Below are 72,089 nucleotides of genomic sequence, written 5' to 3'. Positions count from 1 at the left end.
CTTTACCATATAAGAAATGAAAAAAATTTACATCACATTTTCTTAGCTCTAAACTTCCCACATAGACATGAACACATTCCAATGTGAGTTTAGTACGTATTTGAGCATTCTTCGCATATTCATGATCAAGTCCATTTTGCAGCTTTTTATGTTTTATTGACATATTCTGCATCTGTACCTTTCGGTCTTGGAGAACTTAAAAACCTCGAACATCATGACTATGTTATACACATGTGTAAAGTCTCCTCAGAGCATGTAGCAGACATTGGGATTTGGAGGAACTCTCTGAGGTGTGAACTTAAGAATCAATTAAAAAAAACCATTTTTTTCAGGAACCTCTACAGAAATAAATGTGGTGTATATTGCAAAGCAAAATAATTCCTTCACAGAAGAGTTCCTCAAGTTTCATATGGTTTTATTTTTGATGTAGTTAAAAACTACATAAAAAAGAATTGGAAGAAAGAAAAATAGATCATACAATAATAGATTAAAAACACTTGTTTGATTCTTGCACATAGAAAATTGAAAATGGCAATTTGGAGGCAATGGGAAGATGCTAGAGTAATAAAAATAGATTATAGTCAATGACTAAAAAAAATTTGTAAAAAGGAAAATTTGAATGTATAAATGAAAAATATTTTATTAATTTTATATCTATTTATTTTACACATTGAACACAGTTTACCCTCCGTCCTCTAATCCAAGTCCCTACCCCCACCTTCCCTCTGCCTGCCCCTGCATCTACTCCTCTGTTTCCTTTCAGAAAATGGCAGGCTTCATGGAATATCAAGTTGTAGTAAGACTAAGCACCTCCTCTTCTATTAAGACTGTGCAAAGGCAGGCGGTGGTAGCACATGCCTTTAATCTCAGAACTTGGAAGGCAGAAGCAGGTGAATCTTTGTGAGTTTGAGGCCAGCCTGGTCTACAAAGCAAATTCCAAGACAGCCAGGACTGTTACACAGAGAAACCCTGCCTAAAAAAAAAAAAAAAAAAAAAAAAAAAAAAAAAAAAAAAAAAGAGTCAGAGACAGCCCTGTCTCCCACTGTCAGCAGTCCCACATGAAGACCAAGCTACACAGCTGTCACATATATACAGAGTAGGTTTCATGTAGTCTTCCTGATTGTTGGTTCAGTATCTGAGAGCTCCTATGAGCCAAGGTTAGATTTGGTGGGTTTTCTTGTGATATCCTTGACCCATCCCACTCCTACAATCCTTCCCTCTCTTCGGCAGAATTCCCTGAGCTTGGCCTAATGTTTGACTGTAGGTCTCTGTATCTTTTTCTACCAGTTGCTGGATGAAGACTCTCTGATGACAATCAGGCTAGGCACCACTCTATGTGCATAGCAGAATATTCTTAGGCATGATTACATTGACATTTTTTCCCTCTAGTCCTGTTCAGTTCTATCCTCAGCTATCCAGCCTTTGGGTCCTGGTGTTTCAGGCTGTGTCAGGGGTGGGTTGACTCTTGTAAAATGAGTCTCAGGTTGGACCAGTCATTGGTTGGCTACTCCTACAATCTATGTGCCATCCTTACTCCAGCACATCCCATAGCCAGGACAGGTCAAAGGTTATTTGGCAAAATTGATGTCCCAATCTGTCGCCTTGTCACAGGAAATGAAATATTTTATTAAAATTTAAACCACAGAAGTTCTTTTCTGCTATGTTCTTTGATAAATACATTATTTAAAACAGAAAACTATAAAATCTCATATATTTAAATATTACCCATGCACTCAGTATAGTCTATATAGAGATGGAAAATGACATGAATCAACAAAAAATATTGTTAAAAAAAGTAATAAAAATAAGACATGGTACCAATGTTCAATGTAACAATTATAGAAGACAAGTTTGAAGAGCATAATTTGATTATAACAAAAATTAGAAAAAAAATCAAAAGAAACAAAGCAATGGAGAAAATATCACGAACCAGTGCAGTAAGATCTTTAACAACTCACATTCCCAAGCAAGCCTACATTTAATTCGTTTCAAACAATTATAAAATATCCTTTTCCCCAAATGATCTCATCTATAATTGGTGTCGTTTCATCAGTTCTGGATTTCCAGATGCTAAATATTCCATAAAACTGTTACAAAAGTACATTCTAATCACACTTTCAATATTTAGACATATCTCTGTACAAATGAATAATAAAAAGAATCTTGACATAAGGAGCTTGTATTATTAAGGCAAACAATTAAAATGCAAATATAATATGATCAAACAAATATAGTAATTAAGTAAATAAAACATGTCAGCTGGCAATGTTTTTGTTTTGTTTGTATTTTCAGAGTATGGAGGCAGAATGGGGACCCTTTTAATCAAATAAAAGTACAGGAGGGTAGTTTGCATTTGAAGATTGGTGGTATATCTGTAAACAGTTTATAGGAGATAGATGCAAAAAATTGGATGCATAAGCAAAATGTAGAAGAAATTTCAAGAATTTCAATATAAAAAGATGGTAGTTTTCCAGACAGGTTTGTCCTAGATAAGAAATATGAGTTCAGGAGAAATTTTTTGTTCCATACAATGAAGGGTAAAGGTTATTCTCTCATGAAGGACAAAGTAAAGCCTTATAATTCAATAGATTATATATTCTATGGGTAGAATATATATACATACATATGTGTGTGTGTGTGTGTGTGTGTGTGTGTGATATGTGTGTGTGTGTGTGTGTGTGTCTGTATGTATGCATGTATTTCAACCCTGCTCTGCAGCTATTTCATATAGCTACTAACAAGATTAGTTTCTGCTGAGAATGATTAAATTGGGAAGCTATTTCATCTCAATTTAAGAACTTTAAACAACTTGGGTAAATTCTCCATACAAGTTAAAGGTGGATTGGGTCATGAACTTATTCTATTAGATTGGGATGTTTCCTCTGACCAGTAGAGGCCTCTAAGACATTTTAATAATACATGTTGCCTAGCTAGAGACATACAGTCCTGAAGTCAGGGATCAGGGTTGCCTCAGAACATAATTTCACATTACTGAAGGAATAAATTCCAAATCCACTAACAGCATGTCAAAGGTCCTCTCAAGGAAAGACTTGCATACTGTTCTGTACTAGATCATGTTCTTAAAATATTGCACTGGCCTCAGAAAGGGGACAGCACATCTGGAGGAAGTACTAACATTCTCAACCTTAAAATATGTGGTGTTTTAAGGCAAAAACATTCATTTGAAACCTGTTTGCCTTAGAAAACCAATGTGGAATATTCAGAATCTCCATTTACAAATTCCCTTGTTCAATTTGCATTGTACGGCTAGCTTCTTACTCATATTCACATTTTTACTTATGAAGGTTATAGTATTATGGTAGATTTACTGGCCAATATCAACTAGCTTGTTTAAATGGTTAATTATTAAAAGTATCATTTTATTATCAACTAGGAAAACATATTAGGATAACATATTATATACTTGTTTCAACTATGATGCTTTCCTTAAGAAGGTGAACAACTCTTGACAACTACTTAGAAACAGAAATAAAGTAGGTACTGTGAGCATGAATGGCTCTAGTGACTAGGTAATAAATCATCTTCTTCAAATATTCTATTATTTACTTTTGATACAATGCAATGAAAACCAAATAGAAGTTCCAGATGACATGTTATTAAAAATAATTTAAAAGATAGATAGCTATGTGCTCAGGATGCATAACCATTGAGGAATTTAAAAAAACTGAGCAATCTTGCTGCAATTGAGCACCTCTACTACCTTCTCTTTCTATTATATCTCCTCATCACATAAAGAATGAAGTCCAGAACCGAAACTGATGGTAATTATTGTCTCACTCTACAAACAAGCAGTAATTGTACATGTTTCTTATAAAAGCCCTACCAAATTAAGTAAGGGACTTACAAATTGTAAAATACTTACAACAAGTATTTATTACAAATTTACATAACTGTATAATTTTAGTTCATCATGTATCACTACTAATTATATTAAGAATATAAATTTTAAACATTTGAATGTTTAAAATTTAATACATTTGAAAACCCATATTACACTAACCTAGAAAATCTGAAAGAAATGGGTTAATTTCAAGGTAGATATGTCCTTTGAAACCTGTATAAGATAAAATAAGTAATTTACACAGCTCTATAACCAGTAGCCAGATTGAGGTAATAATAAAGTGTCTCCAAAATAAGTAAAGTCAAAGTCTAAAGAAATTCACTGAATAATTCTACCAGATATTCAGAGAAGTGAAATTTGCACATGAAAATTCTATAAAATAGAAGGAAGAAATTTTCTCAAACTCTTTTTATAAAGCCAAAATTACCCTGATTGCAAAAATAGATAAGGATACAAGAAAAATAAATTTACTGACAAAGTTTGAAATTACACTTCTGTGTACATAATTTCTATTTTCCTTGTGTCATTTGCTTGTATGTTTGTTTGAATCAGAGTATCTCTATTACATAGCTCCAGCTATCCTGTAACTCTCTGCAGACCAGGCTGGCCTTAAACTCACAAAAATCCATCTGCCTCTACCTCCATAGTTCTGACCTTAAAGACACTAACAATCATACCCCAACTCTCAATGATATTTTATTTATTTACTTACTTTTATTTTATTTTATGTGTATGTGTAGTATGTGTATGAAAAGTTGCTTGTGTATGTGTCTGTGCATTGTGTGCATGCCTGATGTCCAAAGAGGCCTAAAGAGGACGTCAAATTCCCAGGAAGCAGAGTTACAGGCAAGTGTGAGCAGGTGTCTGGGTGCTGGAACTGAACACGGGTCCTTTCCAAGAGCAGCCAGTGCTCTTACCTACTGAGCCATCTCTCCAGCTCTAACATGAAGTGTCACTTCTGTGAATGTATTAACAGTAGACAGAAAAGTGTGTCAGATTCCTTGGAGAAAGTGTGACTGCAACTTGTGAGCCACCTGCGATGTTGATGAGGACTAACTCAGGTCTTCTGGAGAAGCAGTGAGCATCTTAACAATGAGTCATCTCTCCAGCATTTGAATTTCACTCTTCGTGTGAGAATAACTGACAGGAATTTTAACAAGTTTTTCAAATAATGAATTTCATATTTTATTTGAGAAAAAAATTTATTGCAGAAGGAATAGGTTTATTTTATCAAAGAATAAAACAACAAAAACAATAAAACATGTAACTATGTCTAGCTGTGAATAACATTATAATTATATACTTAAGTAAAATATAAATGCAAAAATGAATTCAATGAACAAACATCATTCTACTTACATATCACAAATATCTCTAAAGTGTGATATTATTTAATTATTAATAGTTTTATTAACATGCTAGAGTATAAGAGAAGAAGCAAGGAAGATGAATATTGTTAAAGTACATATAGGTATGCATAACAACATCACAAAAACCTATCCTATGGTCTTCCATGAAGAAAATATAATAAAAGTACTTTCTAAATGAAGGATACCTCCTATAAATTAAATTCTAGATGTCAAGTAAATAGTGAAAAAAGTCATGTATAGTACTAGAAACAATGTTTTAATTATATGAGTTCAAGTATATATTAAAGAGGCTAAAATATATTTCGTATACTTCTCATAAGACATAAGACTTCTCTGAAACTGTGTCTCTCTACCAAATATAGACACCTTTTCTAAAAGTTATTCCCACAGTGATTATTTTTCATAATTTGGATAAGATTCTGATCAAACGCAAAAGATGTAAGTAAGTTCTATTATTTTTCTTTCTAAGCACAGCTACCATGATAAGCCCCTCCGTACAAACACACTGCAATCACTTCCTAATGCACACCGCTGACTAAGATGTTGAGACAGATTCTAAAAAGCAACGTATAACAGAACAGTAAAGTTTCAACAACTCTGGGATGTTTCTTGAGGAGCCTAAGTGCTGCTCAGTAGATGATTGTTGAGTTGAAATGAAGCAAAAATAAGTGTTTGCTTAAAAAAAATCATATACATTTTAAACTGCTGCTGGTTTTCTTATGATTATAAGAATTTACTTAAAAGCTTACTCTGTAAGATTCAGTCCATGTCTGGTATTGAAAACCTTGTGAATAAACATGATAGGAAAGATCATAGATCCTAGAATGGAACCTAACTCTGCCATCACTAATGCTGTGTGATATCCTGTTTGGTTGATGAGGGGCAGCACCACAGACTCCTTTCAAGGGCATTCTATTTCCTTACTAATTGGTTTTTATCCTATACAGAAAAGGCTTAGTATCTCTTTTGAAATAATGAACACTAATTTGAAAGTACTCTAATTTTTATGGTTTGTGACACATATTTCATCTATTTCAACATTTGCTTTTTGAAACGAAAAAGTCTTTTTTTTTGTCTCTTCTGTCATGTCTTGTCAATGTCTGCATTTATTACAGTTCTTCAGCAGAGCAGAGATAACTAGCCATAATGTTAAGGCTTTTTATTTTAACTGTTCCATTAGTGGTGCAAGCCTTGTATTCACACTTTCTTAAGGCATGTTCAGTTGTATTAGAATCTACTATATTGATGTAATGATTAGAGTGCTTTCTTTGAACTTTCTATTTACCAACTAATAGCTATAAAGTAGAGTATGTTGAGTACACAACCTTCATAAAGTGTTGCAATTTTATTAACTCAATTATACTATAGACTCAGAACCTTAAAATTGGATTTCAACAATTCTAGTAAATCACTATTTGTGCTTGGAATGATGATAATGCAAATTGCAGATTTCTGTTCATCACCATAAGACAAGAGAAAGAAATGTGAAGCAGATCTGCAAAGTAGGGCAGAGATGAGAAGCCAACAGTCTCCAGAGAGGGAAGGGCTGATCTTTGATATATTTTAGCCCTCAGGACCTGAACACTTGCCTTTGTGTTCTATAAAACAGGATGACTGCTTTTGTATATATTCATTTAATATTAAAAAATATTCTATAAGGGATTTTTGTGTTCAGACATTTAAATTCAGTTTTTAAAGGAGTTAAGAATTAACCTTGAGTAACATTGTTAGCAAGATATAGTGTACAACGACAAATTTAAGAATATCTATATACTTGCTTGCTATACTGATACAAGATGCAAATGAAGACATGGGGCAGAATTGTTGAGTTAAAATATCAACAACTTAATGTTTTAAATTTCCTTTCAACTCTCATTTGATGTCTACTACCTACTGGGACAAATTGCTGAGTTTCAACAATTCCCCAAATAATTTACTACAGATAAGATTTTATTTTCACTACTTTTAAGAGGAAAAGGAGGCAATAACAACAAAACAGAGATTATGCAAAATCAAATAAAGTGTTTAGCAGCAACCTTATTTTGTAAGCATGTGTTTATAATATTTTATTAATATTTCAAAAAATAGATCAGAAATACTACTTTTGAAAAATAATTTATAATTAATTTTATATACATGTGTATAGCTCCACAGTGTATATTAATTTTAAATCACATTAGGGAAAGAGATCATTATAATTACCTCAATAGCATAATATAAATCTGATTAAGGATTATATACATTATATTATAAAGTTTTAAGAGATCTGGCTTACTTTTGTGGAATGGATTATTAAGTTTTAACATATAGATGAAGTGATAGCAATTTGTTCACCCTAATAAGGTTATGAAATATTATAAAAGAGAGGTTAACTCTGAGTTAGTTATACAAGGCATAAATATGTGGTCTCAAACATTATATCAGAGTATAAGTTCACATTAGTTTTTTAGATCTTACTAATCAAGGATTTTTGCAAGTTCCTTAAACATTCTAAATCTCTGGGTTAATGGACTATAGTTAATACCCTAGTTTATTATCACAGTGACTGCCATGGTGTACACAGTAAGTCATTATTGACAGCATAAAGGCTAAAGAAAGAAAATGCATAAACTAATGACAAATTAAAAATAATCTTTGCTTTCTTATAATTAAACTGTCATCCTCTCATTATGGGATATTATTAAATAAACTGTGTTAGTCTAAGGTAAAATGAAAATTCAAGACTTTTGAAAAATAATTTTGGAACAAACTACTCAAGTGAGGAATGGTTTTGATTTTGTTTTAATCAAGAGGAACCTGCCAGTTCATTTTTCAAAAGATTTTACAATTTACATACTTTATATACTTTGCACAAATTTTCAGTTTTGTTCACACCTCTGTAAAATACTCTAATAAAATGATGAATTATGTGCTTCAATGAGAACAGTGAGCACATGAATATTTCAATCATATGAGCTAACATGATATCCAGATTTTCTGTATTTAGCCATTTTTATGACAAAGAACATTTGACATTTCAGATAATGTAGAAACAATTGTGTGGATCTGCTTTACACAGCACTTAAACGCACAGTCTCTGAATCAGAAAAAAAACATCCTCATTCACTAAGTAATTTTAACTTAAAAGATTCTTTCTTTGTTTTTTGGACCTTCCACTCTGTTGTTCATAAGGATTGTGATAATTCATATTCCCATCAACTGTGTATATGATGCCATTTTCTCTGCCTTCTTGCCAACCGTTATTATCTTTTATCTTTAGTATAAAAGGCATCCATTTTAGCAGGTGTGAGGAGACGCTTCCTTGAGGTGTTAATTTGCATTGCATAGAGGATTAGTAAAGTGGGCATAGCTTTCATCAATCTGTTAGTCAAGTGTATGTCTACCCCATCAACATAGATTAGTTATAATACATTATACATTTCAAAATTATTAAACAAATAAATCTGAGACTTTTCAACATAAAATTAGGAACATGTAAGGTGATAAGTATGCTAATTAACTTGAAGCAATAATTCTATGATAAATATATAAAAGAATCTTTAGAACACATTCCATAAACATAATTATTTTAAAATTATTTATAAATTAAATGTGAATTGTCAATTTATTTAAGAGATGTGTAGAGGCAAGTAAGATGGCTCTATGGGTGAATCTACCTGTTTCCAAGTGTGATAGGATAACTGAATTCCATCCTACATAGCTACCTTAAGTGTGGAAGGAGAGGATTAAGACTCCCTAGTCCTATTCTGGCTGCCACATACATGCTGTGATCTCCCAATAAATAAATAATATAAAAAGTAAACCTTATTAAGGATATCATAGAGAAATACTATTTGGAATTCTAAAAATTAATTTATAAATTTTCTGCCTTTTACTTGAATACAGATGTAATATAATTTTAGAAATTGTCTTTTATTATCTCTTAAGTTCAGATTCATCAAAAGAAAACAGAATTTGAAGTAGAGATATTACTCACAAACATATACATAAAAATTATGATATGTATGCATATTTTACATAGTATAAATTTATGTCTGTCTTTTGTATTAAATATATTACCTGCTTTAATACAACCAATATGCAAACGCCATTAAAGAGAATTGTTTTAGTAACTGTAGAAACTGGTTGAAAAGTATGTTCTTTTCTTAAGTAGAGCCTTGAAATTGGTTGCAAAGACTGTTAGAAAATGGAAACCAACAGTATAGTAAGGATTGCTTGATATCCTGTGTTTTCTGTGTTCATATGAAACTAAAACCTGTCCTTTCAAAATCTGTATGTCTCAGTTTTGATTGGCATTGCATTGAATCTGTAGATTGCTTTTAGTAGGATGGCAATATTTACTATATTAATCTTTCTGTTATATTTTATAATTTCTTTCTTCAAAGACTTGAAGTTTATATCATACAGGTACTACATATTTGGTTAGAGTGACCCCATGGTATTTTATATTATTTGATGCTGTCATGAGATGTGTTGTTACCCTACTTTCCTTCTCAGTGCATTTGGCATTATTATATAGGAGGGCTGCTGATTTTGGAAGTTAATTTTCTATCAAGCTAAAAAGGAAGAAGTTTATCAGTTATAGGAGTTTCCTAGTGGAATTTTTGGGTCATTTGTGTATACTATCATATCATCTTCAAATAAAGATACATTGACTTCTTCCTTTCCAATTTGTATACCTTTGATCTCCTTCATTTTTTTTATGCTAGCAAAAACTTCAAGTATTATTGTGATACATAAAGAAAGAGTGGCCAATCTTGTCTTGTTCCTGATTGTAGTGGAATTGCTTTGAGTTTCTCTCCATTTAAGTTGATGTTGGCTATGGATTTGCTATAAAAAGCCATTGTTATGAAGTGGTATGTCCTTTACCAATCTCTTCATAAACTATTATCATGAAAGTGTGTTAAATAATCATGTGTTAAATATCATGAAGGTTTGTCAAATGGGTTTTCTCTATCTAATGAATTGATCGTATGTTTTTGTCTTTTAGTACACTTATAAAGTGGATTATATTTATCAATTTAAGTATGTTGAACCATCCTTGCATCTCTAGGATGAAACCTGCGTGGCTGTGGTAGATAATCTTTTTGATGTGTTCTTGGATTGGGTTTGCAAATATTTTAATAAGAATTTTGGAATCTATAGTCATAAGGGAAATTACGTTTCTTTCTTGGGTCTTTATGTAGTTTGTGCATCATGGTAATTGTGGCCTCATAAAGCAAATTGAGCATGTTGCTTCTGTTTCGATATTGTGGAATAATTTGTGAAGTATTGGTTTTAACTCTTCTTTGAAAGTCTGGTAGAATTCTGTGTTAAACCCATCTGGCCCTTTGTTTTTGTCATTGTTTTTTGTTGTTTGTTTGTTTGGTTGGTAGACTTTAATTATTGATTCTATTTCAGTAAGGATTATAGGTCTCTTTAAATTATTATCTGATCTTGATTTAACTATGGTAACTGGTATGTATTGAGAAAATTATCCATTTCATTTACATTTTCCAATTAGGTAGAATAAATCTTTTTAAAGTATGTCCTTAGGATTCTCTGGATTTTCTACCTGTCTGTTATTGTGCCCCCATTTTCATCTCTAACTTTGCTAATTTGGGGGTTTTCTCTCTGGGTCTTTTAGTAATTCACATAATACTTTGTAAACATTTTTTATTTTCTCAAAGACCCAGTGGTTTTTTTTTTACTCATTCATTAATCTGTCTCTATTTTATTTATTTCAGCTCTGAGTATGACTATTTTTTCCTACTATCCATTTGGGTTATGATTTCTTTTTTTTTCTAGAACTTCAGCTGTGCTGTTAAGTTACTAATATGAGATCTCTCCATTCTTTTTATTTAGAAAAGTTTATAATACTATAAACTTTCTGAATAATAAGAGATCTGCTGGAGGCATCCCCCACTGACCTCAAGTTGTAATACAGAGATACAGTAATAAACAAAGCATGGTATTAGAACAAAACAGACAAGCTGATTAATTGAATCAAATTAAGGACAGATATAAATCATCCCATCCATGAATACCCAATTTTTGACAACGAAATCAGAAATATCCACTAGAAAAAAAAGACATCTTCAAGACAGTCGTGGTTAAACTTAACATCTTCATGTAGAAGAATTTGAATACATTCATGTTTATCATCCCTCATAAAACTCTAAACCTAATAGATCAAAGAGCTCAACAGAAAACCAGATACAGTAAACCTGATAGAAGAGAAAGTGGGAAATATTTTTGAACATATTGACAGGAAAAAGAATTATGAAAAGAACACTATTAGTACATGAACTAAGATCAAAAATCAATAAATAAGACATCATGAAGCTGAGAAACTTATGGACAGCAAAGTTTCTTTGGAAACTTTGGAAAGAGATCATCATTCAGACAAGTTTACAGGTCCTAAAAAGGGAAAGGATTTTACCAAATAAATATTTGATAGAGATATATTATATGAAATGTATAAAGAATAAAAAAACAAACCTGTATATCAAGAAAACATGCAAGCAAATAAAAAATGTGATACAGTTCTAAACATAGAGTTATCTAAAGAAGAAAATCAAATGACTGAGAAACATTGAAAGAAATGTTCAACATCCTTAGTCATCAGGTTAATGTAGATCAAAACTAGCTTGGGATTTTACACATGAGAGTCTACAAGGTCAGAATGGAAAGATCAAATAAAGTGACAGTTCATGCTAGCACAGAGGTGGAGTGAGGAGAACACTTATCCAACACTGGTGGTAGTACAAACTATAAAGCCACCCTGCAAATCAGTGTGATGGTTCCCCAGGATGCTAAGAATCAATTAACATCATGACCCAGCTATACTACTCTTGGACATATGCCTAAAAGATTCTACATCCTACTACAGAGACACTTGCTCAACCATGTTCATTACTGCTCTGTTGATAATAGGTAGAAACTGGAAACAACCTAACTATCCTACAGAAGACATACTGATGAAGAAAGTGTAGAACATTTATACAATGAAGTATTACCAAGCCATTTACAAGTTTCAAATCCCATGAAAAGCCCAGTCACTTTCTTCTTGCTGCCCACACATTTAGATGTACAAGTTTCAACTGCTTCTCTAGCATAATGTCTGCCTATGTGCTGCTATGCTCCCTGCCATGATGACAATGAACTAAAACTCTGAAACTGTAAGCCAGCCCCAATTAAAAGTTTTCCTTTATAAAAGTTGGCATAGTCATGGTGTCTCTTCAAAACGATAGAACACGAACTAAGACAGTTGTTACCAACAATGTCTTATTGTTGTACAATAGATGAACAGTTTTTCTTAAATAATATTAAGTTATTCTTTAGAGTAAGTCATTACAATATTGATTGCAAATAATATTGAGTAAGATGAACTAATACTCCTAAAGCTGCATCCTTTTAAATATCCTGTTGCAGAGCATTATCTTGGGAATAATTTTTCTTTAACTTTTACTTCTTATGTAATATGCTGTGATATATACATAACCAATTTTGATGCATCTAATAATAACTGATTGGTGAGTAATATAGGATATATATATTACTTGCATATTTGTTTGCATGTATGTTTCATGGCTGACTGTTGGGCACTGGAGAACAAATTACTGTGTTCTTTTTTAGTGAAAACCTCCTTTCCTGTTCCCAGTTTTCCTCAGTTTCCTGAAGTTCTTAGTGTAGGGCTGAGGTCTCATGGGCTTTTCTCCTTCCACTTTGTCATGTCCGTTGGTAATGTTCTTGTTCATTTAGCTCATGTTTGAGAAGGCATGTCGGTGAGTCCATGAGTGTAGCTTCTTTGTGCATAGTTGCAAAAAAAGTTTTCAGTCACCATAAATTATAATCCTTAATTGTATTGTTGGTAACATTTTCACAGTTTGTTTTGCATTCTTACTTTCATTGCTATACTACTTTACTGTAAGTCTTCAGAAATTTGTAGTTTCTGACTGGCAGTGTGATCTCAACTAAAGTTCCTGAAGAAGCAGGGCACAGTTGATTTGGTATAGATTTCCATTGCTTTAGTCAAACACAGATACTTGCTTACACAAGGTTACCCCTACAGGGTAAACCTTGCTTACACAGGGTCCTGTGTGTTACAGACATTTACCCGTTCTTGCCTTTTATAGATGGAACATAATTCTCCTGGTAGTTAAAATCAATCAAACAAGTAGTAAAATAAAACTCTTTTCCTGTCTAAACTTCCAGTTCAGCAATATGCACATCCCCTGGTGGAATCAGTTTTAACTTCAGGCCAATAAAATGTAAAGTCATGATCATAACATGCAAAATCTTTGTTATTAGAAAGAAATATTTAGGGAATGTATTAGATGGTGTTTTGTTTCCAAGACTTAATTCCCACCCTGTAAATATGAGTTGTGAGGGAAAGAACATCTTCTATCTGCTCCCGACTTAGAGGATGCACTGTACTCTACAATACATTGTCACACATTTTCAACCTTCAACATTTCATTTCTTCTTTATATAAAGCTAGCATCTCCAGAAAACTAGAGAGCATAACAAAGCCTGTGCTTGTCAAGGCCAAAGTTATGCAATATCGGAAGGTTTTATTTTATGTTAGCTTCTTCTTGTATAGTACATTCATCAAAGGGCATGTTCTATTTAATGCCATGATAATAACAACAAAGAAGACCAAGTGTAAATCTGTATATTGTGAACAGGCTTTTCAAAGACAGAAGATAATTTTACATTTATAGCAGTGCATGCATTCACTAGTTATGTTTACCTGGTGATTATTATTTGTTCAAAGTGTCTTGAGTAAAATGAAATCATATCAGGTTTATTATGCAGCACTCTGTGTCAGTTATCTCCAGTCATTCCTTGAAGTATAGTCACAGTCATTCAGAAAGTAGTTTCATACATGACTACTCTTCTTCAGATCTTTCAGGATAATGTGGGAGAAGTTTTCTATTGCTTTATATTCTCACCAATATTTGATCAGCTAGTTTTTTTTCTGTTTGTCAAATATTAATTTTATAGTAGTCGTTGTGGTGTTCATTTGGAAGTCCTGTTTTTTCTCAGCACCTAGTATCTCACAAATGTTTATCAGTCAGCCACTTTTTTTTTTTAACTTTAGAGTTTGTCCCTCCAAGTGCTCAGTGGGAGTCTTTCATTCTCTAAGGAGCAGGGGCACTCCACAGGTACCTTAAAAGGATAGAAGGTGGAGGGAGTCTCAGAGGGAGAGTAATCTGTGTGTCTAATTTTCCTTAGTTTCTGAGGGATTTCGTACTTATTACTTTATGGGATACTTATCTGATCTCTAATTTGCTTTTGTTACAATTTAAAATAACTAATTATTTTTGTGGGGGATAAACTCCAGCTTCTATGTGTGTGGAAGTCTGAGAACATAAAGTATTGGCAGGAAAGGGAGGGTGGGTTTCAGGGGAGTTAAGGGTAGGAGTTAGGAATGAATATAATCAAAAGATATTATTTTAAAATTTCAAAGAATTAATAAAGATATTTATTAAAAAACAAAATCAGTTACTTTTTAATAATATTTGTGTGTTAACTAAAGCTATTATTTTTCTTTGCTACAAAATTCTGACAAAAGTTGACAAGATAATTAAATTTAAAGATTATCTGATACCCTTCGCTATGGAAACTTCCCTTTGCGACAGACGCAGTCCACTAAAGAACAGAACAGACTACAAAATGGAGAACAGTGGAGCTCAGTCACCATGGATACATCTACAAAACCTTCCCACACCTATGGCTCAGGGAACATTGTTGAAGAGCAGAAAGATGGAAAGAACCAGATGATCGTGGAGTGTGTTGTGAGACTGTTTCTCCTAGTATTGCCAGGAGCTTCACCCATAGGGAGCTCTCACCAACATGACTGCACAGATGAAAGCTAAACAGACAAGAACGATACCCATGGACATGCCAAAGTGGGTGGAGAAAAGCACTCTGTCCATGAGTGCCTCCACTCTACACTAAGAACTTTAGGCAACAAAGGAAAGCTGGGAACAGGAAAGGTGGGAAAGGTGGTTTTCACTAGAAAAGAACACACCAATTGGTTCTCTAGTGCCCAACAATGCAAGTAACATTATATAGACTGAACAGGTTATATTTAGCTCTTCTCTCTCTCTCTCTCTCTCTCTCTCTCTCTCTCTCTCTCTCTCTCTCTCTCTCTCTCTCTGTATACATATGCATACATATAAACAGTAACAAGTAGTGAAAAAAGAGACCATGAATTTGAAGGATAATGTGTAGGAGCACATGGGAGGGTTGGGAAAGGGGATAGGGAATGGAGAAATATTGAAGTTGTATCATAATCTTAAAAAAGGTAAAATAAGAATAAATAACCCCTCAAAAACCCTAATGATTGCAAATAATTCAAGTAATCACATATTTGAAAGGAACTATGTTATAAATCTTGCCCATGATATAGGAATAAAACTATTGAAATTCTAAAAAGCTTCTCTTTAGGGAGTGCAAAACAATGCGTAAACTCTGTTTCAAAGGGGGAAAACACAAAGGGGAAAAGGTTTCCCTTTTCATTACTTATGAGAAATTACCCAGATCCACCGAAGCAGAAAGGGTGTCTGCTGATAGACAGGAAATAATATCAAACATGGAGCTAATAAACTTCTGGACACTTATCATAGGAATCATAATATTTCTGGTTGTTTAGGGAAATACCCTCTCTTCACTTCAGGTAAACTTTGAAAGCATTGTAAACACAAAGATGAATTCATCATGTACCACATCATCCAATAAGCCATAAGTCCACTGGTCAGTGAGTTCAAATTTTTCATGCTGAACAGAAAAGGAAGAGGGAATAATTATTTTTTACAGACAATTACATTTTTCCAAGAAATAACACTGTAAAATGTAAAACTATTTTAGCCTTCTCTTCTGGCTGAGGAAAACTAAGTAGAACTGGGAACATGAGAAATGTGAGACTGTGGACAGTTTGTCTATTGATGAGCAGCACATATTAATCAGGATACAAATATTCATTGAATAATGATAAGGATAAAACCATTATGAAAATATTATATATTCATACACATGTACATATATGCACATGTGTGAACTTATATATGCATGTATGTATGTGTGTAAATAGTGTGCCACTGCTGTGATGAGCAATAGAACATAAAATAATTTGTAAAAAACATCATAGTTGAAATATACTACTGTAGAGTCCTTACCCACTGGTAAAATACAGTATCAAATAGATTAATAACATTGTACAGATGAGAACAGAATGAATATAGAGAGAGGAAACCTAATTTTTACAAGTTTTTATTAAGCCATTCTTCACAAGGTTTTTTTTTTTAAATATTAGGTATCAGATTTGTTAAAAAAATGTATCTCTTAGAAAATCTTAAATTATAGTATTAATTCATATATTATAAATGCAAAATGAAGTAATGAAAAAGAGATTCTGAATTTAAAGAATAGTCTAAAATTATTATAACTGATTCTTAAAACCCCAAACTCCAATGTTCTATCCTTTTTTTCCTCATTTTTATTGCACAGGATTAGCCTTCTCGTTTATTCCTGGACTTCCCATGGCTCTTGCCTGTAAGATCACTTCTGACACAGCCTCCTAAGGCAGTATTCCTTGTTTCAGACAAATCTCTCTAGTCTGTTCTGCAGACTAAACTTGCTCCCAGCTACGGAGTTGTTGGAGAGAGTTCATAAACTATTCTACCCTGAAGTGAATTTGAGAGAAATATTACTTGAAGGTAGAATGTGATATATTCTTTGGATTCTATAATGGCTCAATAAGTAGACCTGTGGGTGCATTTAACATAAGCAGTCCAGGGAAATGGAAAACCTGTGAAGTTGCTGGCATCAGGAACAGCAACTCTAGAGATTCATAAGCAAACAAAACTCACAGCCTGCAAGTTTAAGTCCCTCAAATTTCTTACAAGACCATATTTCATAAATGTCACTATAAATGTGAAAGGATACAATAAAAATAATCATAAGAAAATAAACATTACCTACTTTGATTAATTCTCAGGAACTTAATGTTTGTCTTCTACTAGGGCACAGAGGTTTTCTGAAGGACATATGAAGTGTTTGTGTGCATCTGCATTATAAGCTAGGAATACTTCTCAGAGCTAAACACACCCTTGTATATTTTTCACAAGATGAAATAATCAACTTGGCACTTTATCCTTTATTGAGAACTGTATTTAAATATTATAAAATAAAACAGTGGTCACCCTATTGGACCAAACAGGATAATGAAAATTCTATGCATTTTTCATACCTAGTCATTTATAAATTTAATATCTAGACCATCAAAAATGTCTACATGTCACCTACTTTTAAAGTACACTGGGAAGTATGTGCTACAGAAAAGAAAATCTTAATAGCCAATATTTATTTTTTTTTCTTCTGTTTGAACTGTGTTACATTTGAAAGGCAGATTTCTCAATGTAGTTTTGGTGCCTGTCCTGGATCTTGCTCTGTAGACCAGGCTGGCCTTGAAATCACAGAGATCTGCCTGACTCTGCCTACTGAGTGCTGGTTTTAAAGGCGTGTGCCACCACCATCTAGCACTAAGCTATTCTTTCTATACCTCCTACTGCTGGTCCACTTTTTCTACATGAACACCATGCTCCCACTTCCGGGTCTTTGTTAACTTTATATTGGCCATATGAGGAAAAAATACACAGCATGTATGCACCATTTTTAATCTAGCTTACCGCATTTAACATGATAGTCTTTGGTTCTATCCTAAAATGATATAATCTCATAATTTTTAATGGATATGTAGTACTACAAGGTGTTATATTTATTAATCATTTATCTGTTCATTAACACATAGTGGTTCCACATCTTGGATACTGTGCAAAGAGCTTCAATAAGGACAGATATGTAAGTATTTCTATGTTGTACTGACTTAGATACTTTTGGATATATACCCAGAAGTGGTAACACTCATCACAAGGTAATGGCTCTTTTGTTCTTTCAGGAATTTCCTGATTCCCACAGTAAGTGAACAAATGTTCTGAGTTCCTTCCTCCCTAGCAATTTGATACTTTAGAGTGTATGTTTTATAAATCACATCCATGCCACAGCCCTATATAATGCATTCTTTTTTAAAAAAAAATATTTATTTATCTCTCATACAATACATCATGACCACAGCTTCCTCTCCCCCCATTCTTCTGTTCCCCACCTCCCCTGTTCTCCAGTTACACTCCCTAGACCTTGTGTCCCAGAAAAGGAACATCACCCAAACATGGCACACAACAAAACACAGTAAAAGTAAGTGCAAAATCTCACGTCAAGGCTATGAGAAGCTTACAATGTATGTTTAAAATTATGGTCACTACATCAGTTTTCAAGAAAGTATGTTAAAAAATCTGAATGTGTTGAGCTTTGGGGAGGTATTTAAAACATTGATTTGATATAGTAACTCTCCGGGATCTGGAGGATATTGAAGACAAAGATGGGTTATTTCGTGGTGTCTCTCTTTTCCCTGAATCTTTGCCACTTTGTGGAGATAGAAGTCAGTGCTGCATTCTCTCCTCAGACATGACTACAATGGGCCGAGAAGACCACCCCAGAACTCCCGTTTGTAGCCACTGAAGTTTGCTAAAGACTGAGTAACTGTGAACAACACTCAAAGGAAAATTTTCTCTGTGCATAAACAGCCTGCAACAACAATGAGAAGGCTTTTAATTGGCAAAGGAAATTCACTTCCTTTGACAATTTCAGAAATTCGTTATCTGTCAATCATTGAAGAACAAGCTTGGCAAAAGCAGATCTCTCTCCTACCTGCCCTATGCACTACTACAGCACAATGACTAGATAATTGTCTGAAAGAAAAGTAATTAAAATAACCAAATGAATAAATTGATTATGTAAAGAATAGAATGTATTAAATGGCAGAAATTAAGTGTTTAGTCTTTGTAGAACCACAAAGTATAATTAGACCAAAGACATATGGTATGTGTTCAAAGATTGAAATATTTGATTTGTGAACTAGAGTTATTTCAAGTAAAGATGAACTGGGTTTCAAAAAGAATGAAGCCATTAGTAGAGAAAATGTTCTCATGAGGTAATCACTGTGCATACTTGTGACTCTACAGCAGATTCTGGAACAAGTGTGTGGCTGCCTCATAACCTACAGGATTTGGGCCAGGGAACAATGTCCTATATAATAATGAATGAGAAGGGCATGAGGTTTGCCTTGTGGGAAAAACATGTGTTTTAGGATATCACATTTTTCTGTCATGAGCAAACGCTAGGTATGATGTATAATGTAGTAGCTATAGGATTAAAACAAGTATATAAAAAGGTAATCTACAGAAATGGGCAAAGATAAGGTAGTAAGAAAGTAGACAATAAATTCTAAATATTACGTTATTTTGTAACATGTAAGGAAAAGTAGTATATTTAAAATCTTATGGAGTCGATCTAATAAACATAGAATAAGGTTATAACATAGGTATGCAAAAGGAGAACAGATACTGAGGAATTGGCATCACATTGTGTTTGTATAAACCCTCATTGATCACAAAAGATACCCTGTTGTGTGAATGGATAGCCTTATATAGGCATTTAGTAATGAAGCTCTAATCACTTTTTTTTCATGATTCCATTCTAACTCCTCATAGAGATTATATGTGACTATCTTAACTGCTGTTTTATTGCAGTGAAGAGACACCGTGATAAGGCAGCTTATAGAAGGAAACTTTTAGTTGGTGGCCTGTTTATGGTTTCAGAGGGTTAATTTATGATCATGATGGCAGGAAGGATGGCAACAGGCAGGCAGGCATGCTGCTGGAGCAGGAGCTAAGAGCTCATTTCTGAACAGCAAGTAACAGGCACAGAGTTACCAAGACTGGGTGTGGCTTTGAATTTTGAAATCTTATTGCTCACTCTAACCCAGAGCAACACACTTTCTCTAACAAGGCCATACCTCCTCCAACAATGCCACAGTTCTTAATCCTTCCTAAAAGGTCTACCAGGAGAAGACTAAACATTCAAATACATCCGCCTGTGGAAAGCATCCTCACTAAAACAACCAGAGTGACTTACTCCTTATTTCTTTGATAGCCTATAACTATCAACGTACATTAACTTAACATCCAGGTAGTACTAAATAATAGTGTATGTCCCTTGCTTGGCTCAGTTTTGCTTATTATGCTTTGAAAACACCTCGCACTATGTAAAAATTTTCTCCTTCAACACTCAATGAAAACATGGCAATTGAAATAAATCATTTAAATATAAAAAAATATTGCTTTTTAAAATTTGTCCTGTGTCTTCAGCCTCTATGCTCTCAGCCTTATTAGAACAAGATGTCTCACTGACACCCTGCTTATCACTGTTATGCTGTAGGAAAATGTACCTATTGTCTAATTCTATGGTTCAGTAGCTTCTCAGTAACGCACTGTTTCTTATTTGTATGCTTCACTAGAACGCAGACCTATGCAAGCTGTCACTTAGCTGTCAGGTACATTACAAGAGCCCTATAAACTTCTATTGATTCAATATCTACATTCCTTTCTAGATTTTGGGAAAGGAAGAATGCTTCCAAAGATATATAAAGGAAATAATGCCAAAAACGAAATCCAAGAATATCTCGCCAGAGTAGAAATTAAACACGAGGATGCCAAAAATTGTATTATAATATAGCATAAGTCTTATTCTTTCCAAACAAAATAATGATTTTCAATAGTTGTCCTAGTTACAATCAAAGTAATCACAGAGTGCTGAAACTTGACTCAGGTATACTCTAGAGGATGTCTGTTGCAAGCAAAGAATAAATAATAGTGAATGTCACAACAAATTGCCCGAACATAGAAACTACAGAGAGGTCATTCAGATCACAAAACTCATTGATCTCCTTTGGCATTTAGCACAACAGGGAATAATGCATCAGGACTTTAATGTTTCCAGGATTCTGTGCTCTGTATGAATTTTAAAGTCAATCTTTTAGACTTGATAACAGAAAAAAAAAAGGTGCTGTACACTACTTAGTAATCAAAATGGCATTTTCATTATTATCTCTGAGCTTTAAATATCTCCTTCGGGATTCTCCAAAGAGATTCAATTTCACTTGGATAAAATCCATTTGAACACAGGTAGCATAAATAAAGGCATGGCCACAAAATATTTCCAGAAGAATCAGGGAATGTAGTCTCAAATACAATCTTTTCTATATCAGTTCTAAATAAATAAAATCCATGTTTTCTTAAACCCTGCTCTGGTCACAGCACTAGGTGCATTTGACAAATTTTAAAGTGCAGAAATGAAGACAAGTAAAAATAATATTTAAAAATGTTTCATAAATATCCATGCTTCTACTATAAAGTATTTTACTCATGTAGCTGAATTCTTGCATGCTAAAATCTGCAGCTTATGTACTGATTGTTTTGCATATAAGAAATATGTCCTCAAGTCGGAATATTGGATCATTTTGCCTCAGAGTCTCTTTTTTTTTTTTTTTTTTTTTTTTAATTTTTATTTTGCAATACAATTCAGTTCTACATATCAGCCACATATTCCCTTGTTCTCCCCCCTCCCGCCTCCCTCACCTTCCCCCCCAGCCCGCCCCCATTCCAATCTCCTCCAGGGCAAAGCCTTCCCCACAGACTGAGATCAACCTGGTGGACTCAGCCCAGGTAGGTCCAGTCCCCTCCTCCCAGGCTGAGCCAAGGGACCCGCCTCAGAGTCTCTTTTAAAATTTAAGTGTCAATCAAGGCCATGTGTACCTCTTCCATTATATCTGTTATGTTCATTCACAGAATGATAATGTGCTCTTATTACTTTAAACTACATAAGTACTTTATATTATTAACATATATTTAAAAGCACATGCAATCATGATAAACTATTGCATTTTATAAATTATATTAGTCTACATCTTGTGTGCAAAAATATTTTTTGAAATATATTCAATTGAGCTAATTGTTCTGTTGATTCATGTTAATAATTTAATATATTCAAGTTTATAGCTGGACCTCAATTAATTATTTTTATAAATGTTCTATAATAATATCTGACTTGCTGAAATATGCCCACTGGTATAATAGTGAGAAGAAAAATATGCAAATGATCAACCACTGTCTGATTGAACTTATAGTCAATTGTGCAAGATGGAAAGATGGAACTCATACCTGGGATCCCTAACTGTGCTTTGAACCTATGGCTGGGTCAATCAAAGGCCTTAGTGTATTACTACTCTTGTTCTTCTAAATAGACATATTATTAAAGTACTCTATAATCTATTATACATATGAATTAGTGTATCTCCCTACCCTCATCGGAGAAACTTTGTTTTCCTAGAGATGATGATTAATATAGAGATCCACAAATGGTCAATTTGAATCTTAAGAAATTTATGGTATCCCATCTGAATAGGACATCTATAAGTAAATAGGATTATCATGGAAGAAAGAACAGAAAGATTTTAAGAGACAGAGGTATGGGATGACAGAAAAAAAAACAATGTTTTCTGGACATAATGGGGCTGTGACACACATTAACTCAACAAGGGCTTCAAAAGATCAAATCTCAACTTGTAGAGAGAGGGGCTTAGGAATTCTTCTCCTAGGTGAGGAATGACTGGAAATCCATGACTTCAGCAGAAGACAGTTTTCCTCAGGTGTGTTGTCCCTGTGAAGCTACCCAGGCTCCAACAGATCGTGATATAACTGTTCAAAACTTGATAGCTCTATGAGGATCCAGTACGTTTTTAAGGTCAGAACACATGAGTTTGGGAGGGAAATGTTTTGTAGCTTCTTCTTCCAAGTAGAAACCTCTTCAGGAGAGAGAGAGACCATCAAGAAACTCAAAAGGGAAACAAAATGGAGGGTCTGAGTAAGAGGAAATTTGCAACATTCTTGAATTGCACTCCCAAGCTTTGTAGATGAAAACAAGTCCTGTGGGCAGGGTACTGAGCAAAAATTGCAGGGAAAAGGAAGCATTCTTGATCTGTCAAGTTGTCTGCACATTTTCAGGAATCATCACATGTGTCACATTGACATATTTGATGAATAAGCTGCTTTTGAGCAACACTTTCTCTTATAAGTAAGCCCTCAGGCACATTCCTGTTAATAATCACAATGAAACTCATTGGTTCTCCTTGTTGGACTTTGGTGAAGTATTTACTTTGATGTGTTATGATTTCCCTTTCTGTGTTGAGTACATGTGTGTGTTGTGTTTCCCCAAGGATAATCTCTGATACAACAGAGGATGAGGGAGAATTTGGGGAGGATAGAGTGGTGGGGGACTAAATCAAAATGCAAGCATGCAATTGTCATAAGATAAAAATTCTTCAGTAAATATTATTGCTCCTATTTTCTTGTAGATATACACCCATTTCTTCAAAGCATACAGATAGCAGTAGAATTGCAGGATTTGGGACATTTTAAAATGTTACATTTTCCAAATTACTCTCCAAACTGTGTAGGAAATTTACACATATTTCAGTGGTACAGAAATAAGAGGGATATTACATATACTCTTTAAAATCTTATAGTATCTGTTTGCAAATACTATTAACAGAGTTGTGAAATTGTATACAATTACAAATTTTGTAAAAAGTCATTTTTATTAAACTATATCTAAATGTACTTTAATATTATATATTATATACTTTATATAATTATATATGCATAAAATAGTCTACAGTTTAAGTGATAAACATTCTTGTAACCAACACAATGTTGTAAACAGATTATTACCACATTATCTGGGAATCTTAAGAGCTCTCATTATATATGAGTATATACTTTTGTGCCTGTAAACTTGGCTTCAGATCATGGATCGTTCTCAAACATTGTGACAAATTTTATTTACTTTGATGTTTTGTTTATAGACTAAAATTATTTATACATCCCACGGTGTTGGATATTAAGTGATTTACAGCTGCATAACTGCCAGCCCAGAACTGGACAGTGTAAACTGACCATTAATTAATTATCACTTATTTCCTATGTGCAGACTCTGCAGAGGTCTTCTGTTAAAATGGATAGTGCTTGCAATATCCCAAAGCAATGTGTTCCAAATATAATTATGCACACTCCCCTTACATTTTAAGGCTATGGAAATCTAAGTTTCTGAATATTACTTTTGCTACTATCTTTACCTCAGCCTATCACAAGACAATTAAAGATTCATCGGTTTGCACAATAAGAGAGAAGTAAGAGATTTATTTAAAAGCTGTAATTATTTACTATGTTTCCACACAAATTTATTTCCATTTCTGAAATAGTCCTCTTTTACATCTCTCTAACTGTTTAAAGATTGATTTCATCATTTAAGTCTTTTTGAGGTATGGGTGGAGTCAATGAAAACATTGCTTAAGATGAGCTTCTGATGGGTGATGTCGTTCTCTATGTTGTGAATATGTGTTGCTCTGATTGGTTAATAAATAAAGCTGTTTGGCCAAGGGTGAGGCAGAATAAGGTTAGGTGGGACATTGTAAAGAGAGAGAGGAAAGAAAAAGAGAGCAGAAGAGACTGTGCTAGCTCCCGCCAGGAGAAGCAAGATATAAAGTACTGGTAAGCCAGGTGGCAAAGTATAGATTTATAGAAATGGGTTAATTTAAGATGGAAGAGCAAGCTAGTGAGAAGCTTGAGCCATTGGGCCACACAGTTTAAAAATAATACAAGCCTCTGTGTGTTTATTTGGGACTGAGTGGCTGTGGACTGGGTGAGACACAGGAAAACTTTCAGCTACATTTGGTGCCCAAAGTGTTGATTCAAATTTCCACCTAAACCTGAAAAAATACTTAATAAGTGATTCTAAATGAAGCAAAAGAAAGGTTCCTGCTTCATGTCTCATGTGGGTCACAAGACACTACAGCATTCAGGCTTGAGTGCAGAATGGCAGATTCCCACCAAGTTACACAGAGATTTCTGAAAGCCACATAATATGGTGCAAGTTACACAGAGATTTCTATAAGCCATGAAATATGGTGCATGGTGGATATAGCTTTTGCTAGTACAAAAATGGGGAGGGGGAGGCCCTGGGCTACATGCTACTTTAACGGAGGCATAGACTCACTGCTTCCAAAAGTTGATGGTACATGTGGCCCAGGGCTGGAGGTAAATTACCTCCACCATGTCCAAAAGCTGAAATGGGTGGAGTCAGCAGCCAAGGCTGTTGCTTTTTGTCCTGGCCACTCAGTTTAGCAGTTTAAAGTCTCTCTTGGCCAGAAAATGATTACAGATTCAAAATAAGACAGATTCAGCTGGGATAAACCATAAACAGTTTACAGTGTGTGTAAAAATTATATAGACTTGAAAGAGAGAGGAAAAGGAGTATAGACAGTTATACAAAGAAATAGAAAGTTTTAAAAAAAATAAAGTCTTTAAAAAGAAAGTAAACATAATATAAAAAATAAGCCATATGAAGATGGAAATCACACAGAGAGTCTGGATTATATTGTCTTTGAGATTTTTAACTGCAAAAGACATTTGATCATAAAATCTGTTGAGTTAAATCAATATATATATATATATATATATATGTGATATCTTGATTTCAAAATTTGTGCCTAAGTATAGGTTACTTTGGAAAAGAGGTTCTGCTTTTGTTTCCACAGAAGATGAGAACCTATAGATTGCTTCCAGCTAGTATGGTTTGATCAAGGAAGACCCCCTGAGAGGCCAAGATCATCCCATATCCAAAAATCAACTTCAAGGCAACTGACTCAAAAAATACAAAATCACAGACTATTCCAGTCAGGACTTGACCATAATTCTTAATTTTTTCAGTTTCCCCATAAGAATACAGCACCCTTTATCAGCAGGAAGTAGCCTAGAAAACTACACTCATATTCCCAAAAAATGGAATATGGATGTTTGTCTTTGTTTAGGTTGTTGGTTACAAATTGTTATTGGTCATAGTCAATATCTTTATAAAAGAAGAAAGGGGTATGTGATATGGAGATATAGGATATAGATATAACAAGATAAAAGGGTGGATTGTTGAACCTACTTTTAAAGAGCAACTTGTTTAAAATGTTTTACATTGGAATAGATTTTAGTTTATTGATACAAATTTAGTTAATTTTGTTATACTATGTGTATATTTGACACATTAAAAATAACTGCATATATTATGTTTGGCAGAATAAAACATCCATGAACTCAAGAGAAGAAATCACAGTGCTCTTGATACATTTATAGAATTTAAATTAAGAATGTACATTTGTGTTTTACCATTTTGGATACTTTTTAATCACATTGTATAAAGAAAAGACCCATAAACTTTAAAATTAGTATTTGATACTGACCATCCTGTGCTCTGAATCTTTTAGAAACATTGAGCATGACCATTCTTAGGGCAAATAGTCAAAAATTTAAATACACACTATTTATCTATTGGTATTAAGTATACAATGTAGTATCACATGTGGAATATTACTTTACACTGTGTCAATATATGTTGCTATTATTGCGTTAATAAAGAAGCTGACTGGCCAATACCTGAACAGGATAAAGTTATGTGGGAGAATCAAGCTGAGAACAAGGGGAGAAGGGTGGAGTGAGAGGAGTCACCAGCAGATGCAGAGAGAAGCAACATGGGCATGCAATGATGAGAGAAGGTATCAACACATGTGGCAAAGCATAGATAAGAAATATGGGTTAACTGAAAATATGATCATTAGCTAGTAACAAGCCTCAGCTGTTGGCTGAACATTTACAATTAATATTAAGTTTCTGGGTAATAATTTGGGAAATGGTTGCAGCATAGGAAAATTCAGTCCACATTCATATGTTGTAAACATTTGTATGTTAGTAAACAAACACATGGCAATCTAAAATGACTATATATTTCATACTGAAAGAGTTAAACATTAGAAAAGAGGAACGAGCCTCAGTCTCAGACCCCCCAACCCCACAGCCTCAGCAGAACATTAGAAAAGAGGAACAAGCACCAGTCCCAGACCCCCCAAACTGTTAGCCTCAGCAGAAATATTCTTGTGATGTTTCTTATGGAATCAGCATAATAAGCTTGTGACATTGTCTGGGTCTATCAGAATATCCTGTGGCTATTCTAGGAAGAAAAACAGCCCCCATGGAAAGTCCCCATGGCTATACACCCCTCCCCAGTACTGATCTTTAAACTAGCCAATTATGTATTGCCCCGAATGCTATGCTAATATTATGGTTTTCGCCTTTAAAAGATGCCTGCAATTATTGTTCGGGGCTCCTTTCACTGAATTGTGCAGGGGTGTCTGTTTGCGCAAATGATTTAAATAAAGCCTCATTTGATTGCATCAACTGGTCTGGAGTCCGGGTTTCTGGGACACCCACCAGAGAGGATAATGCCCTGAGTCTGGGGTCTATCAAACCTTGACATGAATATTTGTGAAATGAAATGGACATCAGAAATGATGTTTATAGCTTTAGATTTTTACTGTACATCTTTAATACCACACATTAATAAATATGTCATGCATTTATAAAATAGTATAATATTATTTAAAAACAAGTCCATAATGAGATATCTGATGAACAGCATCATAATAATCAAACCTTGAATTTGTAAGTATAGAAACAATTGTCAGGGGAATGCAAATCATGTGTAAATGTTATAGTAAAACATATAAAGCAAACCAAATCACTCCTCCTGCCCATATGGCCTCCAAAATGTCCATAAGATAGATTTTCTCTATTTTAACTCTTTATATGTCTTCACAAATGTTTTACATTGTTTTTTTTTTACTTTTCTCTGCATGTTGTAGAGTCTGCTGGTAGAAAATTTACTCATGACAAATCAACTTTCTATAAATGTATAAAAACAACACAACTTCATTTTTAAACTCTTTGGACAGCTGTAAATCATATTTGCTCCTTAATATCTTTGTATGATGAAATAAAGCAATGTAACTAGATGTTTGAAAATATATAAAAGAGTATGACTTACTATTAAAAAAGAATTCATTAACTTGAAAATTTATCACCTTTCTACCTCAGCCATGGGATATATATGAACTATTTAAGGTTATTTCTTAATAAATAAAGATTAATTAAATAAATAAAAATAGCACCTAAGAGAAAATGCTATTACAATTTTCACAATGCAATATTTGAAGAAAATAATTTTAAAATGTTGGAATTCTTTAAATTAAAATCTTTCTAATTTTAAATAGAAATACATATTAATACAGTAGTGAGAAATACATGTGTTGAGAAGAAAATGAATTGTGTATCCCATATTATAACTATTCAATATTTAAAAAGAAAGAATCTTTTATAAAAATAATGAAAGTGTTTATGTATAATATGTCAAAATTGAGAGGAATGATTATAAATTTCTCAATTTCTTAAGAAGAAAAACTAAACCTTAATTTCTATCCTCCCCAAATAGTCTTAACAAACACATCAACAATGATAGAGTTTTAAGTCAGAAGGCAAGAATGTACTAGAGGGTTGGATATTTCCCACTATTCTGCCTCCAACTGTCACTCCGACAGGGAGGAAATTAGTGAGCACAAAGTTGAACTCAGTTGTTTCATCAGTTATAGATGAATTAGATATAATTGGCAACTATAGACTATTTCATCCAACTGCCAGACAATCTGCAGGATACAGGAAGAAACAACTGAGAGACTCTAGGCCTATAGGATGAAGATGGATGCCCCAAAATTGCAGAGAAACTTTGAGTGACTGTCCAGGCAGCCAGCTGTCTCTGTCATTCTAGATTTTTGGAAGTTGCTTACAATGCACTTCCTGTTTACTTAGGTAATATTATATCCTTCTTGGGTCTTTGATGTAGATGAAGACTAGATAGTCATAATTTTCCTTAGTTGTGATAAAAGATAAATTAGATGTGAAACTTTAGACTCACAAATATAGGATAGATGATAAAATATTTTATTTAATTATGCCAAACAAATAGACTAGATATTGTTACTATGATTCTTGCTTGATAATTGTTTTGTTATATGTAGTTTTACTATGTTAAAACTAAAACTTTCTTTTTTGAATAGATAGAAAAGAGGAAGTGCTGGGGGATGTCTTTCTGTGTGCAGTGAATATATGTTGTTTCCACAGGTTAATAGATAAGCTGCTTTGGCCTATGGCAAGGCAGCTTAGAGAAAGACAGGAAATCCAAGGAGAAAGACAGGAAAGAGAAAAGTAAAGTCTGGAGGGATGCCAGCCTGCCACCCAAGGAACAACATGCCAGGAGACAGGTAAGCCTCAGAACATGTGGCAAAACATAGATTAATAGAAATGGGTTAATTTAAGATATAGCTAGCAAGAGGTCTGTCATAGACCATACAATTTGTAAGTAATATTAAGCCTCTGAGTGATTATTTTATAAGTGACTGTAGGACCACAGGGCTGGGTGGGACCGGAGAAATCGTCTAGTTATATCTGGGGATCAAAGCACAGAGCCAGTCACTAGATTAGACATAGATGCCAGATAGCAATGGCACACACCTTTAATCCTATCACTCAGGAAACAGAGATCCCTCTAGATCTCTGTGCATTCAAGGCCACACTGGAAAGAGAGACAGGCAGTGGTAGCACACACCTTTAATCCCAGTACTGGGAAGCACATATGCCTTTAATCCCAGGAAGTGACTGCTGGGTGGAGAATGGTATACAAGGTGTGAAGAGACAGGAACTCAGTAGAAGTTCAACTAAGACCTTCAGGGGTGAGGACTCAGAAACTTTCAGTCTGAGGATTTGTGGACATGGGATCTGCTGAGGACTTGAGGAAGTCAAGTTGGCTGTGGCTTGTTCTGCTTCTCTGATCTTTAAGCTTTCATCCCAATATTTGGCTCTATTTTTTATTAATAATAAGACTGTTTAGTAATTCAAGTTACAAGGAAATAATCAAATTGAGGGCTGAAATCAATAAAATAGAAACAAAGAGAATAGTATAAAAAATTAATGAAACAAAGGGTTGGTTATTTGTGAAAATCAACAAGATAGACAAGCCCTTATCCACACTAACCAAAAGGCAGAGAGAGAATATCTGAATTAACAAAATCAGAAATGAAAAAGGAAACATAATAACTAATAAAGAGGAAATCCAGAGAATCACAAGGTCATATTTCAAAAACTTGTACTCCACAAAATTGGAATATCTAAAAGAAATGGACAATTTTCTGGATAGGTACCATATACTCAAATTAAATCAAGACTAGATAAACAATTTAAATAGACCTATAACTCCTATGTAAATAGAAGCAGCCATTAAAAGTCTCTCAACCAGAAAAAGCCCAGGGCCAGATGCTTTCAGTGCAGAATTCTACCAGAATTTCAAAGAAGAGCTAATACCAATACTCATCAAGTTGTTCGACACAATAGAAACAGGGACATTGCCAAACTCTTTCTATGAGGCTACAGTTACCCTGATAGCCAAACCACACAAAGATGCAACAAAGAAAGAGAATAACAGGCCACTCTCCCTCATGAACATAGGTGCAAAAAAAATGCAATAAAGTACTTGCAAACCAAATCCAAGAACATATCTAAAAAATTAGCCACCATGATCAAATAGGCTTCATTTCAGAAATGGAGGGATGGTTCAACATATGAAAATCAATCAGTGTAACCCATCATATAAACAAAATAAAAGAAAAAAAAAACATATAATCACTTCATCAGATGCTGAAAAAGCCTTTGACAAAATCTAACACCCTTTCATGACAAAGGTCTTGGAGAGATCAGGAATACAAGGAACATACCTAAACATAGTAAGGGCAATTTACAGCAAGCTGGCAGCAAACATCCAATTAAATGGAGAAAAACTCCAAGGGATTCAACTACAGGAACAAGACAAGACTGTCAACTATACCCATAACTATTCAGTATGGTACTTGATGTTCTAGCTAGAGCAATAAGACAATAAAAGGAGATCAAATGGATACAAATTGGAAAGGAAGAAGTCAAACTTTTGCTATTTGCAGATGATATGACAGTCTATATAAGTGACCCCCAAAATTCTACCAGGGAACTCCTATAACTGATAAACACATTCATTAATGTGGTAGGATACAAGATTAACTAAAAAAAAATCACTATCCCTCTTATACATAAATGATAAATGGACTGAGAATGAAATCAGAGAAACATTACTTTGGCTGTGTGATCAGGATGTATCTCTGTTGCATGAGCTGGCTTTCTGTATTCCATTACCTATGGTCAGACACCTTGCTCACCCTTGAGGCAAGGGGGAGGAGCTTGGTGCTGCCTCAACTGAATGTACCAGGCTTTGCTGTCCCCCCCCACCCATGGGAGAATTTACCTTTTTGGAGCAGGGGATGAGGGGCAGGTTGGGGAAGGTGTTAAGTGGGGGTGGAGGAAGTGGCAGGAGGTATGATGGGGGATCTGTGGTTGGTATGTAAAATTGGTAAGCATCAGGCTGAGCTCCAGGAGTCCAGTCAAAGAGAGAGAAGAAGGATTCTATTAGCAAGGGCATCAAGATCATGAGGGGAAACATATAGAGACAACCAAACCAAACTAGTAGGAACTCATGAACTGTGGTCCAATAGCTGTGAAGCCTTTGTTGGACTGGACTAGGCCCTCTGCATAGGACATACAGTTTGTGTAGCTTGACCCACTTAAGGGGCCCCTTGGCAGTGGGATCAGAATCCATCCCTGGTGAATGTGCGGGCTCTTTGGAACCCAGTGCCTATGGTGGGACACCATGAACAGCCTTGGTGCAGGAGGAGGGGCTTAAACCTGCCTCAACTGAATGTACCAGGCTCTGCTGACTCCCCAGGGGAGGCCTTGCCTTGGAGGAGGTGGGAATAAGGGGTGAGTTGGGGGAGAAAGGCTGGGTGGGGGTGGGAAGAGGGAAGAGAGGGGGATCTGTGGTTGGTATGTAAAATGAATAGAAAATTTCTTAATAATAAAAAAGTAAAAAAAAAATAAAAAAGAATGTAAAAAGTAAATAATTAGAAAAATTGGCATGCATCTAAAAGAATGTACTAAACTATTAAAGGACAACAGTACAAGGTTATTAGTAATAAGATTTGAAATTTCTTCCATTAATTTTATGACTGTCTCTTTATAATTTTTTTAAGTGTATGGGTGTTTTGTTTCCATGTATCCATCATAAATCACACACACACACACACACACACACACACACACACACATACATACACACACACACACATACATACACACACACTCACACACAGAGAGAGAGAGAGAGAGAGAGAGAGAGAGAGAGAGAGAGAGATACCCAGATATATTAAGGTTCGTATAGTGTGTGTGCACACTTTGAAAAGAATAATATACAACTGCACAATGACTTATGAGAAGGGAAAATACTGATTTTTTTAAAAAATATCTATTTAATGCAATTGCATATTTCTGTAACATGAGAATCTAAATGGGAGATGCCATTATTATCTATAACATTCAACTCCCAATAAGTGATGCACAGGATAAAGACATAGCTTTAGATAAACCAATACTTCTTAATTCATACTATTGATTTAGAATGGTCAAAATAAATGATTAAAATTCATCCATAGTCACTCAGTCCATGTGAAAGCCAAGTGCAGTAGTGTGTGACATCATTTGCTCCTCATGCTGATATATTGAAATGTTAGTAGCATTCCAGATAAATACGTGTAGTTAAACACGGCATGGTTCACGTATTTGAGTGCTTGTTCTCTAATAAGTGGAACTACTTGCGGAAGGAATAGGTGGTTTAGCCTTGTTGGAAGAGGTGTGTCACTAGAAGTGGATGTTGAAGTTTCAAATGCTCAAGCCAGGCCCTTTCTCTTGATTTCTCTCTGTGTCTCTGTACCTTCCTGTCTCTGTCTCTGTCTGTCTCTTCCTTCAGCTTTCAGATAAGATGTAAACTACTCCAGGTCTATGCCTAACTGCCTTCTGGCTTGCTTTCCATACTCAGAGTTATGAGCTTCTCACTGAAACTCTGAGCAAGCCCCAAGTTAGAAGCTTTCTTTTACAAGGAGCATTGATTGTGTTTTATTTTTACAGCAATAGAAAAATAAAAAAGACACATGTTTATATGGCTTTATTGTTTTCTTTTCTTTTCCTTTACTTATTTTTCTCTTTTGAGTTAGGGTCTCCCTATGTAGTTCTGACTGTATCAGAACTTGCTCTATAAACTGCATGTAGACTAGGCTGGCCTTGAACACACAGAGATCCTCCCTCCTTACTTGCTGGGGTGCTGGGATTAAGGTTGTACCACTACAGCTGCTTCATTTACTTCCCCTCATTAATGGCAGTATTCCAGATTCTAGCTCTCATATCCCACACATCTTTTATAGCTTTTAAATAAGCATGTCTATGTTTAGCTTTCCTAATTTCTGATTCAGGTAACTAGGAGCCAAGATGATAGACGTTTAAAAATTAAATACATATCTTACAAAGAAACATTCATAGCTAAATTTATGCCCACACTTTGTTATCCCTTTAGGCTGTACAATAAAATATATGACCCTAAAATGTAAGAATTTAACTCTCAATTTATTTCATTTCACAACTTGCTGTAGTCTAAGTTATATATTAAATGAAGAGAGAGGTCTGTCACATATCTTATTTTGAAGTTGTAAATACTGAGAGCCTCAGGAAGCTCATACATTACATTTTAAAGCCTTTACAAGACCATCAAAACCATCAATGCAACACATCACTGCCATGACAATCAGGAAAGGATGAGTATAACCACTGTCTTAAATAATTCTTTTCAAAACCAGAAGTCAGTGTGGAAGACATTTTTTTAATTAATGTTTTATCAATCATAGGTTGAGTGAGACCTGGCATAGGTAATTGAGAGGGTAACCATGGGAGGCTAAAACAGTTTTGTTTTACGTCTCTCTGAAAATTTGATAAGGACTGTGAAATTTAAATTGTAACCTACTGAAAGCAGTCTGCAATCAGTATGATAACTGAGGAAGTTTCTTAATCACATTTGAAGATTTTAACATTACTAAGAGTAAAAGTTCTTATGTTTTCTAAAAACGTTTAGAAAATTGCAGTGGTAAATTGTGAGATTTCCCATATTCTCTAATCTGTGTACTGAGAACACACACATTTCCAAATCTTAGCCATTTGTTTCATAGGCCTGTGGGCTAAATTGGAGATGAATTCTGGAAGCTGACATATTCCTGTCTCACTTCTCATGCAGCATGAATTGCATATGAAGGAAACGGTTCTCCCTCCAGAGAGGGCTTTATATTACTTATGCCACGTCCTGTATTTTCCTTGGCTTCTGCCTTTCCTCAGAGAACTTGGAAACCTTTTACCTCATGCTGTCATATCTGAAACCTGGACTTTGTGGGGGAACTTCTCATGTATGGAATCTATTTATGACGGAGAATTTCTTCCTAAAGAATAAACATCTTATGCAATAAGTCTTATTTTCTGGCTTTTTGTACAGTGCTGAAAAAGAGGTGGTAGAAGGACTCCCCAGTACTGAGAGGGACTTAGTGTTTGTCAAATTATCTACCCTTACACGTCACCCTTCCATAAGAGTAAGAAGTTTCGTATGGCATTCTCTTATGTATTTAGTGTTCTCCTACACAATCTTGTCTCCATGCTCCATGGACCTGGTTTCACCTTCTAATCATCGCACTCCCTTTTCCACCTTTGTATCACCTATTTTACTACCCTTCCTTAAATAGTTTCTGTTTTCCCTCCCATTCTACTGCTTTCTTGTTTTCATGAGCTCTACTCATATAAATATGTATAAAAACAGAAACTGGCATCTACATTAGGAGGGAACATGTTGGGTGTGTTTTTCTGTATCTGGGTTATCTCATGTAATATTTTCTGGTTCCATTCACTTTCTTGCAAATTTATGGCTAAATAAAATTTCATTATGTATAGGTATCAAAGAGATTGCTTCTCTTAATTAAAAAGGCTTTAACAACACAATTATTATTACTGTCAAACTGACCTACGATTTAACCTCTTTTCATTGCCTGCAGATTATCATACTTCATATGATTCTCTGATATGATCTAAATATGTTCTAAAGACATCCCAAACAAATATACCAGCTTCCAATAACTGTCACCTAGTTACCAAATAATGTAGTGCATTTACAGGTGTATCGACATTCTCCTGGATTTGTCTATTCTAATTTAAAAAATGTAGATATTTGCAATGATATGTACAATGTTTGTGAATTATGCATCTGAAGTTTTCAGATGTTTACTTTCATGGAAATTCATACTATCTTTGAGCAACTTAAACAAATGAATTTGTTTTTTCTGATCTGATGTGCTTATGTATATATCAGTGTGTAACATTAAGTTAAAAATAGTTTTAAATGTCATACAATATCTTAGCATATAGTTAGAATTTTTGCATATTATACATGTTACTTGCATAATATATCCATACATATGCATTTCAGAAAAATCAACTTCAGTGTCTACTATCTTCTTCATGTGGCTTTATATTAAATGTTTTATGCACTGATAGGAACATCTTTTATTCAGATTCTTCTTCCTTATTAAATAGTAGTATATTTGGTATTCTAATTTAACCATTTATTTCTACTTTTGAATCCATATAATCTAAGAATCATGGTTAGTATTTAAAGTGCATCTTATAATGGCACACTGCTTTATTTTGCTGGGTGAATTGAAGCAAATTCAACCCAGTGCCAAAATAAGCTCATTTATTTTTTGAGAGTGAAGAGTTGCAGTTAGTTTTGATTTAGAATTACATTGAGGTTTAGCTTTTTCTGGCAATATCTTGGGAATTAGGAGATTATATTGTGTTATAAGTTTAATCAAAGCCAAGTCTGATACCAACTATTCCTTATCTTCTTTCTAAGTCATAACAAGTTCAAGCTGTTAAAACAAGTTATTGTGAGTGTTCTATAGTAAACAGTAACTTTTTATGGGCATTTTAAAGTCTAAGACATGGAAATTTAAAGACTTACAGAGTCTGTATTTGGTGACGTCCTATTTTCTTTTTATAATTGATGTCTTTGAGTTGCATCTGTATTTGTGGGAAAGTGGAAGTCAGTTTATCCTTTAAAAGAGAACTGATTTAATTTTTGTGCGCACTGTTCTGTGACTTAGTCCATCTCATAAAGACCTGCCCCTTAGTACTATTCCGTTTTTGACTAGCTTGGAGTTCTTGAAGGTTGAGTGGATACAATACTCAAATCATACAAACTGGATCTAATTCTATTCACTAAGGTTTTTCTCCTCCTTTTTTCAATGGAACTATCTTAACAAAACAAGTTGTCCTTTTTGTGCCTCCAGTCATTTAAACAGTGTCTCTGATTCAATGTCTATTAAAATGACTTCTAGGAATACCGTGCCATATCCTATCCCTGTTCCTTCTTCAAGTATCTGTCATTAAGTTCCTTTTGTTATCATTACAGTCAAGCAATCTCTGTTTATGTTACATTTTTCTGTAGTGTGACTTTTATTTTCCTTTCAACTTATTGTTGTTTTGAATCAAAGTTAATTTTTCTTTAGATTACATATTATTAGATCTCCATATTTTATTATTGATTGTCAGACATAATTTAAAGATTAATTTGTTTGACATTCAATATAACTACTGCCCAGGGCTGACTTGCATCCCTCATTTGACACATGCTTTGTCCTTTTTAGATAGTCAACTTCAGTGAGAATTATTTTCATTGATATAATGAATAATTGTGGTGACATAAGTAAAGGAATTACTATTAAGTTACTTTTAGACTAAACTATGATATGAACTGGAAATTTTTATGCCATGGAGTATGAGAATTAGAGGTACTGCTCATCACATACTTTCAAAAATTATGAAACAATAATTTTCTATATAAAGATTGCCTTATACCAAATAAAAAGTGCTATGCTAACTTGTTAAAAAAAAGAAAGAAAAGAGTGCCTGGAGAGATGGCTCAGCTATTCAGAACAATGGATGTTCTTGTAGAAGAACCTGTATTAATTTACAGCAACCACACGATAATTTACAACCACCTGTAACTTCAGTTCCATGGGATCCAACACCCCCTTCAGGCTTCCACAAACACTGGGCATCCCTGTAGTTAACAAACATACTTGTAGACAAAAGACCTATGCTCATAAAATTAAAATAATAATTTAAAAAATATATAGTGTGAAGAAACTGCATTTGTCAAAATTGCTTATGATTGTGTACTTTCATTTCGAAATATCCTTGTGTTTTATGGACATAGCAAATGAGCACGTAGTATCAATGATCCTTCCTGGATTCCTCAAGTCTTCCTTGTAGACAGTGTGTGTACTATGCCTCCAGAAATGTGGTAATATTAATAGCTGATTATTTTTCTAGAGAGAGAAAATTCCATTGGCTCCAACTGGTCTTTCTTGTTGCAGTAACCATCACTCCACAAAGAACCCAAGTGAGAGTAGCATCATCTGCTTCAAATTCTTTTTGTAATTATCTAATTCAAAACTGAAGAAAGAATCCTCAACATATATTTAGTGAATTACAATCCTCAACTTCTTCAAGTATCTGTAATAGTTTTGTCAGTTTGGCATGATCTAGAATCTCCTGACTAGAGAGTGCTAACGGAGGATGGTATTGATGAGGTTGGCTTTTGGATGATTACAGAGGATTGTCTAGCTTCCATTAAATGATAGGCAAGGAATCAGCCTAGAATTGAGGCCACTGCTTCTCGAGTTGGGGTTCTGGACTGTGTAAGAGTATGGAAAGTAGCCGGGCAGTGGTGAAGGTGCATGCCTTCAGTTCCAGCATTTGGGAGGCAGAGCCAGGCGGATCTTGGTGAGTTCGAGGCCAGCTGGTCTAGAGAGAAAGATCCAGGAAAGGCATCAAAACAACACAGAGAAACCCTGTCTCAGAAAAAAAAAGAGTATGGAAAATAATCTGAGAATCACACATGTACACATTCATTCTTTCTCTGCTTTGGGGTATGAATATGACTCATTTCCTAAAGTTCCTTCTGCCTTGATTTCCCTGAAATGATGTCTCATAAACTAGAATTGTGAACTAAAATAAACCATTTTCTCAGGCAAGTTGCTTTTGCTAGTGTATACTATAACAGAAAAAAAAGAAAATAATGTGACCATTATTATAACTCACAAGCCTCTTCTTGGACCAGGCAACAACAGTAATGTTTGGTTTATTGGCATAAACTGAATTCCAAAACTAATATCAAATAATTCCTCAAGAGATTATTTTATTTTATTTTAAAGTCTCCAAGTTATAATCTCATAGATCCCCTTTCATGAACAAATCAGAGAAATGTTAACCAATTAATTTTGCCAGTATATAAGAGGTAGTCTTAAATTTCATCTATCATGGTGTTCCATTATTCAAGTAGTGTTAAGTCTATAACCTGTCTCTCTGGTTTAGGTATAGTTTGAAGGATCATCTTAAAATATATATTACTCAAATTTGACTGTTTAACTTGTGCTTGGTTAATGATAATGATTAAATATGGATAAATTAAATAAGATGAGGTATGAAAGTATTGTTCATCTGAAAACATCACACTCTCTCCTACTGTGCATTTCAGATAATCAATGAAATACTGTCGTCTATCATAAAAAATTTTTGGCTGTAGATTAAGTTCTACAAATCACCAGATTCTATCCAAGAATCTAACTATTTTCTTTGCTTTTATGGTTTCCATTTCAATGACAATAGTACTGATACATACACTAAAAGAAGAGCTGGGTTTTGCAAATACCCGAAAGCCATTCCCACACATCTGTCTTGTAGTCATTTTGAAGATCTCTTTCATCGTTCTTGCATCAGTGAGCAGGTATTTTGTACCAAGACCACCTTAATACTCCAATTACTGTAAACAACTTCATCTCTTCCTTTTTAATATACCCAGGACATTCTATAATTTTAATTTCATTTTTGTTATTATTGTTGTTCAATGCATAACTCAACTCATCAAACACATTATTAGAGAACTTTTTAGCAAGCAAACTGTAACAATTATTTCTCAATCTCTCATTGGTGAACTCAGCACAATGCATTTGGTCTGAAATATCTTCATATTCATTATACTTTTCTGCCCTCAATATTCATTCTTAAACATGTGTGCTAGGTTTATTATTACCAATAGAGAAAATTATGGAGCTTTTTTTTTAGGTTTTTGTGCATGTTATCAAGCTAAATTAATAATGTAGTTATGAGGACTTGCTGATATTTACTTTTACTTAGACAATTGTATATTCTGAAAGTAAAATACGATTCTGTGAATGAGTATTCAGAAGAAGTAGATGTCTTTCTGGGTGACAGTAAAGAAGAAAGCATTTTACTTTACCTAACAAAGGAGGGCTAATCTCTTCAGAGAGTTTTAAAACAACTGCTTCTATTATAAATTAAGACACTCAATATTGAGACGTATGCATTCCCATCCCATCTTCAGGATCCCCCCTTTCCCCATGCTTCATTTTAACAGCAGTCACATTATTGTGTGGACAAGAAATTTTTTATTGTAGCTTCACCACTCACAAGATGAGACTCTGGCTTTGATTTTTTAACAAACTCAGTTCTGAGACTTCAGGAGCTAAGGATGTCATTCTTAGAAGAAATAAAACTTTTCAAGAGATTTAATTAGGTTTGAATTCTTGAGTTTCCAATGTCATTCTTCTTCATCCACCACAGTTAAAAAAGTTTACAAATCTTAATGTAGCTGCTAGTTAGGCAAAAAATTCTATTCATCACCTGAATCCCATTATTTAAAATAATGCCTTAGGAGAGTCTGTGTTGATAGTTAGTGCACTATTTCTACCACATTGTATCCTAGTAGTAATATTCTCATTTCTATTGGAATATTATCATTATCCTCAATTATTATCAATTTTAAAATTTTCAGATTTCCAGAACCCACTCACAAATGTCACCCATAGATTCTATACCTCTAGAACTGTTTTTGACAATATATATTTGACATATATATTTCACACACACACACACACACATATATATATATATATATATATATATATATATATATATATATGCTCATATATGGTATATAATTAGAAGATCTTCAGGGAAACAACCAATGAACATAGAGGATAGTCCATGTTTCTATGGATTATGGATGAAAGAATAAAGGTGAAGTGGATTGGAAGAGAGAGACAGGGAGGAAGATATAGATTTTAAACATAAAGGACTTGTGTTAGACAAGTGTATTGGCTAAAAATCTGTCATGAATTGAAAATTTCTGCAAAGGACACAATTTCATATGACCTCCAGATTCTCTCCAAAGTTTACAAGTAATTGGATAAAGTCATCTATCATTGTAGACAGTTGTCTGCCTTAGTTCATTTCTTTATTTAAATGATAATCATCTATAAATATATTACAAAAGTAATTACCATTAAAATATATCAAATCATGATAATGCTTGAAGAAGCCTATCCAAAGAATTGTAGTTTTAGTGAATATCAGCAATTAAAGTATTTGTTTTTATATTTTCTTCAATAATGAGAAAATTTATTTGAACATACTTAGGATTATTTTACATATTTATTTCAATTTTTTCTATATTTAATAGAGCTACACTTTTGTTTGTGGTTGAAAGATAATTTAATACAGTTCTTATCTGCAAGATATCATATTATCACAAATAGCAAGGTAAGCAGCATATGTTACACTAGGAAATGTTTTGTAGTTAACATTACAATGGGTTAAGTGTAGAATACTGCAACAGAAGGCTTGTGTGCAGCTACTGACCACAGCAGCAAATTAGACAGACTTGTCATCATTCCAAATATTTGAGTCTCTTTAGAGCATAAATAGGAATGATATCTTCTGGTTTTGAGATATAGCAAGATTTCATGATAATGCTCTTTAATAAACATTGCAACATGGAAGGGGGAGCAAGTAAGAAGATTAATGAATAACACTCAATTAGAGAAAAATTGAAATCCACAAGTATTCTGCAGAACAGATGTCCTTTGGAGTATTTGCTGTAAAGAAATAGCATCAATATTATAAAAATATCAAATAAGTTGGGCTTTTAGACTATAACCAAACAGTTGTGCTTTCAGTGAACAGTTTCAATGGGGATTATTTGAATGATATTTGCAAGAACACAAGGTTATTTATGCAACAGTTTTGTCATGGTCACTTCCCTCAGCAAAGACACAAGGAAAAATGGAATATTTCTATAGAATCAGCACAGACACTTGGCCATATACTTTTTTTCTCATATAGATGTGTTTCCTGCATAGTCACTGTGAATTACTTAAAACATAGTAGAAAATATATACATAAAAAATTGCTGTTTGCTCTCTTTCAACTTTTTTTGTATTTTCACTTTCCAATATGTCTCTTAATCACACACTAATTCTTCTTCAATACATTTATGTATTTGATGAATGCACAGATGAAAGAAAGAAGGAAATGAGTAATATGTTAAATAATATTAGTATTTTATGATAACTCTGCACACAATTAAATATCATTTAGTTGATTCCCCAAGCACATGACTTCTCAGCTAGTCCCTAGTCCCCCAGGTGGGCCTGCCCCACAACCACAGAAGTCTTCTGACAAGCATACCCAGGCCAAACAAGGCAGAATGGGTGAGTGACCTGGATTTGGTCCACTAAACCCCACACATTAATTGTGGAAAATTTTAACATCCAACTTTCAACAATGGATGAGTCATCCAGGCAGTTACTAACCTAAGAAATAATGGAACTAACCAATGTTCTGACTCAAATGAATCTAACAGATATCTACAGAATTTTTCACTCAAACACCACATAATATACCTTCTTCTCAGCATCTCATGGAACCTTCTCCAATACAAAAAAACAAAAAACATAAAACAAAACAACAAAAAAACCAGAATCTTATCAGATCACCATGGACTATAGTTCAACAACAAAACAAACTACAGAAAGCCTACAAAATCATAGAAACTGAACACCTCTAAACTGAGTTACCACATGGTCAAGAAAAAAAATAAAAGAGAAATAAAAGAATTCCCAGAATTCAATGAAAATGAATGGACAACTTACCTAAACTTATGGAACACAATAAAAGCAGTGCTAAAAGTTCATGGCCCTAAGTACCATCATAAAGACATTGGGGAAATTTCATACTAGTGATTTAACATAACATCTGAAAGTGCTAGAACAAATAAACAAGAAAAAATACTCAAGATGAATAGATGGCAGGAAATAATAAAACTGAAGACTGAAATCAATAAAACAGAAATAAAGAGAACAATACAAAGAATTGATGAAACAAAGAGTTGGCTCTTTGAGAAAATCAACAAGATAGACAAACCTTTATCCAAATGAACTAAAAGATAGATAAAGAATATATAAATTAACAAAATCAGAAATGAAAAGGGGAATAACAATAGACATTGAGGAAATCCAGACAATCATTGGGTTACATTTAAAAAACCTGTATTCCATAACTTAAAAAATCAAATTTCTTGATAGATACCACATATCAAAACCAAGTAAAGGTCAGATAAAGAATTTTTAACATACCTGTAATCTCTAAAGAAATAGAAGCAGTCATTAAAATCCCAAATCAAGAAAAGCCTAGGGCCAGATGATTTCATCATAGAATTATACCAGAATTTCAATAAAGACCTAATACCATGATTCTTCAAATTATTCCACAAAATAGAAATAGAAGGAATATTGCCAATTTTTTAATGAGGCCACAGTTACCCTGATACTCAAACCACAAAGACTCAAACAAGAAACAGAGCTACATACCAATTTCCTTCATGAATATTGTTACAAAAATACTTAATAAAATACTGGCAAAACAATTCCAAGAATATATGAAAAAGATCATCCACAATGATCAGGTGGGCTTCATCTTAGTGATATAGGAGGGATGGTCCAACCTATGAAAAATCTGTTAATGTAATCCACTATATAACAAACTGAAACAAACAAACAAACAAAAAACACATGATCATCTTATTAGATGCTGGAAAAACCTTTGACAAAATCCAACACACCTTCATGATAAAAGTCTTGGAGAGATTAAGGATATAAGGATCATAACTAAATATAATGAAAGCAAACAGCCAATATCAAACTAAATGGAGAGAAACTCAAAGCAGTTTCACTAAAATCAAGAGCAAGACAAGGCTGTCTACTCTCTCAATATCTAGTCAGTATGGTACACAAAGTTCTGGCTAGAGCAATAACACAACAAAAGAAGATCAACTGGATACAAATTGAAAAACAAAGAAGTCAAATTTTTCCTATTTGCATACTATATAGTAGTATGCATAAGTGACCGCAAATATTCTACCAGGGAATTCCTCCAGCTGATAAATGCCTTTAGAATAGTAGCTGGATACAAGAATAACTTAAAAAAAATCAGTAGTCCTCTTATATACAAGTAATAAAAGTGCTGAGAAAGAAATTGAGGAAAAAATATCCTTCACAATAGTCAGAAACAGTATAAAATACATTGGGGTGTCTCAATCCAAGCAAGTGAAAGACCTATATGGCAAGAAATTCAAGTCTTTGAAAAAATAAATTGGAGAAGGTATCAGAAGATAGAAAGATCTCCCATGCCCATGGGTCTGTAAGGATAACATAGTAAAAATGGCCCTTTTACCAAAAGAAATCTACAGATTCAATGCAATTCCTGCCAAAATTCAACACAAATCTTTACCAAACTTGAAAGAACAATACTCAACTTCATATGGAAAAATAAAAATGACAAAACGATGATAGCTAAAATAATCCTGTAAAATGAAAGAACTGCCATATGTGTCACCATCCCTAATTTCAAGCTCTATTATAGAGCTATAGTAATAACAACAGCATGGTTTTTCCATGAAACCAGACACACTTTTCAGTGGAATCAAATAAAAGACCCAGACATAAATCAACCCACCTATGGGCAATTGATTTTTGACCAAGAAGACATACTATACCATGGAGAAAAGAAAACATCTTCAACCAGTGTTGGTGACATAAGTGGATGTTGAAATGTAGAAGAATGTAAAGAGAGTCCTATTAATCACCCTGCGGAAAACTCTATTCCAAGTGGATCAAAGACCTCAAAATACATCCAGTTACACTGAACCTTAAAGAAGAGAAGTGGGGAGTAGCTTTGAATGCATTGACACAGAAGACAACTTCCTGAATAGAACACCAATATCACAGACACTGAGAGCAACAACTAATAAACGGGACCTCCTGCAACGGAAAGAACACTGTCAATATGACAAAATGGCAGCCTACAGAGTGGGATAAGATCTTGATCAACCCCATACCTGACAGAGGGCTCTAAATATATATCTCTAATATCTCTAAAATATATGAAGAACACAAGAAACTAGACATAAAAAATCCACAAATAATCCAATTTATAAAAATTGGGTGGTCACCTAAACAGAATTCTCAACAGAAGAATCTCAGATGGCAAAACACTTAAAGAAATGTTCATCCTCTTAACAGAAAGTTCTCAACAAAAAAATTTCAAATGGCTGAAATAATACACTCAACATACTTAATCATCAGGGAAATGCAAATCAAAACAACTCTGAGAATCCATCTTACACCTGTCAAAATGGCTGAGATCAAAAACACTAATGACACCTTGTGTTGGAGAGGATGTGGAGCAAGAGGAACACTCCTCCATTGATGGTGGTGGTGCAAACTTGTACAGTTATTTTTAAAATAAAAATGGCAGTTTCTCAGAAAAATTGGGAATCATTTTACCACCAGACCCAGCATTACCAATCTTGGGCATATACTCAAAAGATACTCAGTTATACTACAAGGACACCTGCTCAACTATGTTCAGAGCAGCTTTATTTGTAATAGCTACAACCTGGAAGTGACCTAGAATTCCCTCAACTGAACATGGATAAAGACAATGTAGCACTTTCAGACAATGGAGTATCACTCAGATGTTAAAAACAATGACATCAGGAAATCTGAAGGCAAATGAATGGAATTAGAAAAAAAATCATCCTGAGTGAATAACCGAGACCCAGAAAGACAAACATGGTATGGTCTCACTCATTAGTGTATATTGTCAAGTAAAAGACATCCATGCTACAATCCACAGACCCAGAGAAGCTAGGTAACAAGGAGGGCCCAAGAGGGGATGCATGGATTTCACACAGAAGGAGAAATAGAGGAGAACTTCTGGTTGGAATGGGTGTAGGTGGGTATGGGAGCTTGAGGAATCAGGCTTGTGGGGAGATGGGGACAGTGTTGAGAGAGATGATTGGATAGGGGGTCTTTATGGAGTCAAGTGGAAGCCTGATGCAAAAGAAGCTTCCAGGAATCTACAAGGAAGGCCCCAACTAAGACTTCTGGTGACAGTGGATTCATAGTCAGAACTGACCATCCCCTGTGACTGGACCAGTGACTACTCCAGTTGTCACTGGAGAAGCTTCATCCAGTGACTGATAGAGGCAGATTTAGAGACCTGTGGCCAAACATTGGGCTGAACTTGGGAAGTCCTGCTGAGGAGAGGAAGGATGGGTCATAGGTGACAGGGGGTTAGGAACAACACTGGAAAAACTGATGAAATGGCTAGCCTGGCTTATGGGAACTCACAGACTTTGAAGCAACAACCAGGGAGCCTGAACGAGACCCTGGCCCTTTGCAGCTTCATCTCTTTGGGGGATGCCTGGAAATAGGAACAGGGGCTGTCCCTCATGCTTTGACTGTCTCTGGGAATCCAGTTTCACAGACTACTCAAACAAGGACGTGAGATAAGCCCTGAACCCTGGCATTATGCAGAGACTGGACAGCAAATTATATAGCTACCTTTCCTAGGACTTGACAATTAACCCAAAATTTTTCTTTCCAGAATCCCCTAAAGATGCCTTCACCCACAAACAGCAGGAAGCAATTTTAAGAACACGATGCCCACATTCCCAAAAAGGTGAGGTGGGATGGGTGGTTTTTGGTCTTTCTATGGGTTTTGGGTTTGGGATAATTTTCATTGTTTAGGGGGGTTGGTTACAAGTTGTTGTTGTTGTTAATGGTTAGGAAAAGGGTTAAACAAAGGAGATTAGATTTAGGGTTCTTCTTTGAAAGAAAAAAAAAGAAGATACATATAAATGATAGAATAGAGGATAGATTATTGAATCTACTCTGAAAAGTAAAGAGAAGATATAGATATGATATAGATTAAAAGGTACATTATTGAATCATGTCTGAAAGATAACTGCTAGTTTTAAATACTTTACATAGATTGGATTTTTGAATAATATATATATACATATATTGAGATTGATATTATTAAAATGCTGTACATATTTTTTCTAATCTTGTTCAGGATATTGTACTTATACAGTTCATTTAACAATGTGATGCAATTTGCTAATCCTTGAATGTTACTGTTATCGAATATTATGGTATAGAGAAATGAGAGTTAGTAGTTGGACATTACAACCAAACTTGTAGTCGAATTAGGCAAGGTCAAGTAGAGATATATTTTAGATAGACAGGTCATCATTGAACCTTTCAGAAATCTACAGAATGTGGCATTTAAAATGTTTTAGCAACTTAGATTTTTTTTCTTTTTTTAATGACTGAGACATGTCAGCTCCTGGCAGCACCAATCTACTTCAGAAAAGATATAGACATTGAAGAAATGGTATATGGAGTTAACTTTCATTGTGGCAAAAGTTAGCCTCTGGGCAATAAGTTACCCTCAAATCTACTGCTAACAGTGTGCTTTCCAAAATGGACAGACAGGACACAAAATATAGGACTACAAATCCTTGCCAAGACAAGTGTGGTTGTGGCTTTAGCAACAGGCATCCTTTGAGGCCAGGACAATATGGCACCATTACTGAAGTGGCTTTGCAATCTGGAAAAGGTACAGTGCTCCTTTCTTTGAAGGCAGCTGAACAGGCAAAGGACCAATGGCTTCTGATGTGCAGTGAACAGTAGCTGAAACAGTTATTTGCTGTGGGATGTCCTACATGCTGTAAATATATGTTGCTATGATTGACTGATAAATAAAATGCTGATTGGCCAGTAGCCAGGCAAGAAGGTTAGTGTAGGAAGGACAAGGAGAGAGGAGAATGCTGGGAAGTGGAAGGCTGAGTCAGAGAGACGCTGCCAGCTGCTGCCATGAGGAGCAGGATATAAAGTACGGGTAAGCCACGATCCATGTGGGAAGGTATAGATTTATAGAAATGGGTTAATTTAAGATATAAGAACAGCTAGCAAGAAGCCTGAGCCATTAGGCCATACAGTTTATAAATAATATAAGTTAGCCGGGCGGTGGTGGCGCACGCCTTTAATCCCAGCACTTGGGAGGCAGAGCCAGGCGGATCTCTGTGAGTTCGAGGCCAGCCTGGGCTACCAAGTGAGTTCCAGGAGAGGCGCAAAGCTACACAGAGAAACCCTGTCTCGAAAAACCAAAAAAAAAAAAAATTAAAAAAAAAAAATAAATAATATAAGTCTCTGTGTGTTTGCTTGGGTCTGAGGGCTGCAGGAGCCAGGCAGGAACAGGATAATTTCAGCTACAAATGGCTCCCAATGGGTTGGAAAAAGTTTTCACCTAAAACCTGAGAAAAAAAGATTCTAAAACAAGCCAGGCGGTGGTGGCACACGCCTTTAATCCCAGCACTCAGGAGGCAGAGGCAGGTGGATCTCTGTGAGTTCAAGGCCTGCCTGGTCTCCAAAGCGAGTTCAAGGAAAGGCACAAAACTACACAGAGAAACCCTGTCTCTTAAAACCAAAAAAAAAAAAAAAAAAAAAAAAAAAAGAAAAAAAAAAGATTTTAAAACAGAGCTAAAAATAGCTTCCTAGTTGTCTCTCTCAAGTTAGCGGCAGCCTGCAGGTTTGAGCTACTCCTTGGTGGATTTGTGGCGTGCAGGCTTGACCTATGCTATGTTACACAGAGGTGTCTTCAAGCTGTGCGCTATGCTGTGTATTGGATATAGTATGCAGTTACTGTGAACATGATAGAAGAGAAAGTAGGAAGTAGTCTTGAACGCATTGGCATAGGAGATCACTTCCTAAACATAATACTAGTAGCAGAGACACTGAGAGAAACAATCAATCAATGGGACCTCTTGAAACTGAGAAGCTATTGTAGAGCAAAGGACATGGTCAACAAGACAAAGGGACAGCCTACAGAATGGGAAAAGTTCTTCACCAACTCTACATCTGACAGAGGGCTGATATCCAGAATATATAGAGAACTCAAGAAATTAGACATCAAAATGCCCAACAGTCCAATTAAGAAATGGGCTATAGAACTAAACAGAGAATTCTCAACAGAGGAAGCTCAAATGGCTGAAAGACATTTAAGGAATTGCTCAACATCCCTAATCATCAGGGAAATGCAAATCAAAATGACTCTGAGATACCAAGTTACACCTGTCAGAATGGCTAAGATCAAAAACACTGAAGACAGCTTATGCTGGAGAGGATGTGGAGCTAGGGGAACTCTCCTCCACTGCTGTTGGGAACGCAAGCTTGTACAGCCACCTTGGAAATCAATATGGTACAAAATTGAAATAGAGATTTGTCCTGACTGTGGGCCAGGCAGGAAAACTCTAGCTACAAATGGCGTCCAATGTGGTGGCAAGAGTTTCCACCTAAAAACTGAGGAAAAAGATTCTAAAATGGAGCTAAAAACAGCTTCCTAATTGTCTCTCTGAAATGAGCAGCAGCTGCTGGTTTGAGCTACTGGTGGGTTCCTGCCCTATGGCGGGAATGAAGCCTCTGCAAGTGGCACATTAAGCTGCATGGTGGATTTAGCCTTTGCTAATACAAAACAAAAAAGAGGTTTTTGGGCTACACACTGCTTGGATAAAAGCATAGAGACCCATGATAGCTCCCAGAGCTGGTGGTAAACGTACCAGCCATGTTGGGAAGCTGAGGTGGGCAGAGCCAGCAGCCACAGCTGCTGCAGTTTAAAGCAATAGATTCACAATAAGACAGATTCAGATGTAATAGTTTAAAATGTGTGTAAAATATATGTAGGCTTAGAAGAGACAAAAAAGGTGATATATACAGTTATAGAAACAAATACATAGTTTTAAAAAATAAAGTCTTTAAAGAGACAGTAAAATTAATATAAAAAATAAGCCACGTGAAGATGAATATTACACAGAGAATCTGGATTGTGTTGTCTTTGGGATTTTTAACTGCAGAAAAACATTTGATTGTAAAAGCTGTTGAATTACGCCAAAATGTATATTTTAAAGGTACCTTGACTTCAAAATTTGGATATAAGGATATGTTGCTTTGGAAAAGAGTCTCTGCTTTTGTTCCCACAGAAAGCCAAAGGCTATGGATTTGTTCCAGATTAAGATACATCAGGTTTGACCAACCAAGACCCCTTGAAAGGTCTCCGATGACACCATGGCCCAGATGATCCAACATCCAGAATGGTTTGAAGACAACTGGCTCAGACGATACACCCTCATGGACTAATCCATAATCCTAAAATTTTCTTTGTGTTCCCATAAGATACAGTGCCCCCCTCCAGCAGGAAGTAGTAAGAGAAGCTACGCCCAAATTCCCAAATTATATGTAATTTTACTTTGTTAAGGTTAAAACCTTCCTTTTGGAAAAAAAAAGGGGGGGGAAGTGCTGTGGGATGTTCTGTATAGCAAATGTGTTGCTAATTAGTCAATAAATAAAACACTGATTGGCCATTGGCTAGGCAGGAAGTGTAGGCGGGACAAGGAGGAGAATAAAGCTGGGAAGTAGAAGGCTGAGTCAGAGAGGCACTGCCAGCCGCCACCATGACAAACAGCATGTGAAGATTCCGGTAAGCCACGAGCCATGTGGCAAGGCATACATTAATGGAAATGGATTAATTTAAGCTGTAAGAACAGTTAGCAAGAAGCCTGCCACGGCCATACAGTTTGTAAGCAATATAAGTCTCTGTGTTTACTTGGTCAGGTCTGAGAGGCTGTGGGACTGGCAGGTGAGAGAGATTTGTCCTGACTGTGGGCCAGGCAGGAAAACTCTAGCTACATGGTACTTTCTTAGGAAACTGGGAATCAATCTCCCTGAAGACCCAGCTCTACCACTCTTGGGCATATACCCAAGGAATGCTCAATCATACCACAAGGGCACTTGCTCAGCTATGTTCATATCAGTATTTTTTTGTAATAGCCAGAACCTGGAAACAACCTAGATGACCTTCAACTGAAGAATGGATAAACAAAATGTGGTACATATACACAATGGAATACTACTCAGCAGAGAAAGACAATGACATCGTGAGGTTTGCAGGCAAATGGATGGATCTAGAAAAAATCATCCCAAGTGAGGTAACCCAGACTCAGAAAGACAAACATGGTATGTACTCACTCATAGGAGGATATAGATGTAAAACAAAGATGACTAGACTGCTACTTACAACTCCAGGGAGGCTACCTAGAAAACAGGACCCTAAGAAAGACACAGGGATTGCCCAATGACAGAGAAATGGATGAGATCTACATGAACAACTTGGATGTGAGTGGGGGTAATGAAGGGCAAGGGTCGAGGGAAAGAGAGCTTCGGGGAGCAGGAGATCCCAGCTGAATCAAGAACAGAGAGGGAGAACAAGGAAAAAGAGACCATGATAAATGAAGACCCCATGGGAATAGGAAGAAGCAAAGTGCTAGAGAGGTCCATAAAAATCCACAAAGATATCTCCACAATAGACTACTGGCAATGGTCAAGAGAATGCCTGAGCTGACCTATTCTGGTGACATGATGGCCAAACACCCTAACTGTCGTGCTAGAAATCTCATCCATTGACTGAGAGAAGCAGATGCAAATATCTACGTCCAGGCCCCAGGTGGAGCTCTAGGAGTCCAATTGGTGAGAAAGAGAAGGGATTGTATGAGCAAGAATTGTTGAGACTAAGATTGGAAAAAGCACAGGGACAAATAGCCAAACGAATGGAAACACATGAACTATGAACCAATAGCTGAGGAGCCCCCTACTGTATCAACCCCTCTGGATAAGTGAGACAGTTGATTAGCTTGAACTGTTTGGGAGGCACCTAGGCAATGGGACCAGAACCTGTCCTTAGTGCATGAGCTGGCTGCTTGGAACCTGGGGCTTATGCAGGGACACCTCACTCAGCCTGGGAGGAGGGGACTGGACCTGCCTGGACTGAATCTACCAGGTTGAACTCATTTGCCCTGGAGGAGATGAGAATGGGAGGTGGACTGGGCGGAAGGCAGGGGGGTAGGGGGAGGACAGAGGAATCTGTGGCTAAGTAAAATTAAATTAAATTATAAAATTAAAAAGAGAGGTTTCTGGGCTACATGCTGCTAGATGGAATCATAGACCGACTGCTTCCCAGAGTCTGTGGGAGCATGGTTTCCAGAGCTGCTGGAAACATACCACCACCATGTTGGAATGCTGAGGTGGGCAAAGCTAACAGCCAAGACTTCTGGTTCAGTACTAACCACTGAAGATTAAAGCAATAGTTACACAATAACACAGATTCAGATGGAACAAGACTTTAAATGGTTTACAATGTGTGTAAAAATGTACGTAGGCATAAAAGGGTGAAAAAATACATGCACTTATATAAAGAAATAGATAATTTTTTAAAATAAAGTCTTTAAAAAACAGTAAAGGTAAATGTAAAAAATAAGCCACATAAAAAAGGATATCACACATAGAATCTGGATTGTGTTGTCTTTGGGATTTTTAACTGCAGAGAGACATTTGATTTTAAAGATAGACAACTTAAACCAATATGTATATTTTTAAGGTATCTTGACTTCAAAATTTGGATATAAAGATATGTTACTTTGGAAAGGAGGCTCTGCTTCTGTTTCCACAGAAAGCAAGAGACTATGAATTTGTTCCAGATTAAGATATGTCAGGTTTGACCAGCCAAGACCTCCTGAAAGGTCTTTGATGACACCACGGCCCAGATGATCCAACATCCAGAATAGTTTCAAGGTAACTGGCTCAGACAATACAGCCTCATGGACTACCCCACTATCCTAAAATTTTCTTTATGTCCCCATAAGAATACAGCACCCTCCTCCAGCAGGAAGTAGTAAGAGAAGCTATGCCCAAATTCCCAAATATACTGAGCTGGCTTTGGAGATGGAATTGGATCACTCCTTCTCTAAACCCAAGCATATTGCTAAAAAGAAAAAAAACAAAAACAAAAACAAAACAAAAAAAATTAAGAGATTCTTCTGTCCCATATCAAAAGAGCCCTTTGTTGTGAGACAGACAAAAACCAATATTTTTATTTAAAGCAGGATGATTATAGATGCAATCTCTTTCTAAAGAAAAAAAAAAGGGATAGTGTAGATGTGGTGGGATGAAAGGGTAGATTAATAAAAACCTACTTTTAGAGAACAATAACTTGTTTAAAATGTTTCACATTGGTATAGGTTTTAGTTTATTGATACAAGTTTAAACTTAATTTTGTTATACTGTATATATATATATTTCTACTCTCATTTGAGGTATTTTGTTTATGTAACTCATTTAAACTGTAATGGATAATTAAGAAATACAGATTAATAATTAGTCTTCTATGATAGTCAAACTTATACTCATGTATTTTTTTTATATGTACCATATTTTCTTTATCCGTTCTTCAGTTGAGGGGCATCTAGGTTGCTTCCAGGTTCTGGCTATTATGAAAAATACTTCTATGAACATAGTTGAATAAATGTGCTTGTGATATGCTTGAGCATCCCTTGGGTATATGTCAAAGAGTTGTATCATTTGGTCTTGAGATATATTGATTCCCAATTTTCTGAGAAACTGCCATAGTGATTTCCAGAGTGGCTGTACAAGTTTGCACTCCCATCACCAATGTAGGAATGTTCCCCTTGTTCAACATCCTCTGCAATACAAGCTGTCATCAGTATTTTTGATCATAGCCATTCTGACAGGTGTAAAATCATATCTCAGAGTCATTTTGATTTGCATTTGCCTGGTGACTAAGGCTATTGAACATCCTTTATATGTCTTTTGGCCATTTGGGAGTCTTGTGTTGAGAATTTTCTGTTTAGATCTTTAGCCCATTTTTTTAATTGAATTATTTGGTATTTTGCTGTTTAGTTTCTTGAGTTTTTTAAATATTTTTTGAGATCAGCCCTCTGTTAGATGCACAATTGTTGAAGATATTTTCCCATTCTGTAGGCTGCCATTTTTGTCTTATTGACCATGTCTTTTGCCCTACAAAAGCTTCTCAGTTTCAAGAGGTCCCATTTATTAATTGTTCCTCTCAGTGTCTGTGCTACTGGTATTATATTTAGGGAATGGTCTCCTGTGACCGTGCTTTCTAGGCTACTTCCTACTTTCTCCTCTATCAGGTTCAGTGTAGCTGGATTTATGTTGAGGTCTTTGATCCACTTGGACTGAGTTTTGTTCATGGCAACAGAACATGGATCTATTTGCAATCTTCTACATGTTGACATCTAGTTATGCTAGCACCATTTGTTGAATATGCTTTCTTTTTTCCACTGTACAGTTTTGGCTTCTTCATCAAAAATCAGGTGTTCATAGGTGTGTGGCTTAATGTCAGGATATTCAGTTTGATTCCATTGGTCCACATGTCAGTTTCTATGCCAATACCAAACTGTTTTTACTACTATAGCTCTACAGTAGAGCTTGATGTCAGGGATGGTGATGCCTCCAGAGGTTGATTTATTGTAATGGATTGTTTCAGATACCCTGGGTTTTCTGTTTTTCCATATAAAGTTGAATATTGTTCTTTCAAGGTCTGTGAAGAACTGTGTTGGGATTTTGGTGGGGATTGCATTGAATCTGTAGGTTGCTTTTGGTAAGATTGTCATTTTTATTATGTTGGTTCTACCTCTCCATGAGCATGAGAGATCTTTCCATTTTCTGACAACTTCCTCATTTTCATTCTTCAAGGACTCAAAGGCACAGGAAATATATTCAACAAAATCATTGAAGAAATCTTGTATGAAGATACAAGAAGGTTACAGAACACCAAATAGACTGGACCCAAAGGAAGTCCCCTTGCCACATAATAATCAAACCATTAAACCTAAAGAAAAAAAGAAAAAATATTAAGAACTGCAAAGGAAAAAGGAAAAGTAACATATAAAGGCAGACGTGTCAGAATAACACCTGGCTTCTCAATGGAGACTCTGAAAGCCAGAAGGTCCTGGACAGACCTTATGCAGACACTAGGAGATCAGGAATGCTAGCCCAGACTGTCCTACCTAGCAAAACTCTCAATTGCCATAGACAGAGTAAACAAAATTTTCCATGATAAAACCAGATTTAAACAATACCTATCCACACAAATCCAGCCCTACAGAAGGAAAAAATCCAACTCAAGGAAGTTAAATGCACCCATGAAAACACAGGCAATAGATAGTTCCACACCAACAAATTCCAAGGAAGGGAAACACACAACACTACCACCAAAAAAAAATAACAGGAATTAACAATCACTGGTCATTGATATCCCTTAATGGATTCAATTTGCCTGTAAAAAGACATATTTTTGTTAGGAAAATATTTCTCATATCTGTAATTAAGTGTATGATTTGTAACTTAATCTTTTAGTATACCTTCTCCTACATGTTTATAAGCATCAGCACACTGTTAGGAGTCCCATGGAAACACCAAGCTAATAGTCATAACATAAGTGACAGAGTACCTGGTGCAGACCCATGCAAGGCCCATGTTTCCGTCTTACCTGTGGTTCCCCAAGGTTCAAGGAGAGGAACTCAGTGGAAACTTCCAATTTAGACTCTTCACATAATGTCTGGCTGTGGGTATCTGCACTTATACCCAACTGCTGTTGGAGGATAATGACTGGACTACAAGGCACTTATATAAGAGTATAGCTGAATATCATTCAAAATAATTTCATTATTATTATTATTATTGCTGTTGTTGTTGTTATTATTATTATGCCAGTTGTGTTTGGTCTACCCTAGGCCTCTCAGCTTATCTGGTCTCTGGTTACTGGCCTACATGAAGTGCAGAGCATTTTGTTAATATTTACCTTATATATTTGCCGTATAAAATTTTACTTATAATATTTTTGTATAACAGATATCATTTAGCCAAGTCACCATTGTAGCATGAATCTTAAATGGTCTTATTAATAAAAATCAAATCTGAGGCCAGTTATTGGGGTGAGTGCTGGAAGATCAGAGAAGCAGAATAAGCCAAAGCTACCTCACCTCACCAGTTCCTCAGCTAATCCTGTTTCCTCAGACTGGAAGCCTCTCAGTCCTCATCCAGAATTAATCTCAGCTGAACTGCTGCTAGAAAGCATAAAAGCTTAACCAGCCAAATGCTACTAGTTTCTGGTCTTCACGCCTTATATATCTTTCTGCTTTCTGACATCACTCCCTGGGATTAAAGGCTCGCTCTCTGGGATTAAAGGCATATGAGTCACCATGCCTAGCTGTTTCCAGTGTGGCCTTGAACTCAGAGTTCCAGGCAGATCTCTGCCTCTGGAATGCTAGGATTAAAGGCGTGTGTGCCACTATTTTCTGGCCTCTATATCTAGAGGCTGTTCTGTCCTCTGACCCCAGATAAGTTTATTAGGGTGCACAATATTTTGGGGAACACAATACCACCACACACCATAAATATTTTCTACACAAGAAAGGCCTTTATCCTTGACAGTTATTGTTGAATTTAAATAATTCCTCAAGAAAATTCAATCACCATCTGTCATGTTGCTGAAGGGTGCACCTTTGCAAAACAGAAGAATGAAGTAACTTATTGTGGGAAACCATTAAAGAAAAAAGAGCTTCAATTTTTTTCTGCATTTTATTATTGAAAGATTCTTGTCTTTTGTCATTTTTATGCTGTGTTCTTTCTTATAGAAGGAAGAAATTCCCTTTGTATTTGACAGCTTTCTCAAGGTCAGTAGAGTGATTCTTTTTACAGTAGAACTACACTTATTTCCAAGGAAAGAAAAATAAAAGAAGACTTCAAACTTAGTACATATACCCAACGATCAGTTGTCATCAATGACCTACCTCCCCTTCTCAGAGCTATCAGTGCTGGTCACTTCAAACTTTAACTATGACAGTGATACCAATAAGAGTAATGTGCTACAGAGATATGAGAAAGGCTTGGAATCAGTATATATGCTATACAGAAATGAAACTATAGGTAACAGATTGTGGTAGCTTGACTGAGACATAACCTTAAAGCTAGGGCAAGACCTCTACAAAGCACAGTTTAAGGGAAATATGCAACAGTTTCTGAAATGGCATTATGGCAAAAAAAGTCTATGTTTATGAATGATTTTGGGCATAAGATGGGTTGAAAGTAATACATGATGATGACCATTGTGGACAAATAGACTTCTTAAGGTACACAAATATATTACTTACTAAATATTTACCCGCAGTACTTTACTTGGATTTTAATGTAACAAAAAGAACCTTTATAATGAGTTACCTATTTGATGGTAGCTATTGGGTAAGGTTCTAGAGGTGCTCTCAATTTATCAGTGAAAGTTGTCTATTAAGATGAGAAAATTTGTTCTTACCAATTGTCTAATGATAATAATGGCATGCTTTTAAAGTGCTACTTGAAATTTCTTATCAACCTCACATATACTTTCAGCAAATGTGTGAAGTAGTTCCTTCATGAAAATCTCTTTGAGAGAAAGGGGTCATCAAAACATTTCTAATTAATTCCCTTAAGTTAAGTGCTAGTTAATGGCAATGTAGTCACTGGAAGAATGTTCTTAGGAGATATTCTATCTCATTCATGGGTAAATATTCTCCGGTGTTTTAAACTTAAGTGCTGGGAAATGGAAAATAGATTAAGACTTGAAAGGGGCCAACATAAAAGATAATTCAATCTACATCCTGTTTTTTCTCTCCATATTTTATCATTTAGATGATAACAAGCCTATAAATTTTCTGTTTCAAATTAAAATATTTCCTCCTTATAATTTTAATTGTTAGGAGGTTTCTCTAAGCCATGCTTTCAATACTTAATGTTTGTATTACTAAAATAACCTTTTATAAAAATGAAGTGTTCATAATTTTCTCTTTGAATAAGAACTTCCTTTCCTTACTAACTTGTATATGTACCTTTGACAATGTATGGGCCACATGTAGCTAAGAAATATAGAGTTTTAAATGTTATAATCTAATAATATTTATGTATTTTCTTGTTTTGAATATTTTGAAGAAATAATATATATTCTGATATCAATATTTGATTTCAAATGATTTAAATAAATAAATAATACATAGATAATTTTCAATAATACTTGAAAAAGTTTTGTCTTCCCACCAAGTATATGAGTACAAATCATGAGAAATTAATTAAAATTGATTTAAATCCATAGAGAAAAGAATAGTCTTCATTGGCTAAAAGGAGTTGGGTATTCTTGCAGAGATAGACCAAAGGTGGTGACTATTATAGGAGACATTCTCTGTGAAGAAAGATGTGATTTTAACCTTAATTAAATAAAGAAAAAAATCATAAACAAAAATATATCTCTGAATTTGGAACTAGCATAAGTTCCCAAAAGAGTGAGCTCTTTTAAATCTGTACTTTTCAGTATAGCAAAGAGTACAAAGTGTTAATCGGATAGATAAAATACAAGATTTCCTACATCTCCTGAAAAGCCGTCATAAAGGGAATGTGTTGGCCAGTTTTACTGTCAATTTGATACAATCTAAAATGATCTAGGAGGAGGGAACAAAAATTCAGAAAATATATCCACCAGACAATCTCCAGGCAAGTTTTTGGGACATTTTCGTGACTCATGATTGAGGTTGCTAAGACCCAGCCCACTCTGGGCAGTGCCACTTGTGGGAAGATGTTACTGAGTTATACAAGATGGCAGGCTGAGTAAGTCCTGGAGAGCAAGTCAGTAAGCAATATTCCTCCATAACTTTCAGTTCTTGCCTCCAGGTTCCCAACTCGAGTTAATGACTTGCTTTCCCTCTCTGATGTACTGTGATGTGGAAATATAAGACAAATAAACCCTTTCTTTTGGTTGCATTTGGTCTTGGTTTTTCTCACAGAAATACAGAGGTAAAACTAATGCAGTGAGCATTGTGTTAGTATGAGTATATGAATCATTCACTTAATAGCAGCAAGGCAATTGTTACTAAGGGAATGCAGAAATTAAATCACTGAATTCGTGGGTTGTTGTCTAGACTTCCACAAAATTTGTGACTTGGAAATGCATCCTTAAATATACTCATTGTTGCTGCTTTTTCAATATGACATTAAAATATATTTATTTTCTAATATTATATATTAAACCTTTAATCTGACAAGTAAGAAAGATATCTATCTGGGAAACTACTGGATAATTTTTTTAAATTTACTTCCTTTTTGTGTCCTCAAAGTCAGCTTTTTACCACTCAGGGATGATCTACAAATTAGAAACACTTTTATCTGAGGTCTTCAAGCTCAGTCTTTCAAAAATAAGTTCAAGTTTTGTCAGCTTTATATGTAGGGATGTGCAGGGAGGAGCCTGAAGCATTGTTAATGCTTGTCAAAGGGCTCTAGGAACAGGGAGGTAGAATTAGTTTATGAGAAGTTGCAAGTCATGTCAGATATGCTCCAATTAAGTGGTACTGACTTCCACAAGGAACACCTTTTTCCAGGTAGGAATTTAATAATGTTTGGTGACTTTATTCCTCAGGCTAATGATGGAATTTTCAGACCTGCCAGAATAAAGCAGATTTAAAAGAAGGTATGTCTCTTTGTGGGTTGGAATTCAAAAAATCCTTGCCAACCGAAGTCATCTTGTGCTCAAGCTGACTTTCTTATTAAATGATCCTAAACAAAATGAAAGCTCAAGATTTGCATTTCCCTTAAGATAACAAAGTCATCACCCTGCTCTAGTCATCTGTGTGTCTCCTAAGACCCTGTCCTCCTCAGGTATGATAAAAATAATATACTAGGTTTTCTTTATTGACTAAAATTTAACTATTTCTAGAATTTCTAATTTCCAATAGTAATTGTTTATAGAATTATTATCCCTTTACAGGATTCAGAGATTGCCATTGACATGTGTTAAAATGATTCTTAACTGTATGTGAGACACATGAATCTACTTTAAATGGATAGCTACCCATTAACTAATGCCAACTGAAGAAGGACAAATCAATCTTCTTCAGGACATGTCTTAATTTGTCTACTCATGGGCTTATGCAGATCCAGTCCTGACCATTGTCCCTGAGTCTCTGAAGACCTACGTACAACTCATTCTTGTAACTCGGCTCAGTCGTGAGGCTAGACTTTATTCTGACTGGAGTTGCAAGTGTCTCCCATCTCAGGAGATCCTATTAGTCATCATCCTATCCACTTCCTGGTTCTATCTTTCTGTGATGCTGCTTTGGAAATTCTCAGACACTGTCAAGTACTCTTGAACCATTTGTAGAGATTCCTTAGTATATGTACGTGTGTGTGTATGTGTGTGTGTATGCAACTGTATTAATATGTGTATACATATAAATGTATGTATATATGTATGTATATATACACACATACATGTGTAGATACACATATCCATACATAGGTGGCAGATGGATCTTGTGGCCATATGTGATCTGTTCATTAAAATTAGTAATTTATTTTGGAATAAAAGGACTGATTTTTGCCTAGTTCTGATACCAAGAAAAGTCAGTACTACTTGACATATAACTTCTAATGAAACAATGTAGCTTATAAATCTATTTTCATTGGGTAAATTTTTATCTTGTAGAAAGACATCAACATGTTTGTCAATATTTCTGCCATTGTGTTCATGATAACCACTAACTTTTCACAATTATGTAATTTAATCTGGACCTAATTAAATATTCTATAGTACAGACATGGTCAAGAAATATGACAAAGTATTAACAATATGTATGGAAAACTTAACTAAATACTTATAACATTTAACCAATACTTAGTCAAATATAGATACTTTATATCTATAACATATTTTAATCTAGTTGTGTCTGCCCAGATCTTGCTTTCTTATGATTATAAGTCCACCATTTTGTGTGTTGTTTATCTATAATTTGTGTACCTGTCAATACATAGCTGAAAGTAATTCTTTGTAAAAAAGAAACTTAAAAGGTAAACAGTCATCATTCGTACCTGTTGAAATTTAGCAGATGCTCTTCAAGCACAGCCTCTCTTTTTTCAGGCGCTGAAGCTTACAGTAGCATCACTAAGAGAACTTCGATACTCATTTATTTTGGTGAGTTGAAATGATTAGAATACATCAGAACTGCCAAGTGTCCTCTCTTTGTCCTACGATCTATGACTAGCTTTGGTTTCCTCCTAGCAGTGGTTTCCGACATGCTAGAAAGGATCTCCAGAGTACAAAGGTGAACTCCAACATAGTTTCCTAATGCTAGGTTTTAGAACTCCAGTAATGTTGTTGCTTTCAATTCTATGGCCATAGTAGTCACTGGGGCAGCACAACAACAGATATGAAAGAGATTTCACCTCTTGATTAGAAAAAGTTGAGGTCTTGGGTTCTATGGAATGGAGTTATTTTTGTGCTGTTTTAAGAGGCTAAATCCTTTCAAGTTAATTGCTGTGGGAGATGAAAATTCACCTAGAAGAGCTAGTGAGACAGATGTGACTTGACTCATTGGCAAAGCTTGCATTGTTATTGGAGTGTCCTGTGTACAGGGCCTTTCCCTAAAATTCATCTCACATATGTGTAGGTCCATTTCTTACCATAAGGGAAATAGGGAGAGATTTGTAGGTTAATGAAACTCTACCAAATAAAAGCACCATATCTGAAGTGCATAGATTAACTGAAGCAGAGACCATTTGCAGGAATTTCTTTTATAACTGTTTTTCCTGCTTAGCACCACCAGACATAAAGAAACTGAAATGTTTACAAGAGACTCCTGATATATAAGTTCTGGCTTTGAGGATTGTGAGTGTCATTTCGGGTGGCAGAGACAATGTCTTCCTCAAGGATAAACCTAACCCTAACAATGAGGAAGTGAACCCAGTAACTCCAATGTTAACCTCCTCCTGGTTCCAAATTCCTGAACACTGTATTGAGTCTGGAAAAATCGTTAAAATTAGTCAACAATCTCTTCTTGTAATCCATATAATGTTAGTACCAACTCTAAATGTATGTCTATCTCTATATGTCTAACCTTACAAATACAACTTCCATAGGCCATATAATGTTACTCTTATGTATAAGATTACCTGCCAGATCACTTGGTACTGAATAACAAATTGGGGGCTATGGGGTTCTTCCCTATGGAAGACTATTTCTCATGATTTCAACTGTACTTAATAGCCTGTAGCTTTTGTTCAGGGTTGGAGTCCCATGAGATGTTCCTCTTCTGTGTTAGCATGTCTATGTCTATTGGTGTATGTGTTTATTTCTAACTAATGCCTCAATGTTGTTGAAAGTTCATTGGTGCAACTTCCCTGACATTTCTAGGAGACACACTTTCACCGGTGACTTTAAGTTACTTTGGCTTTTGCAGTATTTCCACATCCTACTCCCTCAATATTCCCTATCCACAAGAGATAACAATTTTCTGCTCTTTGACCGGTTTAGGGTAGTCAGGATGTTTGTCTGTTACAAAAAGAAAGATTTTTAATGAGGGGTAGTGCTGTGGGATGGTCTGTATGTCAAATGTGTTGCTCTGATTGGTCAATAAATAAAACACTGATTGGCCAGTAGCCAGGCAGGAAGTATAGGCAGGACTACAGAGAGGAGAATTGAGAGAACAAGAAGGCGAAGGGAGTCACTGCCAGCCGCCGCCATGACAAGCAGCATGTGAAGATGCCAGAAAGCCACGAGCCACGTGGCAAGGTATAGATTTATAAAAATGGATTAATTTAAGATGTAAGAACTAGATAGCTAGAAGTCTGAACCATTAGGCCAAATGGTTTAAATAATGTAAGTGTCTGTGTGTTTATTTTATAAGTGGGCTGTCAGACTGCCAGGGCTTGGCAGGACCCAGAGAGAAAACTCTCCAGCTACAAGGTAGTGTCTACATTTTTCTCTGGGTATAGAAATGAATATTTATAATGTTGTTAGGAATTATATTGTTTTAGTAAAGTAGTGGTTGTAGGCTGTTCTCCAAGATCCATTGTGTCAGTAACCACAGGTAATTGTTTCCAGTAACATGCATAGTTTCTCATTTGGTTGACCATAAGTTCATTTAGAGAGCTACAGTTATCTAACAAGATATTTGAGCAACTATTGTACTTAGGGCTATCATGAGCATATAATCATTATTAGAGTTTTATGTGTCATAGGCAGGTAGGACTATCAGTTGCTTCCCTTATTTGGAAGCTAGTATACCATGGAGGATAGCCAAACAAACGGAAACACATGAAATATGAACCAATGGCTGAGGGGTCACCAACTGGATCAGGCCCTCTGAGTGGGTGAGACAGTTGATTGGCCTGATCTGTTTGGGAGGCATCCAGGCAGTGGGACCGGGTCCTGTGCTCATTGCATGAGTTGGCTGTTTGAAACCTGGGGCCTATGCAGGGTCCCTTGGCTCAGCATGGGAGGAGGGGACTGGACCTACCTGGACTGAGTCCACCAGGTTGATCTCAGTCTGTGGGGAAGGCTTTGCCTTGGAGGAGATTGGAATGGGGGGCGGGCTGGGGGGAAGGTGAGGGGGGCGGGAGGGGGGAGAACAAGGGAATCTGTGGCTGATATGTAGAACTGAATTGTATTGCAAAATAAAAATTAAAAAAAAAAAAAAGAGACTTTCAAGTCAGAATCAGATTGGATTCCTCAGGTCCTATGTCCAAGGTGCATGATTTTCTTGGCTACAGGGGCTTAGCTTCAACCTCTAGAAGGCAATCAAAAGCAACAGTAATGGACTGTAATGTTTGGGGAGTCTCGTGGACTCCCCTGAACAACAACCTGAAAGTTAGATTCTCATGCTTGGTACTGGTTATTGTGCTAAATACTCTATCGATCTTGGGGAACATTGTCAGACCATGTAGGAATTTTTCTTAAATCAGATATGTGTACATATATTTATAGAGGTATATGTATTAGAAAGCAAGTGAAACTCATTTTCCTCTATGCTAAAATATATGAACCTAAAAGAATGGGTTAGAAATTAGCCCCTCTGGATTTGAACCGTTACTTGTTCACATGTAGCCAAAAGGAAGACATAACTCAAATGTACATTAACAGATTAACAGATGAGCACTGGATTACCATTCATCTTTGAAAAGGGGTGAACTTCTTATGCATGCTACAACACGGATAAACTCTGAGGCTATTGTTCTAATGAATAAGTCAAATATTGTAGGTACCTAAAAATTCATATATACATAGCAAGTACAATCCTGTTTGCTGGTACTGTGGTGGGGGGTCAGGAAGGGGATTTATTGTTTATAGGTACAGATATTCAGCTTTGCAAGATGTAAAGTGTGTTGCAGCTGAGTGATGGGAATGGTTACACAATATTGTGACTTTACTAATTCCACAGAACACTGTACATACATGTGCACATGTTTTTATAAATAGTTATAAATAGGTTGATGGATAATCCTGATTTGATTGAGAGACACCTAGATATTAATAACACATGCCTCTAGACATATCTGTGAGAGATCTATATGTTTTAATGTGTCCATCTTCTCATTTCTAGAGATGATTCATCTCTAGGACAGCAGCTAAAGGGATAAGATGTGCCCTGAGTGTTGTTTATATCGTCCTACACACTGCAAGCAGAGATGAAGTAGAAGGAAGGAGCCAGCAAGGGTGCGTGAGCACAAACCTTCCTTAGTAAACTGTCCACTGCTGTTGTCATCAGCGAAGGACATCAGACTCTAGCTTCCCCTGCCTTCCAACATCCTTCCACACTAATGACCTTGCAGAAAGATTCTAAACCAGTACCCTCAGACTGAGCCTGCAGCATCGGTCCTTCCTATTCTAAGGCTTCTAGATCCTTAGACAGAGCATCTACTGAGTCCTATGTCTCTGCCATATGTGTGCATTTATAATACTCTCTTGGTTCTATTCTTATAGAGAATGGAGACTGATAGAAATGACAAATATTATGTTATAGTACTGAAAAGATTCGGTATATCTATTTTACAATAATTTAAAAATGAATAATAAACTGTGTTAAAACAATTGAATTATAATCCTTAAACAGATGATTAGTATGGTATATGACTTTGGATTTTAATAAAACTGTTTTTTAATTAAAAAATATTGTAAATATTTAGATAATATAAGATACAAGGCATTATTTTTGGTTAGTTCTATTTTGTATCATTGTATGTTATTATCAAACATTGTAAGATAAACAATGTTGATTTCTATAGTTAATTTGGTATAAATAATCTGCTAAATTATTTAACATTCAGTTTTAGTCAAGATAACCTATGACTATATTATAGTGTTGTATTAGAATAAGACCAATGGTGAAACAAAGTGGAAGGAATAAACTATTTCTTCATGTTCTCTACTATTTTCAGTGCTCACCATGGAACACATGACCCTACATCATCACACTCACTCTAAATGACAAATACATGAATAGGAGCTACGATATCCATGGGCTTAGCTTATAGACATGTTTGTTTAGATCATTTTAATGTAAAAATTACTTTTGCGAAGATAATTGTGAAAGAAAACATACTTATCTGAGCAGAGGAGGAAGATATATACAATCAAAGGAATGCTAATACAGTCTGTTGGTTCTCTTTGTTTTGAAAGTAATCTGGGTCATATTACATAGTCAATAATGTAACTTTCCCCGATTTTTTTTTAATCATTATACTTTAACTGCTAGTACTCAAGTTTATAGAAATTATTTGACTATTATTTTAATATTACTTCTGATAATTTCATTCATTAATATTATACTTAAGTCACATCCAACCATTTATCTGTCCCTTAACATTATTTCTGTGTCTCTCCACACTCTCTTTAAAATGCCTGACTTTTTAAAAGCTATTATTTGTATGTGCTCACACACATATGCAAAGTTTTATTTAGTTAGTTATTGTGTCTATTCAGGTATACACACACATGTGATTGTCAGAAGGCAACATGTGGGTATCTGGGATCAAGCTCTGGCACTCATTCTTGGTGACAATTTTCTAAAAATCTGCCAAACAATTTTCATGCTCATAATTATTGTTTTGTAAAATATACATGGTAAATTCCAATATCCTCTCATCATTATGTAATGTCTTTAAGATTTTATGTACTTTTCTGAAGATTGATTGTTTTATATTATTAGATCAATTCTCTAATTCTTACAAATAATATTATTGCTTTCATTTGTCTACTTCATAAACGTAATTAGACATTATAAACTAATGGGATTAACTAAAAGGTAATATAAATTTCAAGCTACTGTAGACCATTTTATGATGGAAGGATGAATGTCATATTTTATGTATGTTTCCTCTCTTGGGCAAGGCTAGTGTATGATTCCAATTCAATTACTAGAATTGAATCATGAATTGCATTAAAGATATATGAAGGTATCCCTGTACATCTTTTATTATAGTTGTCAGTTTTATCCTGATGTTCAGTAATAAATGTCAATTTTAAAAGAAATACAATATGCAGAAACTTTGTAATTAGGAACAATTATCTTTGCTCGTTTGACTGGCATTATTTTTTATGTTAATCTGATGTGGGTTTCAGGGTGGTGTCATCTAATTATTAAGGCCCTTAATAAAAGCATATTTTCTTTTTGTAAAGGCAATGTTAGTAGACAGATTATCACATCTGAACAGAAATGCATACAACAGAACAATTTCATAGTAGGGTATTCAGGAGAATGTGGAAGCTAATTCAAAGTGGGATATTAAAACAAGAAAAAATAATGCTGTCAATTGTATTATACTCAGAATATAAAATCAAATATACTTTTCAACACATGGATATTAATATTAAGAGATACATCAAATGTATTACTCCAATGAGTTGTGCAAAATATTTGTCTTTTGCCCAGATTTTTTGGTTTCCTTTTGAGAAAACAGTTACCAAAAATATCTCTGGATTCTTTTAGCTAGCAAGATAGTGAATTATATTACTTGCAGATTCTACCTAAGTAGAATACCCTGTTACTGTTACCTTATGTATTTTAAATTACTTGAATGGCAAAGGTAAATAATTTACTCAGATATTTGTGTGTGTGTGTGTGTGTGTGTGTGTGTGTGTGTGTGTGTGTATAAACAGTGGAGGGAAAAGCAGCAAGAGGTAGGGACATGAGGAAGGCGTGACTTCAAGAGGACAAATAGTATAGAAGCAACATTCCTATGCATAAATAATAAGCTTTAGGAAATAATTCAAAGAGATTTAAAAGGGTTTATTGAAAACCGATTTAGGGAAGACACTCTGGGATGATTGTTATCCTAATACTTTAACAATGTTTAGGCTGTTCTTAAAATGTGCACTAGACAAACACTGACAGAATATCAGCTCATACCAAAAAGAGGAAATTCTGATGCAATTGGCTCACTATAGGGGGAAAGAAAAAATCCTAAGGATGAGCAAGTCTCTGTACTCAAATGAATATGAAATCGGTTTTAATGTTAGTTTCGTATTCCAAGTTCTCTTAAAAGAAGAAACAAATAAAGGTAACATTACAAGTGTGAAGCATGACCCGAATAAAAGGGAGAAGCAAACCCATTGCCTCTCAAGGGGGCTGCACCGTCAGCTGAGACCACAGTCAGTTCTGACAGAAATAGCCCTGTGCTTATAATAAAAATTTCCATAAGCACTGGGAAATATTCCAGCAAATACAAGCGCCACTAACACAAATTAACAGCCCAATTACTCCACAGTTTCTCCAAATGATGGGATTAGGAGACACACAGTAAGAAAATTAATATGAATAAACAATTAAAAATGTAAACGAACTTAAAAGTGGGAAGACAAGAAGTTGTAGAAGACCATATGAGGCAGAGAAGCTACAAGGAGGATTGGGGAGGGTCATCAAATCTATAAGACAATGTTCTGAGATTAAAATTTATTTCTAAAGGAAAAAAATGTAAACAAAAGTTATGTGAACATTTTCAAAATGCAATAGTTACAAGTTGAAAGTAATAATGAGAAATATGCACTCAAATGTCTACAATTTCTTTTGCTTAGGTCAGGTAGACTTTACTTTCAGTAATTTTAACAATGAAGAATGAGGGAAAGTACAGAAATAATTTGTAAATTAGTTTTAAATTTTGAAGTATTAACCCTGTATTGCATATAAATGACAAAATGACACAAACTCTAAAATGTAACAGTAGTCTTTTTAGACACAAATAAATGACAGATGGGTGTGGTCATTACACATGTGTTATTCTACTGATTGTAAGGATTGGGCTCAAAAATCACTGCAAATACAAAACCAATATGTACTATATTGTGAGTTCAAGGCTAATTTGGGATGAACAGTGAGATCTTATCTCAAATGTAAAATAAAGCTAATATAAAACAAAACATAGCATGGTTGGGCAGGTTAGAAGACAGCCTCAGTTTGAGTCCTTGTCTTCCACATTGCTCAAGACAGGATCTCTTGCTGTTCACCACTGTCTAAGCCGGGGTAGGGTAGCTGGACATCGTCACCAAGGATGCTCCTTTCTCTTGCCTGCAACTGACATAGAGTTTTGAAATTATAGCCCTGTCCTACTGCAATCTGTTCCGTATGGGCTCTGGGAGTCTGAGCTCATATTCTCACGCTTGCACAGCAACTCTTTCCCCGAGGAGCCACATCCACAAGCCAAAAAGATAACTGTAACAGTTTCACTAATAAGCCATCTAAGAAGTACATGAAGTAAGAATGTAAGTGAAATATTCAGAAGGTAATGGAAATTGCATTGTATATGAAAGAAATCTTTGCATTAGTAGTAACAAAGACACAAAGATAAGGTAATGAGGCCATGGCAATGTAAATTACAAAAACAACAACAGCTTCAAGCACAAATTATTTTAAAAGCTTCTGAAAATAACATAACTGTTACTCTTAAAGAAATCCATTTAGACTAAGAGCCAATTTCTATGTCACACAAAATAAAAACACTAAAAAATTGCACTGTGTATTCAGTGTCTAGAAAAATGGAAAATATTTATTGATACTTTTTCACTATAGATGATTGTTTGATTTATTTAAGGCTTTAATGACAACAGAAGACCAATAACAAGTGTATGAGAAAATACTTCTCCATCTCCTTGGCAGAAATGTTAGTCCTTTTTATCTTCTTTAAGTGGCTATTCTGAATGAAGAGCCAGAAACTGAAAGTAGTTTTAATTTTTATTTCGCTATTGGCTTAAAGTACTAAGAATTTCAAAAGTATTAATTAGTCATTTGTGATTCTTCTGAGAACTGACTATTCAGTGAATGTACCTTTCATTGAAATATTTGTTTCTTTGGTGTTTAAAATTTTCAGTAATTTGTGCTTTTAAATATTATGTCGCTCTCAGAAACATGGCAGTAATGATTTTCTCCATTTTGTAAGCCATCCCTTTATTGTACTAATTGTATATTTTGCTACCTGCATTATACTCTTTTGCTCGGGGATATTCTATAGCTTTATCCTCTATTAACTACCCTCAGGTATGAATATCAACTTTTAATTACAGGAACAAAATCATGACAGGAAATAGCATTAACTGGAAAGTTGATTGATTAGCTATAATGTATCTTTATAATGAAATAAATAGTCCCTGAAAGTAAATGAGCTAGAACTTCATCATTTTATGGGTGAATGTGAGGTAAAATGTGAGGTTCTCAATAAACTATTGATCCAAAAGATATTATTAAACATACAGAAAATTTAAAATATGCAAAAACCTGGTAGTGTATAAATACATAACCACATGAATTATATTGGAGACATACTTAGATATAAAACATCAAATTTAGTAGTGTTCTTGTCTCTTTTAGATATGGGATACAAGTTTGAAATGAATTTTAGTCCTATGTAGTTCCTTGTTTCCTATGTCAGTGATTGGAATTTGAGTTAATGTTACACACTGCTACTTTTTTCTTAAACCACTAATGTCGTTTGACACGTATTTTATTTTTTTAATTTTAAAAGTAGATTATTCTCTCATAGGATACATTCTGACCACAGTTGTCCCTCCTGCTACCCTCTCAGCTTTCCCCTGCCTCCCCTCTGCCCCAGATCTACTCCTCCCTCCATTTCCCTTCAGAGATGAGAAGGCTTCCAAGAGACAACAACCAAGTATGAGAAAGTAATGTACAATAAGTAAAGGCAAAAGCCCTCCTATCGAGGCTGGACAAGGAAACCCAACAGGAAGAAACGAGTCTCAAGAGCAGTCAAAAGTGTCAGAGACACACCAGCCTTGCTGTTAGAAACCCAATAAAAACACTAAGCTAATAGTCATAACATACACACAGAGGACCTGTGGTAGACCCATGTAGGCCCCGAGTTTTCTGCTTCAGTCTCTGTGAGCCCTGCTTAGTTGATTCAGTAGGGCAGGTTCTTCTGCTCTATTAAAGTACGCTGTCAGTTGATGACATTCACCTGCTTGTAATGAAAGTTAGCCAGGGACTGGTCCATCTTAAATTTTCTCAGTATTCTGATAGAGTCATACTCTTTTCTAGCTGCTTACCCAAAGCCAAAGTAAATTGTGTGTAAAAGATAGAAAAGAACATGAGAATTCAAGATGTGGTGAACATTGAGGAATGTGTGTAATTAAACATCCAGATAAATAGAACAGAGACAATGAATTGGAAGCATAGAAATACCCAATTAGATCTCTTCAACAATTTTCCACTACATTTCCTTCTTTTTTTCCATATTCACTGATAGCAGAAAATCGTGAGGCACATTAGGGAGAACAGCACAAGAGATTTTTGGAAAAAGATATCTGGAAGAGACAGGAAAAGATAGATTTCAGTTTATGTGGCTACCATTAGAAACTAGGACAGATTTTTGCTTCAATATAAGCAGTGGCAAAAATGTAAAGATAAAATAGTGTAGTTCCTTTAAGGTAAATTTCATTATATGTCTAAGTTTACTTACATAGATAAATAATTTAACTCATGAAAATTATAGAGAATTCTGTATTTCCATAGTTTTATAATATGTGAAAACAATTTGATGCTCCAAAATCTCTTTGAAGAGATTTATATGTTAGCATTTAAGTTTAATTCTAATATTGAGCACCAAGTTTTATAATGTATTGTTTTTAATTTCAGAATCACATTGGGTTTATGATCACTAAAGGAACTAAGAACACAAATAAATTTCCCGTTTAATAGGGAAAATATCAACATTGTAAGAATTTATTATATGGATAGTCAATGCAGCACAATACTACAGTTGTAAAGAAAGGTAAAATGGAGTTTTAATTATTAAAAGTAAACAAGAGATTTCATTCAACATAGAAAATGAAGTTCGGCAAAAGCTCAAAGATAGCCATGAAATGCTGTGTGAAAAAACAGTAAAGGTATCGCTAAAACTGTTTCATACAGGAATGAAAGATAAAATGAGAAGTATGATTTCAAGGCTGCAGTGTTAATTTTTATTTTACAGTAGGAAATATTTAAAAATGATGTGGATAATTTTCTTATAGGCTGAAAGTCAATTATAATATTTTAATTTTTATTTAAAATAACTTATTAAATAAGTTTATAAAAAATACACTGAAACTATTTTCTTTTTTTTCTTTTCATTTTATTAAGAGGTTTTCTATTCGTTTTACATATCAACCATGAATTCCCCTGTCCTCCCTCCTCCCAACCCCTATCCTTCTCCCCCAACCCACCCCCCACTCTCACTTCCTCCAAGGCAAGGTCTCCCCTGGGGAGTCAGCAGAGCCTGGTACATTAAGTTGAGGCAGGTCCAAGCCCCTCCTCCCTGCACCAAGGCTGAGCAAAGTGTCTCAGCATAGGCATTAGGTTCCAAAAAGCCAGCTCATGCACTAAGGACAGGTCCTGGTCTCACTGCCTGGGGCCCCCTAAACAGTTCAAGCTAATCAACTGTCTCGCTTATCCAGAGGGCCTGATCCAGTTCCATGGGGACTCCTCAGATATTGGTTCATAGTTCATGTGTTTCCACTAGTTTGGCTATTTGTCCCTGTGCTTTTTTCAATCATGGTCTCAATATCTCTTGCTCGTATCATCCCTCTTCTCTCTCTAGTCGATTAGACTTTGGAGCTCCACCTGGAGCTTGGCCATGGATCTTTGCATCTGCTTCCATCAGTCACTGGATGAGGGTTCTATCATGACAGTTAGGGTGTTCGGCCATCCAATCACCAGAGCAGGTCAGCTCAGGCACCCTCTCGACCATTGCCAGTAATCTGAAACTACTATTTTCAAACCATCTTATTAGAAATTACAACATATATAGTAAAACACTTTATTTAATTTGCTTATATGAGAGTGCCAAGTGTATTGTACTATTCCTGTAAAATTTATTAATGTTTACTTTCTCAGTGCTTACATTTCAAAAGAGTCATAATGATTTTTTTTTTTAATTTTATAATTTAATTTTACATATCAGCCATGGATTCCCCTATCCTCCCTCCTCCCACCCCTCACCTGCCTTCACCCCAGCCCTCCCCCCATTCCCATCTCCTCACTCTGATTATATTCATTTTTTTCTTATACTATAAGTATTCATACAACAAGGTATTAATGTACTAAGATATATTCTAATTCTAACGCAATTGATAAGTTAGTTGGGTGAGGCAAAGTGTTCTCCATAGGTGAACAATGCTGCTTCTAGAAGACATGGGTTATTGTTTGAAAATCTTAGTGTCTAATACGATATATTCTGTCATTTTTAATGAATTACATTATTAATTTGTTTACTGTTCCAAATGTTTCTATTAAAAACACTCTGACACGTTATTATTATTCTGCATTTATAACTTTTTAGTTTATTTTTGTTTGTCTGTATTTGCATATTCATGGGTAAGCCCATGCCATAAACTGTATTTGCATGGGAAAGTCAAAGGACAGCTTACTGGAGTCACTCCACCACGTGGGTCCCAGATATTAACTCGGGTCATCAGAAGAGGTAAAAGTGCCTTTGTGCCTTGAGGTATCTCACTTGACAACATGATTATTTTTATTAAAAACAATTGTGTGTGTGTGTGTGT

This window comes from Peromyscus eremicus, chromosome 9, assembly GCF_949786415.1.
Source record: "Peromyscus eremicus chromosome 9, PerEre_H2_v1, whole genome shotgun sequence".
Lineage (NCBI taxonomy): Eukaryota > Metazoa > Chordata > Mammalia > Rodentia > Cricetidae > Peromyscus > Peromyscus eremicus.
Note: the sequence above shows the minus strand (reverse complement) of the source record.